The sequence below is a fragment of the Porites lutea genome, chromosome 11, assembly GCF_958299795.1.
Source record: "Porites lutea chromosome 11, jaPorLute2.1, whole genome shotgun sequence".
Taxonomy (NCBI): Eukaryota; Metazoa; Cnidaria; class Anthozoa; order Scleractinia; family Poritidae; genus Porites; species Porites lutea.
This window is the reverse complement of record NC_133211.1, coordinates 9,238,164-9,310,252: the sequence shown is the minus strand read 5'-3', so window position 1 is coordinate 9,310,252 and position 72,089 is coordinate 9,238,164. Positions and strand designations below refer to the sequence as shown.

The following is a 72,089-nucleotide window of genomic DNA, read 5'->3' as shown; positions in this document are numbered from 1 at the left end:
AGACATGCGAATGGTCGACAAAAGATTTAAAAGCTTCCCTCCGGGGAGACCCGGATGTATACCCTTTTTTGTTCCCCTTCTTGCCTCTCCTCTGGTGAGAAAGTGAGAATGGGGATTTAAAATTCCTATTGAAATAGAAACAAAATGGCCCCTTGTTTTTAAACGGAGACTTGCCCTCGCGATAGGCAACTCAAAATTAAAGTACTCACCTTAAAAAATGGGTATGCAAACACACTCTGGTCAGGACCAACTGCTAGCTGCTGTAGTACAGAAGTAGTTGGGTCATTCTACGGAAAAGAAAACAATCATACTATCGGCGATTGTTCTTTTGCTGACAGGGGATTGATGATCTGATGATCTATGCTTAGAAAAAGCTTAAATTGCTTAGAAAATGCCTAAAATGCTTAATGAAGAATTTGTTTGGGGGGCGGGGGGAGGCTGGGAGGGAAATTTAAATCGAAAAAAATATTGAAGGGTGTGTTGGAAATTCAGTTCGATTCAAATTTGAATATATTGGAAACAAACAAACAAATGAAGTCGTCCCACACATCAATATACCCCTGAGCCCGTGCGGCTAAAAGGTACGGGTAATAAATTAACTTGCAACTTGTCTTGCAACATTGCTGAAAAAAGAGTTGAATAGCGACGTTGCGCAACAAATCAGACTGTTAACAGGTTTGAACGTAGGTGGTAAAACGCGCAATATCGCTTTTTAACTCGTTTCGCAGCAATGTTGCAGAACAAGTTGCACGTTTTTCTTGCCCGTAATTTACCCAAGCTTAACTAATGGTGCATAAGGAACCACAGCGTCGCGAGTTCAACTTCTATAACTTCTAGATCTTTCCAGCGCCTGCAACCAAACGGTATTTGCTCGAATAACCGCCCACGCTCTAATAAGCACCCATCCCCAAATAGGCGCCCATCCATTAGGCCATAACATCAAACAAGCCCCGCCCCCCTCTCAAATAAGCGCCTTCCTCCTCTCCCCCCACCTTCTCAAATAGAGTGCAAATGAAAAATATTTTACGATATCTGAATCACTCGTCATGTCTGTACCCTTTTTCTAGGCATCGATAACAGGTTACCTTCCGAGACAGGTGCCTCTATCGACGTTTGACTTAAAATAAGCCACGTAACACAGCTTAACATACTAAAAAACTCTTGGCTCATTATGCAACAAAGGCGACCATAGGGAACGTAGACCTTATCATAAACTTGTGTTTACCAAAAAATCGTTACGTAGCTCTGCTAAAGAGAATACTAAACTTTGAGAAGACAAGTTTGAGATATTTTTATGATAATGGCAATTATTTAGTTTTAAGTCACAATGCAGCTAAATGTTGCGTCTATATATAAGATAAACTTACGGTAGCACCCTCTGCTGATACTGCCTCTATCCAAGCAAACATCAAGAGATAGGCTGTTGCAAGAGCAAGGAAAGTTGCTAGTTTGGACATAGTGTCTGTCCTTTCGTCTTTCTTGAACCGAAATACAGGTTCAGAAATTCAGGTGTCTTTTAAAGGATATCTCCAGTTGAACAAGAATTGGCCACCTCTGAGAAACTTAATTTTTCAACCTAAAACCAATAACTTCTTCGTTGGAGAAAAACAGGCATACTTAGCTTTATGCAAACGTGCTGAATTACCAATTTGAAAATCCAATTGCACTATAAAACAAGGAATAGTTATCCTTGATAATTTCTTGAGGTTTCGTACTTCATTTTGAATAGTAGAATTCAATCTCATAAGAGGTTTGCGATTAAGGGGAATTGAAAAGACTTTTCCCACCCTTTTAGCTAATTGGATGTAAAGCGGTGTTTGATTTAAAAGGGCTCAATGAAATTTCTCAGTTGTTATTATGGTGTCCTGTAATAGACAAATGGCGGGATACAAACATGATTTTGTTTTTAATCTGCTATCAATTAACCATTACTTTCGAAAGTAGAAAAAATATACATGTGTACAGCTTGAAACTTGTTTTTATAGCGTGTCAATTGAATAGAAGTACATGGATGAGGCCAATGTTTTCCCTGCAAAAACCAATTTGAAGAATTTTCTTAATTCCCTTCAAGAGCGATTTCAGTCGACGCAGCAGTCGAATCGTCCAGGATTATGCTGTCATTTAAGGTTTTATTTGTAAGTTGCAGTAATTCTAAGTAAAGATTATAATTCTATATGCTGCGAGTAAATATTACACCCCTCTGTATCAGACCGAAAGGAAAATATTTTTGCTTCTTTTAAACAAATGTGAAAAACTAAATGCGCTGGTTCCGTAGAGTTCAGAACAGAAAGCGACCTGGGAAGCAAAACATTAGCCAAGTAGAAACAAACTATTCGCCAGGTACCAGGAAGGTTAAATTATCACTGGGTAGACTGAATTGTACCACTGGGTAGGGTTTCACTGGGTCTGTCAAAGAAGGGTGTAATATTCTTTATTTTTTGCCCTTTTTCTTGTACGCCAAAAAAATGATTTCTTAATTTAAAGTATTTCTTTCTTTTTTTTTTAATTGCTAACATATTAGGTATTATTTTTAACAGAAACTCCTCGAATGTCTTTTAATTGCCAAATAAAGATGCTCATTCAGGGAGCTGCACTCTCTGTCTTCGAAGCATTTTAGCCAATTTTTTCTCCTCTACAAACAAGTGATTTAATAAATTTTTCAAATGAGACATCATTTCCGAGAGCAGCTGCAACAAAAAGGACCGTGTTAAAGGGACTTGTTCTTGTTTTGACCTGTTTTCCTTCTGCGCAATGGCTAAATTGCATCGTGTGTCCAAGACTTAAATTGTTACGGGCAATATCGAAGCAGTGATAATATAGTGCAATCCGAACTCTTTCAATCGTCAGCAAAAAAAATGACGCTCATTGGGAACATGCTCTTCCCATTAAATTTCATATAAAGTCTAACCTCGGAACCAGGGATAGGTGTCCGCTTAGGAGAAGCTGGAAAATCTTCGAGTTAACTGAAGTACTCTTTTACTAACTTTCAAGGGGAGTTGTAAAAGAAAGAACGTAACTACATCCTTACTTTTAAAACTGTGCTACTCTCTTGTTAGAACTCTTTTTTTTGTTCAAGAATAGAATTACAGTCAAACCCCGCATTACGGACACCTGCTCAATTACCCTGGGTACCAGAGGTTTTTTCTCCCGTGCGACGGGGAGCTTCGTTCCGTCTGCCGCAGGCCGACACATGTTCGGCCGAAGGCCGATCGAAGACACGAGCGGCGAAGCCACGGGGGTCACTTTTTAAAATTTGACCGAAACCGGAAACCGCGCCTGAAAAGCCTCTGGCACCCAGCGTACTGCTCAATAGGCCATTTACACTGTCGTTACTCGTACACAGCAATCATCGCATGCGTTTATTTGCTGGTAAAAAACTCATCAGTACCTAACCCATAAGGTGGCTGGACTGAATTTTTTAGTGGCAATAACTCCCAACCGAGTTTGAGCATTTACTACTTCTCCATTAAAAAAGATTTGAAAGAATGATCACCACAGCTGTATTAGATGAATATGAAACTGATTTGTTATGATCGGTGTTACGTTAATATTACTTTTTCCATAGCAACGTAGTGAGGTCGTTAGATAACAGCCGAACATCTCTGTTATTAGTTTTTTACAGTACTGATCTCTGAACATAAAATTTCATCCCAAAATATCTCTATAACGCTCTCACAGATTTTGCTCAAACTTGACGAGCATTGAGGCAGCTATTGGAGGAACAAGCTCCTATGAATGAAGTCATTTTCTGGCTAAAACAACTCCTTTGACAACATAGCACTGCTCATAACAAATTTTCACCTTCGTCTGATAAAGATGCGACGATCATGTTCCTAGATATTTGTATTGTTTTATTGCGACATAGTTAATGCTCAAACTTGTAGGTACATATTAGCCTGAAAAATCCAATCGAGCCACCTTAAGTACCGTTCAATGCGCATAATCGCATTAAACGACATAGTCTGAGTTTAAGAAAAAATTTATATTTTTCAGCACTACTTTATTTCTTCAAGGAGCTACATTTTTTTTGAGGCTAGGTGGCTACATTGTACCCGCATTTGATCCTCTCGGTTCGTGTACCTCTCCTTGCTATTCGGCATCATTTACCATGTAATGTCTTGCTTTTTTCTTGTACCGGTATTCCCTTTTTCCCTGAGCCATAAAATAAATACAAATAAATAAATATAAAGAAACCACCTGTGTGTAAAGAGTTAAAATGCGCGCTTTTTTCATAGTTTGCAGCCTCACCTCAGGGCAATCCAGGCATTTTCTATATATATGCAATATAAATTACCTGACTTTGGCCTGAAGAGAAACAAAACGGCCTATACATGTACGTTAGTTTTCAACAGAGATAATAGTTGAGATGTCTAAGAGAGAAATGAAGAGTCGTTACGAGAGTCGTTGCTTCATATTTTTTGTAAATTTAACTTTGTTTTTGAAGTGCTTTAGTAGGCGATTTAGTTTGGCTTACCCTGTTTATTTATTTATGACATCAGCTCGAATTTACGGTTACTGACAGAGAAATTTTGTGTCAAGAATTAAGACTGTTCATCTCTTGTCTAATAAGTACGGTTTCAATTCAATTAAGGTCCTATCTCAAATTTCCTTAAGTGAGCTCGAGGTACATAATCCTAGAAGGTATTTGTCACCCTTAATCTTGGCCCAATAATTGTTTACTTGGGTGTTGTAAGAAAGGGCTTTGGAACCTACAATAGTACAACTATAATATAGATAAGGACTCCCAAATTGAAAGTCTTTGAATAGGAGGTCCTTGTTTAGTATTCTGATTATTTTTTTTTCATATTTCTCAAAAATAGTGCTTGCTTAATTTTCTGTATTTCTTTTTTCGGTTAGTAGACATTAGTTCGTTTTGCGTTGGGTGGTGTGTTGTGTGCTCTTATACAGTTTCTCCCCATCCAATAACTTTTTCACGTTTGTATAATTTTATAGTTTTTTATGCTTGTATTGTTCATAGTTAACAAGCTCACGCTTTAATTTCGGGGGAGGTGGTGGGGGGGGGGGGGGGGGAATACAGGCAATACAATTCTCTCTTAGCAACCGAAAGTTAACTTGGGAGCTGACTGGAAGAGTTTCGGTCCATTAAAAAATATGTCATGTAATAAACCACTCTCTGGACCAACTTGCTCGGTCGTTCTTGTACCGATCCCGCTGCGTTCGGTCCTTACTGCCTCAACATCGAACCAACATTACAGTGCTCGTTTAGTGCATGAGGGGTTAATGCACCTGTACCCCTTGACAAGTGACTTGATCGGAATAAAGACTATCGAAAAAAAAAAAAATAGAAAAGCTCGCTTTTGAAGAGACTCTTCCTTCTCGCATGTACGTCCACTTTGTTCCCTTTGGGCCTCTCCCACCGTGAGAAAGCGAGAATGGGGCAAGGAATTTATTTGAAAAGGCTCGAATCGACTCAGTAAAACGATGCGAATTGTCTGCAGTCGTTAAAATTCCAACTGACATAAAAGCAACATGGCCCCTTGTTTTTATTAAAGGGAGACTTGCTCCCGCGATGGGCAATTCAAAAGTACTCACCGGAAAGAGTGTATCATATGAAAATACAGATTGAGGAGGTTTCTCTCCTATTTGTCCAGAGGCAGTCAGTTTATTCTATCGAAAAGAAAACAAAACAACCCATCAGCGGTTGTTTTTTGAGTTACAAGGGTTTGATGATCTGATTATCTATACTTAGATAAAGCCGACGCCCCTCAGGAAAGATAGTTGTTCTTTTTTAATCTATGTTCGTTCTCCCAGTTTAAAGGAGACGCTAAATAAGTCAAATCCTTGTAACAACAATGTTTCAGCAGATGTCATTTTAGATCTCACCAAGATTTCATTCGATAGAAAAATGCTTTTCTGTGGTGGTGTCCTGTTACTGTTACTCGCCATGTCAGTATCGTTACGTCTGTACCATTTTTCTGGGCCGGGATAACAGGCTTTAACATAAAATAACCACATAATACAGCTTAACAAGACTAAAACACTCTTTGTTCATTATGCAACGAAGGCGTTCAAGGGGACTAGACCTTATCGTAAAATAATGCGGTTTAAAAAAAATCGTGATATAACTCCTCTAAAAAGGACTAGATATACTTCCTGCTCACAGTTTTAGGGGTCTTTTAGTTTTACTCTTGACACACTTTTAGATCAATTGGTGATAAGTGCACAACTTCAACTCGTTGACGCCCAGGTAACACAAAGTTTTGTAAAAAACACTTGCCGTAAAGGCAAAACCACGGCAACAAATCCGTGAGGACAGCCCGGATCTTAAGTAGACCTAGATCAGTAAAATCTCAAATACCAAATGATAAATTAAGAATAAACTGCTTCTTACGGCAGGAAGAGTGAGAGAAAAAAATAAGGAAAGAAAACAAACTGACAACACACAGTTGGTCGATTAAGCTAGTAATTACTTCCACGTAAAATTCTACGGTAAAACGTACAGAGCTTTCTTCGGATGCTTCCTGTGCCCAAGCACACATATGCATCAGGAGATAGACTGTTCCAAAGGCAAACAGGCTCCCCATCTTAAACATAGCGAGTGATCCTTCGTCTTGTCAAACCAAGATACAGAAATAACCGAACGCTTCGAGTGCATGAGTATAGTCAAATAACTGGCCTCCTCTGAGAAACTTCCTCCTTTAAAATACAAAACATGATAATAACGATAATAATAATAGGTACTTTGTTGGAGGGAACTAAAGGGCAGAATCCTACAACCCTAATATGGTAAGACAAAGGGACTGCATTTATTGCTTACAAGAGTTATCCCCTCTTGTTCCTAGCTAACTTTTGTTCTATTACGCTTGAGGTGCAAGTTGCAGTTTTTAAAAAGCATATTGCGTTAAATGAAATCAAATCTAAGAAAATTAATGTTTTGTATTAGAGTAATAACGTTCAATGATTTCACAGCTGAAAAATCATAAGGCTATCGAAAGGATGTTCCAAAAAAGATACTCAGCTAGTGAAAAAAACTGAAGGATAGCAAGATTTACATAATTTTCTGATCAATCAAAATCGCTTTTAATAAGTGAAAACATATATATACTGATAGGCGCATAACTGTGCCCAAAATTGTTTTTAATCTAACAAAACAAAAGTTTTAGACCATGAATCCATTTAATGGCTCCAACTCTTGGCTTAGGGCCTTGTTCACAGGGACACCCAACGACGTTGTGTACGTGGAAAACACTTTTTAGGTTACTAGAAATGCATTCTAAGTGGCGCCTTTAAGTTTGTATCTTTTCGGTTATCTTAGAGCAACTCGAGTCTTTTCGAAACTTTAACGGAAAAGGGCTTCAGTGTTCTTTTCCCGAAAAATTTTAGATGCAATTTATGACGAAATCTATTAGGAAATTGAGTCATTTGAATTTTCAGTGGACAAAAACCTTGTACGAGAATAATTTAAAGCATATTGCATTTTTTTTTTTACATTTTTCAATGGCTCAAGATGTAATTAGTCATCGGTAATAACACCAAAGAAAATTTGTTATGGGAGTTCGAGAAAATAAATGTCAAATTTCACAAAGTGACAGCTTACACATGAAATTTTCAGAAGTTTACCTGCGTTTTCAAAATTCTTGTGAAATTTGCCTTTATTTTTCCAAGCTCCCATAAGAAATCTTTTTTGGTGTTACTACAGATAGCTAATTACAGCTATAGCCCTTGAAAAATGCAAAAAAAGGTTGCAATATTCTTTATTCTGGTACAAGGTTTTTGTCCACTGAAAATTAAAATTAATCAATTTCTTGGTAGATTCCGTCTTAAAGCTTTACGAAGGTTAGTATTTTTCTGAATACTTTCTCTTTTAAATTTTCAAATCCTAACAATTCAGGTTTCCTTTTTCTCCGAAATATAGCTTAACCTGGGGAGTGAAATGTAAAAAAATAAACTTCAGAAAATCGTACGGATTTTATTAGATAACCTTCGAAAATCGTACTTGAATGGACGATCATCCAGATATTTTGAGTCGTCCTCAAGCTATAGAAAATTCTAGGCAATTTTTGCTTCTTCGAACAGATACCGTATTTTGCAGAAAACAGTCGTTGGGTGGCCCTCTGTTCAGCAGCCCCATGTGGTTGTTACCTTAAAGTGTATAGGAAAATGATTGTAGTTTTGACAGGCTTGTTGGCTAATTATTTTACGCTGTGAGCTTGGTTTCCAATTCAAAGAGGAGGCCTGTTTTTAGTTTCCACAGAAAAGCCCCTTTAATATCCATGAGTTTTTTAATTTGCCTTCCGTAACAGCTGCCCTTGCCTTAAGAGGTCATAGATTCATAACATCACGAATATCATAGAATAACTAACGCAGGTGGTTATTAATCCATTGCCATTTATAAGTAACACCCTTCAACTGATAGTTATTGTTACTTATTTTAGGGCTGCTGATGATTTAAATGTTAAAATATTTTAGAACAGTCCAGTTGCGGTGAACTATTCGTGCAAGACCGTATCCACGAAATTTATAATAAATAGCTTGCCCGCTCTACCTCCCTCTGACTTGTCTGTTCAAAATTTGGATTACCAAAAAGCCTTCAGTGGATGAGATAACCCTGGATCGCTAACGTAATACCGAAATGTTTGCAAGCTTACACTGTCGAAACAAGAGCCGATAGTAAACATCAAAGGAACAAAAGCTGTTTACAATTCTGAATACAGTCGAACCTCCATGCGCGGCCACCTCTCACTAGCGACCACTTATCCAAAAACCCAATCTTTTTACAACCTCCTCTCGTATTAAGAGACGACCATTTTAATTAGGATGACGGTTTGTCCTTAAACTCTTCCAAGCGACCACCTGATATAATTGTCTGATCTCTGTGTTTACTGCGTGGACTTCGGCGCTACTCAGAGTTTGAAAATAACTTTTAGAAACAACAAGGATTTAATATAGTGTAACCAAGAAATTAAATAAATACAATACATTCTCCCACGAGAACATTCTTTTGATTCCCTTCAAAAGTGAATGTGTTCGGACTTCTCTAGGTAAGCGTAAGAGGCCACCTCCCATAAGCGACCACCAACTCTTCGCATTTTGGGTGGTCGCGTACGAGAGGGTCGATCGACTTTATGACATTGCCCTTTGAAATCCAACTTTTAAACACTAACAATAGTCATAGTCAGATTTAAAACAAAAGCATTGCGAGTAGAACCGGAATTCCATGTTTGTCTGCTTGTGAAAAAACAATAACTTAGTTTTGTCCCCCGCAAATAAATGATTAAACTTTCCAATTAACATTTCTCCAAGGGGACTGGCTTAACAGATTTATTTGATTAATATAGGACCTCATGTTTACCGGTTCCTCGCTCAAAGTCGTTTGAACACAAGCGCGACGAACAGACATAATGCCTTTCAAGGAGTTTTTTCTCCTTATCTGGGGAACACTTTTCTGTGCAGTGTTGCAACAAGGATCACCAGAACCTGTAAGTTTGACTTGACTATTAAACGTGTACCGATAAATTGGAGGGTTGAATGACGCATCAAAGACCGGAATCGGATACTCAGGGGGCTAATTCCCTCCCTACCTTGATTTTATAAAAGGCTTTCTGTCAGTATGGCCGAGATAATTGTGACATTGAAATCGCTCGCCAAAAAGGCAGATACTATGTTCTCAAAATTTACAATGTTCTGAAGAAGTCTAGTTTAGCGTAAATTTTACACTTTTGCCGAAATAAAAGCCAAGCATTTCATTACCTAGAAAGGCTCTTAAGAGAAGATACTAAATGATGTTTTCAGTCGTAGGTCAAAAAGCCGCTATTATTGCATCTTGGGCAATTAACATTATTATCTGTTAGCGGTGTCGCGTTAAAATCAAATACGCTTTGGTATTAAAACTTGAGTTGTTAACGAAACTATTGCAATGGCATTAAATGCTTTTTTTAAAATTTTACTTATCACACTAAATTATCTTGAACTGGTTACCTCAAGGAAATCGGCACACTAGGCTCCTATTGGCCATACGCGGGTCGCAAATTCTGGGAAAACGCTATTTTTCATACTAGTAAACTGGCGGTGATGACTGATACAACAAAAAAGAACGTAATATAAGGAGAGTTATTTCCTTATCCAAAAACTGGTAAAGTCCCTTTTGCGGAAGGAATATTCAGATCGGCTTTAAAAACATTACATGGTAACACCAACATATATTAAAATTATTTTCTTTCATTTAGGTAACCCTTCCTACAAATAATATGTTGGTATTGCCTGTTGGAGATTGTAGCGAAAAGATTTTATTGAACCATTTAAATTTCCCATTTTGAAGTCTTTTGGGAGAAAGAGTAGTGCAACTCCCATGGATGACAGGTTTCAGATATTTTTTAACCTTGTTCACTCAAAACAGCTTAAGGTGATTCCCTGGTTTTGCACTGCGCATCTCTTACTGCGCATAACAAGATGGCCTCCGTAAAAAAGAGCATGTGAAGTAACATCATTAAAATGAAGTTGACCGAAGAGAAACGCTATTGCAATTTTTGCTTGCGGTTGTTTCTTGCCGAGGTGACACTCAGTGTGGTGGGAATGTGCATAACGTAAGGAGTAAGCGTGTTGCTGAGTTCGACTTCCTCACGGAGAACCTCGATAGCGGATGTTTAATTTGTGCTTATTCACTTTGATTTTCATTAAAACGCTTTCTTTATCACATTGTGTCCTAAATGTGTTATCTCGATGTAAATTCTGTAAAAACGGATTTTTTAATACTTTCCTCCCCCTTTCGCATACATTCTATTTTGAAACTCGCCCCAGTCCTCTCTCAAAAATCAAGGAAAATGCATTTGGCACGCACTTTCTGCAGCTCTACCGCAAAAACAAGTACGGTGACCCCCATTTTTTATTTCATGATTTTAATAAGGACAGTGCTTCCTTTCGGTGAGAAAAAAATTAGCACAAATCTATGTTCAGTTTTTGGCAATTTTACTAAACTGTACGGATTGAGCTATCACGGGTCGAATAGCGCGTGTCCAATTTAATTCTACTTTGGAGCGTAAAATAAAAACAAGGGCATATAAAGGCATTTCTCTGGTACGTAAGTGGATAAACAATACATTAAAGTCAAATTCTGTGTGATACCACATGCATCATTGAAAAAATCTTTCCTTTTTGTCTAGTTTTGGGCTGCGCGCAGTTTTTGTTAAAGGGTCCAAAATAGCCATATTTGTCAGCATTGTGACGTCAAAACGAGCACGGTGACCCCCACTTTTTATTACCTTTTTATCATCTTCTTGACTTGTTACATCAGTGTACCAAGTTTCATGTACAATCTATGTTAGGTTCTTTTACTAGGGAATCACCTTAAACTGTTGGTACGATTCCCAATAAATTAATTAGGGTGGGGAACTTTCCGATTTACTTTTTGCTAAAGGCACAAACAATTCATGTAAACTGCTGAATCGTAAACTATTTCTTTTTAATACAGATAACCAGACCGGTGTTTGTGGAACCCCTAATACCACCAAGGTAATGAACACTAGCCACAATAAAGTTTGTCCTTTTAGTTAATTGCCTTCGGAATTGAAATCTCCAGACGTGAACGGGACCCATACATTGTGTTACTTCTTTTAGAAGAATTACGCTGAAGCATTGGAGCATTGAGTCCCTAGATGATGTTACCCGCATATTATCCTAAATCTAGCCTGCAGTGTAGGCGTATTACACATTTCGTACTTCGTGAAGTCACCATCCTTGATTTTAAAAGCAGAGGAAGACCGGGAAGAATTAAAAGTGTGATAAACAGGGGTCACCACAGTCAAACCAGAAACATTTGCAAAGGTTACTAAAAACGTTCTGAATAAGTTTTTGAAAACTGAAACGGGTTTTAATGTCGGCGTCATTTGCAAACAAAATTTTGCTTGGGCGACAAAACTTTAATGCAAAGAAGCTCGTTATAATAATAATAATAAAAAAACGCATTAGTTGCATTAACAAATTACTTTGCTCATCCTTGCCTGTTTGTACCCTCAATTTTTACTATAATACCGCTTAATAAAACAGAGCACGCCTTAGACGTTTGAGCCCAGCGGATAAATAAGCTGGACGTGAGGCGAAAGATGCCCCCGTATCCAGTTTCTAAATTGCGACTCTCCCACCACACCTCACGCGCCCGACCCAGAAAGCTAGCCCCTGAATTGAAGGTTAATTCAGTAAATCTTAACAGGTGAACTGTTTAAAAGTAGTTAAAAAAAATTCCTTCCGACACCTAGTTGGATTTATAACTCTCTAAATTACCCTTGAAGTTTATTTTAGTTTTTAAGTTGGAAATTTCACTATACTGCTCCTTTTGAAATAAAATGACCGTTAAGCTATAGGCTAATCAGAATTCCTCAATTTTATACCTCGAATTTTACATTCAGATTGAAATGAAATAGGCCACTTCCGAGTTCCAAAAACCATCACTTTCAAAATGACGCCAGGTGTACAACCTTTCTTGAGAAAATGAGTTTCATTTGCAGGAAAATGAAAAATCATTTCCTGTTCAAAGGTTGAGCACTTAACCTCGTTTCGATACGGAGGTCCGGGGGAACTCGGAAATGGCCTACTGATTGAAAAGATGTTCCTTTGACTTCGTGGTTGTTTATTCTTTTCTCTATAAAAGTTTTTAACTATACCGTTTTGCTATAACATACCTATGAATAAAACACGCATCATCTACACGTGATGGACTGTTCTGTAAGTACTGCTTATACGACGGCACTTGAATTGCAGTTAATTATTTCTATTTTTTGCAGGGCAAACAAATCGATGGTTCGAAAAATGCCACAGAAGGTTTGTATTATAGGGATAAATGCGCATGCATTAAATGATTCACTTGCTGCTTAACGCCCAAAACAGAAAACTCGCTCGTTTTTCACCCCTTTGATGTAAGGTTGTTTTGCAATGATTTATTTCTCCCTCTTGACACTAATTATACTATACAAGTTGTTGCTTATCAGCCGCTTTTTAACCTCAGAAGCTTTTACCTTTTTCTGATTGTGACCCCCTTATTCGCTGCATATTATTTTGACCATCGTCTAATTCTCAAACTTTCTAAAAATCCAAGGTTTTCTGGCAGACGGTGCAGTGGAAGGTCTGCAACTGAAAAGAAGCAATAGGCCACTTGCACTAAGACGTCACGTGACCAATGCTTCCTTTAAACAAGGAGTTGGAATCTTGCTGATGTCAAAAATTGACAGAGCACATAAAAATTATCTTACACCCGAAATTTGAGGGGAAACGCATTTAAGGGAGATATTTTATGGCACTTTGATTTTTCAACAAAGTAGAATCATTTGTATTGGCCGCCATGTTGGAGGGCATACTCTCGCCCTCCAACATGGCGGCCAAAACTTCTTTTTGCTTAGATCTTGTTAAACGTTTAATAGTTACGCTCAAATGTGCTGTCTCGGTGGTGCTTCCGATTGGTTGAATCAAATTTCCCACGCAGCACGACCAATCAGAAGCACTACCCAAATTTGGGTAGTGACACGTCATCAGTATGGAACTTCTGCGCTCGTTTCTCACACGGGCGAGGAAGCCAGAGGTAGCGTCGCCAAAAAGATGCCGGAAGCTTGAAAAATTAGAAATTGACAAAAAATTAAGACGGAATCCACTAGGAAATTGAGTAATTTTAATTTTCAGTGGATAAAACCTTGTACCAGAATAATTTCAATCACATTGTATTATTTTACACTTTTCGAGGGCTATAAATGCAACAAGTTATATGAAATAACTCTAAAGAAAAAGCTCTCATGGAAGCCCGAGAAAACAAACATCAAAAGCTTCAAATTTCACAAAATGAAATCTTACGCATGACGCGGTTTTTACCTGTGTTTTCTCAAATCCTGTGAAATCTGAAATTTATTTTGTCGGGTTTGTCTGTAAAATTATAGCCTCTATAAGACGAACACCCCTGTGATGCAGACGCTTGGATTTGTCCCTTTGGTGTTTGTACAAAAGATATTTGACTGTAGTCCTTTTTTTATAACATAGACCACCCGATAAGGGGACACTTTGGTCCCTTTTGGAGTCCGTTTTCTAGGCGGTTCGACTGTAAAATTCGTGTCCCTATAATACATACACCCCCGTACACTTGGCAGCGTCTCTTCTCAAAATACCGTCTTTTCTTCTCAGTTTCCAATGAACAATCTACCAGAAGCATTCCTTTAAGACCCTTGCACCCTATATGGTGCTAACCTAATTTTGTTCCATCTTCCAGATAACGGAACGAAAAGATGTCTTTTTCTCACGTCCAAAGAAGCCCTTAACATTGAAGGGTCTGATCAGGGCTCTCAGAAAATTTACCCAGAGTCGGGAAAAAATTAAACAAGCTATCTATCTTAAATTCGACCTACCTCAAAATGTATTTGAGTCACCAGTTATGAGCCAGTCAACTGCGTCACAAGCAGTAGGCCAGTTTTATGCTCCAACAACAGAAAGGCTTACAACTACGTCACCCACAGAAGGCCAACCAACTACAGGACCAAGGACCCCACCAACAGAAAATGTCCAAATTTCATCACCAACAGAAGGCTGGTCAACTATGACACCACCATATCCAAAATCCAAGCCAACACCAGTCAATCATTATGCCGGGGCGTATAATGTTCCCTTTGAATATTACAGCGGAAGAAAACGAGGAATTTTTTCTACCAAGGTACGTTAACAGAAAAAAAAAGTTGATTAAAGTATTGATTCAATAGTGCACAAACGCTCGCGGTAAATTTTTCAACAGTACGTCCTCAAGCCGGTTAAGCTAGATTTAATCCCATGACCTCTGTGACAAATGAACTAACTTCTCTCCATCTTGACAGATCAAGGAGAGAGTTAACGAACTGTAGATTGGTAACATATGACGGACGTCGATGATAACTAAAATTAGTCTGAATTAATAGCAGTAGCGAAAAGCCCCGGCTTTGAAAACCAAAACAATGGGGGATGAATCGCGTTTTTCAAGCTAAAGTTGTTTTGCTTCGATATTTTTGACCAACTAGTTGGATTTTACTAAAACAATTACAGTCGACTCCCGATAACTCGAACCTTCAAGGGAAATGGAAAAAGGTTCGAGTTATCGGGAGTTCGAAGAAAATAGCCGAGAGAAAGGTAAAAAACAGTTTTTACTGCACAGTGAACATTTTAATCACAATTAATCGTAGAAATGTCAAGTGAAAATTAAAAGATACTTTTAGATTATAAATCAGAACGTAACGTAACAAAACATAGCCTAAACAGAGCATGCGTTTTACTGTTTTGAGAAGAAAAGCTGCTTCACGTTAGCCTGTGACAATCAACATTAGCCTCCACTAGTAAACTATACTCCTACAACACGTCAATAGGAAAATCCAAAATTCAATGTTTCGGACGCCAGTAGACTTTTTTCCCGACTTTTTAAGGGATCAAAACATGGTTCGAGTTATCGAGGGTAGAATTATAAAGAAAATGACCTGAAGGAAACGAAAATTGGTTCGAGTTAGAGGGAGTTCGAGTTATCGAGAGTTCGAGTTACCGAGGGTAAAATTACAGTGAATTTATGACGGAAATCCAGGGGAAATCAATTTTGGTTCGAGTTAGCGAGGGTTCGAGTCATCGGGAGTTGACTGTATTCCTCTCGCCTCATGGCCTCTAAGTCAATAGCCATTAACTGAGAGCCCATTCGGGCTCGAGGAATAATTGTTAAATACTTGCACGGGGAGGTTGCTAAGCACGAAAGAAGCGAAGTGCGACTCTAGCTTCTTTCAATTCGTGCTTAGCAATCCTCCCAAGTGCAACTAGAACTAATTTCTGTGCGTGATTTTTTTATATACACCAAACTAACGAAAGTATGGCCGGTCTGTGCAGTCAGAGGATAATATTGGTGCTAAGTCTATAGATGCAAGGAAAACTGAGATCGTCAGAAAGGTAAGTGTGGCGCGAAATCAAGAATTTTTCTACGGTTCATGTAAGGTTGGTAAATAGTTCTTCTTGCAATATATGTAGTAAGAGCATGTTGAAGACGGCGCTCACTATTTTTATTGCGCATATTTTCTGCGCATCCCAAGAAGTCGCGGGGAAAACGCGAGAAATGCGCAACACGCGGGACTTGTTGAAATGAGGGTGGCGGAAGTTCTGGTTATTTCCTGTGGAAAAGATGCGTCGTTTTCTCAACAGATGAAGTATTAATTTCTATTAACCTTTGCCAGATCTCTCATTTAGAGTAACTCGCTCCTCGCCGCTAGGGTCGTTTCGGCAAGGGGTGAGGAGACTCGGAGAGAAGGCAGTACACTTCCAAAGGCTACAAATACAGAGTAAGAGAAACAGTTTCTTATCCACTTGTCCCTTGGACAAGCACTATCTTAAATTTGTTTGTCCAAAACCCAAGAGTTCTTTTCCAAAACAATTTGCCAGGTTCCTAAGCCAAATGGAGCTTGTGAAAACAAACAAAATGGCCGCGACATATATTTATTAACCTTATTTTGTCAAGTATGAGGTTTGCCATATTTATGACTATAAGGAAAATTTTAATTCCACTGTAATTTGAAGTCAATTTTCAACTGTTTCTGTTTTTTTTTTTCTAATTAAAAATTGAAAATGTACTTGTCCAACGGACAAGTCATGTCAAAAGGTTTTCATGTCCGAACTAAATTTCTACCCGTCCCGGACAATCGGACATAGGTTTTGGCGCACCCTGAACTATAGTGGAACGAGGTTTTTCATACATTTATATGCCAATACTGTCTCCTTATAATAAATTTTGAAAAAAAACCTTTTAAATCAGTGATTTTCACAGTCAATCGCTTCGTTTCTTATTTGTCAAACTCCCTTGGTCCTGACTTTAGTTACACGTTTTTAGTTGAACGTTTGTAAGCTTTAAACTGAAAAGATTATTTGACACTTTTCATTCAACAGAAAAATCCCAAGCCCAAGGAGCAACAAACGGTAAGAAAACCATTGTTCTTTTAAATTGTAATAATTCTACAAAAAATCTAGTTGTTCTTTTGTTCCTATAACTGAACAGCTACAAGAGTATAACAATGGCAATTTTTATGACAAAACTTTCGCACGGATTTTCAATTTATGGAAATTCTAAGGCTCAACGAATTTTAGCCGGAGACAAAATTCTTTTCCCGGTTAGGCGGGCTGAGATTTCACAGGAGTCGATCGGCTCCTGGATTTCAGCTCCGCTTCCGGACCAAATCTTCTTAGAAAAAAATTTGCATTATATCATGAATACAGTACAGCCCGGATATCCTGACCAATGGCTGAATTGTTGTCATTTACTTGGGCGTGTGCAATCAGCTGCGAGCTGCTGAGCATTAAATGTGAAATACCTTTATTGTAAATTTCCCGCAAGTTTTAAACAATTTTAAAGTTTAGACTGAAATTTGCAATGTAATAGCAAAGAAATTTCAGCCCGGAGGGCCAGACGAAACTTCACTTTGCGATGGAATTCACCATCTTGTTGGCCCCTTGAATTCAAAACAAATTGATTGTCACCAAGAGCCATAATTTGTTGTCACCCGTTGCTACTAATACACCACCCCCTTTTGATAGAAACTTACCCGAATTTTTTAGGATTTCTTTTCGCAAATGCATAAGTTGCGTCTATAACTGCGATGTCCTTCCTTGAATTTGCTTCTTTTATACCTCACTCATTCTTTAAATATTCCCTATACCCTTTTTTAGCTCTGGGACTTAGAGAAGATTCAATAAGTACCTAGTGTTAATAAGTGGAAAAAAAACTAATTTCAGTTTTCTCTGCTTAACTCGTGTCTTCATTTCTTTTGGACTGCAGAAGAATTCCCCTCACAAACCTCCCCAAATGATTGCAGGCTACAACCAAGTATTTAAGGTAAAAAGAATTATTTGCCAATGTAACCTTTATGTTGGTTTCACCCTCTCGTCCCGAGAATTTTAAAAAAGGCATGTTGACTTGTCTGGGCTTCACATGATATGCGAACATGTCAAAGGTTCGGTCAACAGGTCAGGATGAACTAATGACATGAAAAGCCCCAGAGAATTAAAGGGTAAGAAATCTCTCAAAGGATGTGGTGCGGGGGGAAAGGGTAGGGACAGTTAAGAGTTGACGTTGACGTATAAATCATTTTTAGCTACAAAAAAAGTAATTTTCAAAACATTTTGAACAAATGAACCTTGTCATTTCGTCAGTTAACTGTTTTCACTCTAAGGGTCTAAAAAAGGATTGCAGTTTTTTCTGACTAGGTATGTGAGAGGGGTATCATTTTTTCAATGGAAGGTATTAGTTTAGCGTAAAGGGATAGTATCACGAGATATGGACACACCCATTGATGTATTTTCAACAATGAAATCTTCTATTGAATTGCTCCTGTGAGAAGAACTTTGATACTAGCAGTAATCCGGTAGGATTATGTAAGGATTAAGGGGTTATAATCTCTGGATAGACTTCATTATTTCATTTTTAACTCTAGTATTAGAATCCTTTCATACAGTGGAACCTCTTTATAACGAATTCGTCGGTATAACGAACAATTTTCTTCAGCCCGGCCAAAATTACAACAAAATGCATGAAACAGAACCTCGATATAACGAACCTCGATTTAACGAAATCCTCATGATAACGAACACAATCCAGAAACGCAAACGTAAATGTACCTCGATATAACGAAATAAATGTCAGCATGTGACCGAAAGATAACTAAAGATGAATGCCAAATAGACCAACGAGAATAGAATTTATGTCAGACAGTGGTTTTAAGCAGTTTTGTTTGCCTGTTCTTGTGTTTCCAGTGCCGTAGGTATGTACAGCGCTGAACTGAGACAATAGCTTCGTATACAGGGCCGAGTTGTTCAAAGCTGGGTTAAGATAACCCAGGGTTAGTACGAGATTTGAATTCAGATTTAAAAGCTTAAAAAGCATTTCAGTTTTAATTCTTTTTGTCTACAGGTTGATGATTGGAAGCTCTAAAAATAACAGAGAAAATTAAACGAGAAAATGCTTTTGAGCACAAGAAAAAGAAAACAGGGTCAAATTTAACCCCAGGTTAAGCGCTAATCGACCTTCGATCAACTGGGCCCAGATGTTTATTGCAGAAATTGTTCAGATCCGAAAATGCTGGGCGTTGGAAATTAATCATTATCTATACCTCGACATAACGAACACTTTGCTTGTTTTGCCAAAAATTCATTATATAGAAGTTTTCGATATAACGAACAAATTTTCCCAGTCCGTTGGAAGACTTCCTTAAATCGAGGTTCCACTGTAAGAGGCTAATGTGTGAGTGTGTGTTTTTTTTAAATCATACACTTTACCTGAAGTGGGGCCGGTCTGTGCAGTCGGAGGAAGTTATGGGGGCTACGTCCGTCAGGTCAAAGAAAAAGGGTGCCAGAAAGGTAAGTTTGACGCGAGCTAGAGGAAGTAAATATTTTGAACGGTTAGTGCGAGTGAATAGACACCGTTCGGTGCAAACGTTAATAATAATTTGGCATGTTTCAATCCAGAAGAAAAAAGACAAAGCTAAGAAGCAAGGAAAGGTGAAAAATAATTATCCTTAGTTGTAAACTTTTAGGTGTACGTTTTACGCCTAACAGAATAGTGGTGTTCAGTCAATACAACTTATCTTAAGTCAGACTTACGAACTGAATTTGAAGTTCCTAGTCATAGACATTTATGGCAAATCAGCCGAGGCTAAAATTCTAGCCCAGTTAGTCATGTCCAAATCTTCTTAAAAAGTGATGCGTTTATTCATGAAGAGCATGATCAGCCCGGAGCTGATTGGTACAGGACGGCAGATGGTGGTCGACAAAAAATAAATAAATAATAGATAGGAATAAATAAATGTGTTAGATAAATAATACAGATAGATAAATAAATAGGATAAATATATATATCAGTTGTGACATTTTCGGATCCTCGGAGTGAAGACAGAGTGGGCAGACATGCGGTATTTTACAGAGTTCCCATCCCCTCATAGGCAACCACTTGACACAAACGGAGGTAAACTGGGTAATGGGACGTTGCACAACCCTGAAAGAGAAGATATAGTTTCTTATTACAACGCTCAATGTCGAGAATGTCGAAGTGTTCTCTAGTTTTACTACTCAACTCAGAGATGCTTTTAGTGGCATTTAGATGTCTCATATGTATCCTGCGTCATTGTAGCCAACCCATGCATCGCCTATACTATTGACCAAGCGGTGTCGTTTAGAGCTTCTGCGACGCGAGCTAACTGCTTCCTACTTTACCCCAAAACTTTACTCAGCTGAGTTTTCTTTGCCTTTTAATAATACGTGTCTTCCTCATCTCTTTTGGACTACAGGCCACACAAGATAACAGTCCTAGGTTGGGAGGTTACACCCATTTTTTTCAGGTAAATTATTTGCCAATGTTATATAGCCTATATGACCCATAATTGCTCTCGATGTTGCTGTGGTGGATCTTCATTGGACATTCAACAGGCGTTAAACGTCGTCCACCCCCCCCCCCCCCCCCCCAGGCCCCAGTACACGTGTCAGTTAAAGACGATTATCTATCAGCAAGACCAAAAGTAAAATCAATTTAAACTCGCAAAAAATTGGTCAAGAACATTGAGCTGATTACGATTCGATAGATAGCGGACTGCAATAAAAACTACTTGCCGCAAAAGTTTCTGGAAGGAATAACAATGAACGGTCTATGACGTCAGTGGATAAGAGTGCACTGTCATTTCATGGGTGTAGCTACCTGTACGCACGGTACGCACGTGCGTACCGGGAAAAAGTCGTGCACAAAAAAGATATAAAATAAAAAATAAATAAAAAATAAAAAGTTGATTAATTCTAAAAAGAAAAAAAATATATCTAACGACAATTATTTTACGAGCACAATTTGCCTCAATTCATTCAACTCTGGTTGTTTCTTTGAAATACATAACGGACTTTTTTTTCCTCTCCACCCAAATGTCGGGAGAAACGAAGTAATTCTTTAATGGACCGAATCTTGTATAACATGTACATCTAATGTAATGAAGGCAGGTGGTTTTACTAAAAACGTGTTCGTATTCCTAACCGTTTACGCACATCGATAAATCCTGGGAGCAACGACGAAAGCGACAGTGACGGCGACGGCAATGAGACCACCAAACGAAACGAGCCCAATAAGTAAATGAAAAACAAGAAATTTTGCAATTTTGCACGTACAGCGCGATTTTCTTTACAGCCTGTACGAACACGACGTTAAATGTCCTTTTGCGACGTTGTTTGAAGGACGTAAACACAGGGACAAGTTCAATTTTTTCTCTGAGTCCGAACCTTGGGTGCGGTCCCCAAGACCCCGTAGGAAGTTCACCTACTGTATATGCCATTTTAAGAGAGTTGAAATAAACTCTAAAAAATTTAAAAATAAAAATAAAAACACGCATTCATTTTTTGATAGCTAGAGACGTTTTCGTTGCCCTCGCCGTCGTTATTGCTAAAGCGCCCTATATTCATGAAAGTGACAGTTCCAGTTTGGTTTTACTGCAAACGGATAAGTTGGAGAAATTGTTTACACTACAAAACATTGCGAATTTACAAGGCATCGGATTCACTCCAGAAAAGTACGTAGCCTTATTGGATGATCGATGATTGATGTGCATCAGTCAATGGACCCAAACACGCGACAAAGTATTTTATAAGTTACTTATGTCATTCCAAAAGCAGAAAAAACTCTTAGGCTTACAACGTAACCAAATCTTTAATTAGGGAAGGTTGTTGTTGTTGTTTATTTTCTTTGGGGTGGGGGGGGGGGGGGGGCAAAGCGATTTGGAGAATTGTGCGTACCTCTGTAAAAATCCTGGCTACGCCGCTGCATTTACGAACCACTTGCTGGGACTCGCTGTCATTGTAAGTTGTACACATCGATACATCTCTACACCTTCTCCTGAACGATAGTATTCTACCTGCTTTTGTTTTGACTCCACGGTTCAAACCATTTACGATATTATTGTCAACATTGACATCGCTGTCATTATTGTCATCAGCATTATCATCATCGTTAAAAGTTCATATTGGAAACGATTAAGGCGTCGCAAACAATCAACCCTTCTTTTCAACCCTTTTGTTTCTTCTTCAGTGACTTGTATGAAGAACTAGCACAAGAAGGAGAAGGCGGGCAGACATTTGTTCAAATAACAAGACGAATCAATTAGAATAGTGTGAGGACCGCAAGCCTACTTGCACTGTAGACACACAAAACAACCTGCGATGTCTATTCTTTGCAGTGTAACTTTAAGTAGAAATAAAGCCATTCTTCCATTAAAACCGTGTTTTACAAAATTTTCTTTGCTCACAAAATACCATCAGGAACCTGTCTCCAAAAAACATTAAATTTTTGATAAGGACAACGTAATTTTTGAGACTTGTAACGCCGGTGCATGTATACAGTCGGTCCTATCATGATCTTACCGTAGCTTTCAAGACCCTTAGTGGTTACGGGTCGTTCAAACCTTTGTAGTCGATTTTTCTACGCGAAAAGAGTAGTTTTTAGAAAAAACGATAAGCAGCCAGATCTACACGACTGCAGTCAAAGGGGGCTTATAACCGATTGCGATTGCTGTTAAAATCACCCTTAATTTTAGCTTGAACGCTTATAACTTACGAGCCCGGCAACCCCATTTCTTTATCATCGAAGCTTTCCAGCTTGCCAAATTTAACTTTTCACAAAAATCATTTCTAAAGATCAGGTTTCGGGGTAATTTTATCATTTGATCAGTTTTTTCAGGATAAAGTATTGGTGAAAGCATGAAAAAAGAATGAAAGAATTTTTTTTGTCTTGTTTCAATGATTCTTTATTGCAGCATAAGAGATATATTTAATGTGCAAACTTCACAAACCTTCTTATATTTTCAGGAAATGATGTCTTGACATCCCAAATAAATCTTCTTTTAAGATCTGTCATTTATCTATAAAAAACCTATATAGGAGGCTGACAATTAATTTGAAAATGGTGGTAAAAATGTGTGATTGGCATTAAAGAAACCCTATTACACGTAGCTATTTGATCCCAATATAAATAATGTACGAACACTAGACAATTCCCCATTATTTTGTATTGGCGTGGTGTCTGCATTACGGAGTTAAACCTACTAAACAGGAATAGTAATATGCACCTGATTGTAATAAACTATATATTACCTTAAACAATGGAAAAGCTGAAAACGATTTCAGGACTGAACGCGGGAGAGATTCCAACATCGTTTGTTCCTTCCCCAAGCGTGTCCTTTTCATCCCACAGTTCGCGTGCACGGACGTTCAAGGCAGACTTGTCTAAGAAGAACAGAGTACTTACGGTGTGACATCAGATCTAATAGTCTATAATCCCACAAAGGCAATTCAGAAACAGCTGTTTAACATTTTCCTTGCCCTCTACTCCAAGACTAGGAAATATGTGCAACTGTGACAAATCTCCGAGTAATAGAATTCACTGAACTGTATGTATGTGTAAAATTTAGTGTTAGTTTAATACAACTTTATCTCTCTCTCTTTTTTTTTTTTTTTTTCATTTTACGCTGGAACTGTCTACTGTGGCCCTGTTCCTCTTTCATCTGACACAAGATTCGCAATTAAAAATTAAAATTTCGTTTATTTCGTAATCGTTTAAACAAATTAATCAAGAAAGCGATATATGTCTTTTCCAATAAAAGTTCTATTGATATAACAAATCCTTATGAAAGAGAAGGGAGAGATAAAAAGCTTTGATACGAATTTCTTGACAGCTTATGCCCACTTCGGGCACTGACAATCAAGATCACTGGCGTGATCAGTCAAATATTGTTTACTTTCCTTCATTCGTTTTGTATTTTGCGATGCACTTAACATGGTGAAGATAAAACCCTTTATAGCACAGAAAACTTTTCTTAATTAAACCTGGGTTCGTCAGTTTAAATTGCATTTCTTTATTTTTCTTTAGTTCGCTATGAAATACAAACATGAATGAACCGTACTTTCGTCCACACGTGAAGGCGATGTAAATGATCATCAAAAAAGCTAGAGTGTGTAAATGGTAACGGATAAATATGTCTTTTCCTTGAAGACAGCCACACAAACGGATAGGTTTGTAGGCGTTTACAATCTCTTAAAAAGTGAGACTTGTGGTGACATTTGTTAAGTATCGACCGCGTGAAAAATGTTTCAGTTTTAAAAAAAAAATACGAATGTTCAGTCTGCACATATAAGACATATAATATGAAGTGCCACGTGGAGAGCTAGTATTTACAAACCGGTTTTACAATTTTGACACTAAATGGAAACCACCTCACGGTGATCGTGATTAAGGCATGATTTCCGCCGTAATGATTGGTTACTCCAGCAGTGAAATACGGAAGTATCATCAGCAGCAAATGTTATAACAAATGCGTTCGTTCAATAAAGCATTCGGGTCGTCACGAGGCTATTGTCGATCGCTACGCTCCTTCTAGAAGAGAAAGCATGACCAATTTTCTGAGAAAACTCGTTTTTTCGTTCATTGCTTTAAGTCTTATACTGAATTTAATCCACGCGAGACACCTATTACCAAGGAGGGATATTCAACCACCAGTAGTAAATTATTTTCCAGAGACCTCTTCCTATCACAGGCCTTGGTACGGGGGACGAAGAGAAGCCGAATTACCGAAAAAGGTATTTAAAACATAATCTGCTTCAAGTTTTAAAAGGGGCGATGAGTACATTTGGCGACCCAATGGTATACATATAGGGAGTTAATATTGTTTATTGTGACACATTGGAGCAAAAAGCAGCGAAAACTCCCAAAACCAGATTAAAAAACTGCTAAATTCTATTAACAATTATTAGAGCTTTCATTATTCATTTGTCGACTTGGGCAAATATAAGTTATTCCTTGTGAAGTTGGTTGAAAAATCAACTTCAAAGATAGAAGACTTGATCTTCGCTTTGATTCATAAATCATATTTTTTTTCTAATTACCAAGTGTAAAACTGGTTAATAAATATTAACAATATTGCTTTTCTCCTGGGGTACCTTGTACATGACATTATGTTTTATTTAGACCTTTTAATTTCAACAATCACATTCGTAAGTCGAGTATGAGACAAAATAAACTACAAGCAATTATCACTGCTTGGTACGAAAGTTGTTAATTCAAAACGTATTAATTTCGATACCAAATTGTCTTTTTTGCGATATACAGACGAATAATCACAATGTTCGGTAATACTCTAGGTGACTCTAAGGGAAATATCGGATAGAAATTAATTCATTGAAATGAAATTTCAGATAACAATTTTTTTTTCTTTTTTCTTTTAGTTAAAAATATCTTTTATCTCAAAATATTTAACCTCACACAGATGAATACCGATCGGATATTTCGTTCCAATTAAAATTTGCAATCGGGGATTTTAACCGAGATCAGTAATATGACCACTTTGAACGTAACATGCCTTACTGATTTAATTAAGCTAAAGTCTTTTTATCAGAAAGATTCGCTAAATAAAATTAATTACAATAAAAGTGACCACCAAAGAAAGCACCGGTTCCGTTTCTGCACCGGCGTTACCAAGGACTAAAACCAATCTGATTGGCTATTAATTCAGGCAATCTATTAAACAGTTCGTGCTTTTTTGTTTAGAAAAAACTTTGACACTTAAAAAATCTCGCATGGAGAAAATTAAATATTTTTGTCCATTAAAACCAAACTTATGACCTTTAACCGTAATAAATAACTTTTGGGGAGACAGATCGCGTGTTCAAAACGTTTTCTCATCAATAACACACAATTATACTAATTTATTAGTACTCTTTCCGGTGCAATTAAACGTGGTGCAATGACTTAACAATGTCGTTGGGAAGGCCATGTCAGCCTCAAGCCCTTTCGACGGCGTCTTCCATTAACAGGTATTGTGCTGGTCTTGTCGGAAGAAAGGACTTTTTGTCAGTTGAATAGGGTTTACAAGAATCTTTTTGTTGATTTTCAAAGTCGACGGCGCCAATGTGACGCTACATTTTGGCGGTTTTTACTCACTGCATCTAATAGCAAAAGAATAGGCGAAACACGCTCAGCTTCTTTCTGTAAAAACGTGATCATAGCGACCCGTTTATCTTTCTAGAATTGTTCAAACGTACGGGTCACAACTCTCCTGTGTTCTGCACAAGCTTTTTCTCTTTTTTGTCCACTTTCTGGGAACGTGAAACCCGACGTCTGCGAATATCTGCTACGTTACGTTAACGTCTCCGCTTTTGACGCTAGAATAGCACCTGTGATTATTGTCAACTGTAGATGTGGTCACACCTCTGTTAATTTTATTTGTCTGAAATGTCCCTAGAGGAACAAGAATAAGGCCTACTCTTTTTCTATGGCGACAAAATATTTACCACATATCGCCCAGTTTTTTAAGAACGTCCGACAATCAGATTCAGAAATAACCGTCACTTTTGGGGACCTTTTACTGCTACTTTTAATGTTTTTTATCACTGTATTGGGAAATTTTGTAGAGAGTTCTTTTGATCCATTACAAGGTGGCTTTCAGAAGGTTTCCATTTGATAACATTAAGACACAATATTATTTTCTGTGAAAATTATTTTGTTCCATACTTATTCAGTGTCCTCCGTTGAGATATTTCCCAATTAGGTTTCAACTTTTGTGTAGATGTATTTTTGCTTCGTTTGATTGAAGTTCGACGATTTTGTTTCAAGATAATCACGAATAAGCGAGCGATAATTGTGGCTTACTTTTAGTCATTTTCTTCAGTTTTTCCATAGCATATCAGTCGTATCTTTTCCTTTGTTACACTGAATTACCTTGATTAACACAGTGAGAATGCTAGTTTTCATCTTTTTTTAGATTAATTTCATAAGTTAACTGCTTGAAATATTAAGAGTAGGTAAATCCAGTCAATAGTTATACCTATTCATGGCACCTTACTAAAATTATTTTAACACTAGGTATAAACCTATATAGACAACGAGCACAAAGTAACAATATATATTAACATCAAAAATCAGACCGGCAGTAAAATTTGGAAGTCTGAGAGCTACGCAAAATTATGTTATTATTAATTTTTTTTCAAAAGACAGTACAAACTACCGAAGCAAAAATTCTATAAATAAGGGAGAACACTCCTGGCTTACTTCCCGTGTAAACCTAAATATCCGATCATTTTCCCATTATATTTTCTGTAACTAAAATGAAATCGCTTTCACTTCCGCCTAATTTCAAAAGAAATCCACTCGGAAATTAAATACTGAGCCTACTGACAACAAAGCGACGATATACGCCGCTCTGGTAATACTGTTGAGAGCAAAGGATGTACACCTCCCGTCAGATTTTCCCAAAATTAAACTGTCAGTCCCTGAAAATTGAATTGAAATGACCGTTTCCACGTAGTTTGGTTTGTGTTATCTTTTCTGTCTTTCACATTTTTTCTCAACCAAATAAATTTGTGTGTGGGAATTACAAAATCATGCGGAAAATGTTGCATATTAAAATGAAAGTTACCTGCAGTCAGCCTAAGAACTCTGAGGGTCCTCTATAAGGCTCTTGAAACCCGTTATGTCGACCAAAATTTGTTCGCAATCCCGTGATATTCAGTTCACAGTTTTTATAGGCTAATGCCTATCCCAAACATACGCTTTCAAGGCGCCTTAGAGAGGCTCCAGATTCTCTTTTTTTTTCGGAAAGCAGTGGCAGTAGTCAGCTGATAGTTGGCAGGAGCCATGGGGGTGAGGTATTGGGGGCATGAAGCGGAACATTTGAAATAGGCACGTGACGAGGTCGATGGAAGAGCGGGAAAGGTGTGTTGACTTTACATAAACACTTATTATTATTTTTTTAAACATTTCAGAAAATGCAGTTCAATTCTTCGTTATCATTAAAACGACATTTGCGGAATCCCGCATCTAGTAAAATCAGAACAATCTGAAATAAAGAAAACCCTGAAATAATGGTTCAGTGAAAAATACTCTTCACTAGCGTTCGATGGCTAGGAAGGAAACGGATACAAACTTGATAGTTTTACGTTAACCCTCTATCTTTTTGAAAAAAAAAACGTTCATACCTTGTTTTTCCTAAAACATAATCATTTAAAGTTATTCAGTATCTTACTTTCAAAGTTTCAATTTTCACAAAATTAAAGATGAGCGAGAATATTAAAAGGTAATTTTAGCTCAGCTTTGACCAAAAAATGTGGACGTCACCATGACATAGACCCTCTGTAACAATGAAGTCATACATATTTGATATACTTAAGTGTTTTACCTTCAGGGCCGGGTTGTTCGAAGCTGGGTTAAGATAACCCAGGGTTTGTGCGAAATTTGAACTCAGATATGAGAGCTTAAAAATGCAAATTCAGTTTAACTCTCTTTGCCTACAATTTGATGACTGGATACTCTAAAAGAATAGAGAAAATTATCCGGAGAGAGTGTTTTTGATAAAAAGAAAAATAAACCCGGGTTAAAATTTAACCCTGGGTTAGTGCTAACCGGTGTTCGAACAACTGGGCACAGGTCTCTAAAATTGATTAATTCACCTAATTGATTGGATTGATTGGAATCGATTACTGTGCGAGATACCGGCCTATAAGATTACATGGAGTTCTATCCAAGCCATTGTTGTCGCTTCAATTGTCCCTCTCTGAACACAATTGGAGACGACTTAAGAGGGTAGAGACAAGCCGGATGACTTGGAACATGCAAACCAGGCTCAATCTGCGTCTGTTTGTTTGGATCATCTTCTATCCCCGATAGAAGTTTCTATATGACGCATTTGAGAGACCACTTTAGTGGGCTGTACCCTCCCCTCCTTAGATTTTTTTTTTTTTTCACGAGGGATGAAAAGAGCAGCTGTTCACAAACTATAGCTTCAAAAAAGACAAAACAATACGCAAAACACAAAGGAGAACGCTTAAACATGAAATTAAACCCCACGCTAAAACTCACCTCTTCGCCTTCATAATTAAAAGTGTCTCATAAGTATCTTTAATTTCTTCCTTGCTGTTAAAGAAATAGATCTATTCATCTCGAAAAAATTAGACACAATGACAAATCGGAAAGAAAGAATAACGACGATATCTATTCCAATAACTTTTGCATAATTCCGACTTATCTATCAGGATATTTTTAGAAGCATCCACAAATTTGTAAAACAGTTTACAAAGTTTGAGTAAAGTAATAGCCTTAAAAGGTATCGATTTTGGCGGTTATTTTTTATAACTCCGAGTCTAGGCGTATAAATGATCGACAGCTAAATCAGATTGACAAATTAGGCCGGATGTTACAAAACAGATAGATCAAAGTTATAAAGCAGTCTAAATAATGTACGAGTCTTTGTCTTAAAAAAATCGATCGAAACTAAAGACGCTGTTAATTCAGATAATCAAATTAGAAAATACCGTGAAAATGCACAGATTGCTTAAATATGTCACGATTATCGTGCTTATGTTCTTAAATCTGTTATTGGGTACACTAGCAGCAACTGGAAATATAGGAAAGATACCATTTAAAGCGTTTAAACACAAAGGACTATCTACAATGTTGCGGCACAGACCATGGTACTCAGGCAAACGAGAAAAGCCCTTTCTAAATAACGAGGTAGGTAGACAAACGATAAAAACAAGTCAGTTTAGCTGTATGGAAGTGAGACCTATTTCTTATACTTTTCTGGTGTGTGATGTGGCGGGAAAATGTTACACGGACGGGTAACTGAGCTGAACACCGTGACTTTCATGGTGGGAAATAATCAAAAGAAATAAAAGAAAAAATATCGGCGCAATTATTTAATCAAAATGTTTTTTCTAGATTCTATCTTCTAAGACATTAAATAAAATATGCTTTAGTGTAAAATCTGGGTCTAATCCACATTGAGCTTTTTTGCGAGGAAATAAGAGGTAAAAGAGGTACTCGAGAGAACAATGGAAATGGACGGCAACAGGCGATCTGATTATAAAATTAATATGATTTTTCTCAACATTTGTTAAGCAACTGGTAAATCGAGAACAAAGTCATATCTCTCACACTTTAACTCTCATAAAGAGATACTACAAAAACTAGACATAATACGAGTGGCTTGACCAGAAAAAAATTCGTTCATCGTTTTGAAACTCATTTATATCAACTCTTGGCGTGGTGTTCACCTGTTGCCAACACGTGTAGTGTTTTCAATTTTTTATGCTCTAATTAATGTAAATGTTTGTTTTGAAACGATGATAAACCGAATCAATCAATTTATTTTGCCTTGGAAAATTGGGCATTTTGGGAAATGACATATACTTTATGAATTTGCGGAGACGATTTTAAAGAATGGAAGACTTCACAAAAGGAAATAAAAATAATTTTTCCGAAAGTAAATATCAAAGAAGATATGACGCCGCGTTGTCAAATCTTAAGGGAAGACTTTCGGCTGAAGATTTGTCGGTACGAGTGTCGGCCAACTTAACGGCTAATTCGCACATGTCACATCTTATATTTTCAGTTATCAGGCAGTCCTTTTGGTCCACCGGAAAGGCCAGGTTTTTCGTCCAAATCCGGCTCGTTCGTTACGTCTATTTCAGATCGACCAGTGCACCATTTATTTGTAATATTGCCGATTTTTCTGTTTGGCAAATCCGACAAATTGAGACGTATAACTAGGGCTTTCCTACCTGAAAATTTAAAGGTAGGTGAGCAAAAACAAAGTAAATACCCTATTGAACTGTTAGTGTCTCTAAGCCAATCACAACGAGCAAGTTGTCTGTTGAACAGGCAGAGAAAACAAAGACATTGCGACGACATTAACGAAGATGCACAGATATAAACTGTGCGGGTTGACCAATGGCAGACCTGCAAACTAAGCACCGGGAGTCGCATTCAGTCCTTTCCGCGCGTTTTTTCGTTCTTATTTGATAAGCATTGTCTTTACTAAATCTGACTAAATACGCTGAACCCGACGGAATTCAAACAGAAAGGTATTGCATGAAGTTTGCTATCTTTTGGATCTCATCAACACTCCTTGATAGAGAGGTATTCGAACTCATTACAGATACAGGTAGTGCGTCCGTAATGGGAACGTTCGAAAGTAAAATCAATTTTAGCTGTTTTAGTAGGCTAAGCCACTAGTACTTTGCACAAGGTACCAACGACGCAAGCCAGCGAGGGGTTTAGAATTACCTACAGCAAGATGGGAAAGTCGTTGACTAATGACATTTTGTCTTTACAGCTTTGGAAGAGTCAAGCATTTGCAAGAGAATTTAAACAAAGAGAAAATGATGTAAAGAGTGATAGCTAACAAGACAGAACAGCGGCAGAAGGGATTGACAAGGAAGAATACCTTAAACTATAAAGAATTTCAAACATGTCTATAATTTTCTCTATGAGCAAGAAGGAGAACCTGGAAACAACAGTGCAAGTCTCATAAGAACTGAGAGATACAAACGTTGAATGTTATTTACTTTTAAAAATCTCATATAGGCTTAACATAATTGAAAATTTTATCAGTCCTTGTAAGGATTCACGGAAATATCTATGCTGCATATTAAACGATTAGTATTTGCTTATTTTTCAGCTGTTGACTGCTCTTTTGATAAGGAAATTTTTACCGCACAAGTCATTCATTTCACCGTCTTTCCTCAAATAAGCGCTTATTTAACATTCTTTTCAAAAATGGGAGGAAACAAATTGCCTAAATCGTCATGTTAAAAATTCCGTGACAAGTGAAAACTAAGGTTAAACCATAAACTGACTTGGCCCTTCCACTTAATTACATTTACAGTTAGTGTGACAACTCGTCTCCACCGCCCGACAACAACAGGACTGGTCATTCAGTTAAAGCAGGTTAACGTAGAACAAGCTCGTCTCCGATCCTCTATTGAGTAACAATGGTGGTTATGATGTTTCAAAGAATATGCGTGCGGGAAAAGAGTGAGGTTTTCTTGTGATATCTTTACTATTTTAGACTGTAAAGAAAGAAGAGCTAGGGGCGCCCTTATCGGGTTTAGGCCGGGACGATCCTTTTATTTTTCGTGTACGCATGTTCAGTAAAGCGTGCGGAAATTCGAGGGATACGAAAGTTGGAAAGTTCTGCGGTGTGGAAAAAAAAAATTAAACAAAAAATATCAACCGTCGTATTAACGATGATATTGTTTCTACGTACTATCGAAAGAGGATGATAAAGACTTTCTACCCATAAAAGCAACTGAATGCAACTTTTCAGTGGAGATACTAATAGCTCAAATAGCAGTCGATGTTGTTTAAGATGTCTTCTAAAGATTGAACTGGACATAAAAGCTACGCGAGTTCCTTTTTAGGGTTTTCAAGGAGAGCATTAGAGAAATGGTGAGACCGCAATTCCAATGCTACTGTTCACTTATATTGTAGAGCTTTCTGTGGCAAATAATATACAATAACGAATGAATCCGTTTTCTTTTTTCGCATTTTACAAACGAACACAAGAATACAACAATGCAAATTAAAGAGCAAAAAAAGGAAGACTAGAGAAGAAATGTAGAAGAAGATCCTATAGTCCCTTCTTAAGTTATGTAATTGCTCCAAGTCACTAGCTGACTTTCAAAGTTTGAACCACACTATAAACCCTGGGGTAGGGCCTACCACTTATCATTTAATTCAATAAAATTCCTTAGGTTTTAGCTTACCCACTGAAAAGAGGTGAACGACTATGGGGCGCCGTTTGTAAAAAAAATGATTTAGCTTAATTTTGTCCTTTTTTCGTTATTTATTAAATAAAGTTTTCTGATATGATATCATACGTCAATGATTTGATATAATAAATGTAAATTTCAAATCATGCGTTTATGATTTGATATAATAAATTATTATTTAAAATCATGCGTTTATGATTTGATATAATAAATTCTGATTTCAAATCATACCTTTATGATTTGTTATAATAAATTATTTTTTCAAATCATACCTTTATGATTTGATATAATGAATATTGATTTCAAATCATAAGTTTATGATTTGATATAATAAATCCTGATTTCAAATCATAAGTTTATGATTTGATATAATAAATCCTGATTTCAAATCATTCGTTTATGATTTGATATAGTAAATCCTGATTTCAAATCATAAGTTTATGATTTCATATAATAAGTTCTGATTTTAAATCATAAGTTTATGATTTGATATAATAAATCCTGATTTCAAATCATAAGTATATGATTTCATATAATAAAAATCATTATTTGATATCAGTAAAACCATGATTTAATTTAATAAGTAATAAGTAACCGCGTGACTTGGCACGTGGGTTACTAGCGCGGGAATAATCGCAAAGATGGCGACACAACCAGATCAGCTATCGAAGTCAATCACTTTTGCGGTCTCTAGAGCCGTAGAAAGGGCGGTTGACCAAGCTTTGGCATCCCTTCCGAGCCTTCCTGGCAATTCAGGTTTTGCTCCTCCTACACAAGAGGTATGTAACATTGATGTATCACTGCTAAAGCATCCCAGTCGCTGCCGGAGTGATGACCTGTGTGTCGATGTGATTAGCAAAAAAATCATTATTGATGTCTTCCAAGCGCCTCATCTATTTCTTACATGTTGCACTGCATCATTAGTTAAGGGGGTTGCATGTTAATCGGAAAGCTATAACTGTATTTACGAGGGAAAGAGGACTTTTGGACCTTTCGCTTGTCTGGCGCATTGCGTGACACATGCGGCTCATGGTTAATACCATGTCAGTTAAATTAGATGTGTTTGCTTCCTTTTTTTATGTCCTTTTGGTAGCCATACTAAAATAACATACAGTGAATGATTGTTTTTATTTCACAAAGTAAGGCGAGAAACTGATTTACCTGTCCGACTGGTGGAAAATTTACATAGTAGAAAAATTAATTGAATGAATTTGATAATTCATCTGTCATTCAGCAAGACACATCGACATACAAGTCATCGCCCCGGCAGCGACTGGGATGCTTTAGCAGTGATACATCAATGTTACATACCTCTTGTGTAGGAGGAGCAAAACCTGAATTGCCAGGAAGGCTTGGAAGGGATGCCAAAGCTTGGTCAACCGCCCTTTCTACGGCTCTAGAGACCGCAGAAGCGATTTACCTCGATAGCTGATCTGGTTGTGTCGCCATCTTTGCGATTATTCCCGCGCTAGTAACCCACGTGCCAAATCACGCGGTTACTTATTACTTATTAAATTAAATCATGGTTTTACTGATATCAAATAATGATTTTTATTATATGAAATCATATACTTATGATTTGAAATCAGGATTTATTATATCAAATCATAAACTTATGATTTAAAATCAGAACTTATTATATGAAATCATAAACTTATGATTTGAAATCAGGATTTACTATATCAAATCATAAACGAATGATTTGAAATCAGGATTTATTATATCAAATCATAAACTTATGATTTGAAATCAGGATTTATTATATCAAATCATAAACTTATGATTTGAAATCAATATTCATTATATCAAATCATAAAGGTATGATTTGAAAAAATAATTTATTATAACAAATCATAAAGGTATGATTTGAAATCAGAATTTATTATATCAAATCATAAACGCATGATTTTAAATAATAATTTATTATATCAAATCACAAACGCATGATTTGAAATCAACATTTATTATATCAAATCATTGACGTATGATATCATATCAGAAAACTTTATTTAATAAATAACGAAAAAAATGACAAAATTAAGCTAAATCATTTTTTTTACAAACGGCGCCCCATAAACGACTTGGTAAAGATTTGTTTGTGAAAGACACTTCTGTCGCAAACTCCCCCTGCTTTACAGAGCGGAAAGGAAGTTATACTTTGAGAACTATATCACCTCTCCGTTTCATAAAAAACGTCAGTAGGTTTGTAAGAAAACATTTACTGTGCCCCCAAAGTTGTAGATGTCTGGTTTTTAAATTGGCCTCTTTACATGACTTTTCTATATGTCTTCAATATGCAGATAAAATGAACACTAATATCACAAATGCAGTGAGTGTACGTCGCGGATCAGAAGAGCGAAAAAGACTGTAAATAAAGTTTTTTTTCTTAAAATTATTTAAAACCTATGTTACGTTTTTAAGATGGCCGTCTATCTTTTTGAAAATTGACCTTTTTCGTCTATCCCACTCCCTATGATAGGATACAACATAGACTTCCCAAAACGTCGGGCTCAAAATTTTTCTCGAGCGCAAAGCTTGAGCTAGAAATTTATGTTTTCGGTGGCAAAGTGAGCGAGAAACCGGGAGCTCGACTTGTTTCCCTTGTAGAAAACCGCATCAAGTGATGTCATTTTGGCGCGAGTTATTTGCGTCCAGACTGGGGCCTACTACCAGAACCGGAAACGAGAAGCGAACGATGTTGAGATAGTTTAGATACAACAATGAGGAAAGGAAGAAGTGAAGTCTGCGCGGAATCAGAAAACGTGGAAACGGAAGCGGATCGAAAGAATGGACAGCGCATGTCTAAAAAGATGTGTATGCCGGAGGTTCTTGGCACAAACTACTTCACCGAGGTATCTAAAACTGTCCTAAGGTTTTGAGAAGCCATACTTTCAGGTAGCATAACACAGAAACCTATAAAAATAACGGCCATACAAGCAATCAGTTTTCTTCAGCCGGCAACAACAATATTCATTTGATCTGTTGGTCTTTTTCCCTGACAAGCAGGAATAAAAATCCAATAGATCATTCAAGGTAAGCAAAGGGGTTTTTCTTTTTAATATGGAATATTCTTGAAATGAACCCTCACTGACTGAGCAAAATTTTCGGCGGGAAGGTTTAGAAAACCTCAGTGAATAGATGTGAGACAGCCGGCTTCAGAGAAACAGTTATATATGTAAAAGATGACGCCGGGGTTTTTGAGTCTCAAAGGCCCATATTGTGGTAATAATACCCAGAAGGCTTGCTTTTTTAACAACTGGAAAGAAAATTTTGTTTGTCGGGAATAAAGGTGTTCTGAATGGTGAGGACAAAACTGCGGGGTCTCACTCGCCCTTTTACTTCTATCAAAAGGGGCGAGATCTAGTTGCAGTTTTGCGGTTTCTTTAAGGTGGCTCGATACAGTTTTTCAGGGTCAGTACCTCCCAAGTTTGAGCATAAACTACGTCGCCATAAACAAAGTTTTGCAAAAATTGCCATCACAGTTGTATTAGATAAAGATGAAAATTTGTTATGATCAGGGTTGCAACGGCATCGGAGTTGTCATGGCAACAAAATGACGCTATTAGCTATTTTACTTGCAGCAGTATATCTCGGCACTAGGAACTGTTCTTCGAAAATCATTCACGGGAGCTTTTTCCTCCAATAGCAGCCTCGATGTTCGTGAAGTTTAAGCGAAATCTGTAAGAGCGTTATCGAGATATTTTGGGATAAAATTTTCATTGTTAGAAACACAGTAAAAAACGGACAATATTGTTGTTTGGCCGTTATCTGTAGAAAATGAGGCGCTTTCGACATGCAATTTCACCTCAAAGTAGTTTCAATCTTTTTAAAAGCGTGTTTGAAAGATCATAGGAGATAGCTCCAGCCGATTGCTAGAAAGAAGGGTTTGATTAGTATGTATCGAAGCGCTCTTGTTAGCGGTTTTGTAAACATCTTGGTCTACTTTAACAAATTAGCGAATAATTTTTAAACCGCTCGATGGATTTTTTCCAAAATTTAAGATTCTTGAGATTAACTTTCCTTTTATATGACCTTTTAGTTTCAAGATTATTGATATGTTGTAAGGCAGTGAAATAAGGGCTACAATTTGTTACTTTTTTTTATCGGAAGTTTCGTCATTACAAGTGAGAGCCTCTAATTATTCAAGGCATTGTCTCCAAGTTTCATTTTCACGTGAACAGTAGTAACTAACAATGCAGTTGAAATATGCAAAAATGTTAGCTATTGTTGTGCACGAAAATATGAAACTTGGACACAATACCCTGAATAATGAGAGGCTCACACTTGTAAACACAAAATTTCTGCCAAAATATTGGCGAATTGTAGCCCTTATTTTACTGCCTTACAATATATCAATAATCTTGAAACTAAAAGGTCATATAAAAGGAAGGTTAATCTCAAGAATCTTAATTTTTTTAAAAAATCTATCGAGCGGTTTAAAAATTATTCGCTAATTTGTTAAAGTAGACCATAATGTTCAAAAAACCGCTAACAGAGCGCCTCGATACATACTAATCAAATCCTTCTTTCTAGCAAACGGCTGAAGCTATCTCCTTGATCTTTCACACATGTTTTTAAAAAGATTGAAACTACCCTAAAGTGAAATTGCATGTCAAAAGCGCTTCGTTCTCTACAGATAACAGCCGAACACCAAGATTGTCTATTTTTTACTGTATTTCTAACCACAAACTCTTTATCCCAAAATATCTCGATAACGCTCCTACAGATTTCGCTTAAACTTCACGAACGTCGAGGCTGCTATTGGAGGAAAAAGCTCTCGCGAATGATTTTCGAAGAACAGTTCCTAGTGCCGAGATATACTGCTGCAAGTAAAATAGCTAATAGCGTCATTTCGTTGCTATGACAACTCCGATGACGTTGCAACCCTGATCATAACAAATTTCCATCTTCATCTGATACAACTGTGGTGGCAATTTTTGCAAAACTTTGTTTATGGCGACGTAGTTTATGCTCAAACTTGGGAGGTATTGGTCCTGAAAAACTGTATCGAGCCACCTTAATAATTACTTCATGCTAATCAAGCAGATCGTTTCGCGTGTTCAAAGAATGTCCACTTTGAAGGTTAAGACAAAAAGTCTGTCTGACAGCACTGGGTAAAGCTGTGAAAATAGAGTGATGTTAGCCATTGTTCGTACAGCTTTTTCAGGTCATCGCATCTTAACAAAACTTTTAAAATCAAAAGAAATGGGTATGTTCTTAATCCCACGGAATCCTTTCAGTTACTGAGTTTACGCCAAAAAGGAAGTTCAATCATTTCACTATAAGATAAACAAGTTTAACGAAGGCCGGTATCCATTAACACTGTGTTAAATGTTTACAGTATCGCTATACAAGAAAAAACAATTAAATACTGATAATATGTGAATTGAAAGAAAACGGACTATAAAAATTGCTCCTGTAAATATGCTGGGATTTTGGTGATTCTTGCGCAGAAAATCGTCGATAAATCGCATCATAAATTCGAGCAGGGTCGAAACATCGTCTTTGCAAACGGGCTTCTTATATTAGACAGAAAAGTTTCCCTAATTTTACTTTAAACTTTTAAGTTCAACTCCTGAGTTTTTCTAGTGTTTACTATAAATTAACATGACTGAATGTTAACACCAGCCGAAGTTACTGACCTTCACGTTTGCTACGAAGGGTGCAGTTGCATTTAAATTCATTTTCACTCAATTTGTTTGACCTCTAGATCTACAAATTACTAGTAAAATAATTATAGAAACATTGCGACGTCGAATGCATGATTCCTAACATTAATGTACTTCTTAAAAACTAGACGATAGAATCTGTTATTACACAGATCCTGTTTATATAAGGAACGTTTTTAAAGGTCCCTTATGTTTTAGTTAACCTTCCGAGTCTCTCGTTCGCTGTGTTGCAAATGAATGACGGGCTTTTCAGTAGTACAGGAAAAGCTTGACAATTGCGGAGTTGAATAGATGGCGAGAGGTTCCTTCTCCTTAAAAGACAGCACGAAGAAAGTTAAAAGGAATTTTTCTAAGTGAAACAGTCTTCATGACTCAAGTTTTTAGCTTATAGTTTCTCTTCAAAAATTCCTATTATGCCGGCTTAGAATTTGACGAGAAAAACAAAATAAAATATAAAATACATCTAGCAAATCAAGCTGCGATATAACGACAGGGAATGTAACAAAAACAACAAGACACAACTAAATAAACATTTCACAATGTTACCTTCGTTAAGTCTTTTAGTTTTGTGTCAGCGCCTAACTTTCAAAAAAGCATCAAACTTTCAAGTTGAATCGGTCGACATCTGCTGTTTTCAAACTTGTGTGGTGTCCATCTAACCGTTGTTGCCGCAGTAGTGAGAAGAAAAACGAAGAAAAGGTATTTCGTTATGTGGAATCAAAACTCTTTGTCATATTAATATTCCAGAGCCCAATCTTAGGGGTGGACCATTTGATTTTTGATGGGGGGGTTGTGCAAATCCCCAAAAAAATATCGAGCATATGTTTCTGGTTAAAAAAAAATTTCTTGCAGAATTCTTAAGAAAGAAAAAAAAATCGAGCAGCTTTAACCTGGGCGTGGCAAAAGATTTTGCGTGATGCGTGACGGCCCTAAAAGTAGCTGTGAGTCACATGATACAGGACTGGGCATCACATTTTTTGATGCGTGAATTAGTATTTTGCAAGCGCGACACATGATTTACCGATTAGATTTCGTATTAAAGTGAACCCTCTGATTTAGAAGGATATTATGATTCAAAGATATTCATGCATTCAGATTCCCACCCTAACAGTTGTCACGTGCAGGTATTTTTGTAACAAAATAAGATTTACTTTATAGAAAACGAAATGGGACAAACAAGAGTAAAGGCAGGCCACATTGAATTGGTGCAGGGTTCAATATATACAAAGAATGTGAAACGGATGCGCTGGATATGGGCACGAGACAAAAGACGATCAAATAGATCGAAGAGCATTTTTTCCCTCTGGGTCATTCGTGTTTTTGCAGAGTTCTATTGCTTTTGTGTTCATTGCCTGTTTTCAAGCCAAGAAAATAATAGTAAACAGTCTGTAGCACATAAATTAATTGGGCCGTGGAACTGTCCTGGTACCGGCCTTCAAAAAGGACCTTTGACAACACCTGCAGGTTATATCCCCTCCAGCTGCTTCTACGTCCACTCGAAATTCGTCTAAACTGGTAAAATCTACAGTGAGGTCCCCATTTCTTGAACCCTCCTTTTTTTTTAAACTCTAGATAACTCCAAATACTAAATGCGTAGATTGAGAAGCCAGATTACTGTGCAATTTTCCCTTCTTTGAAGTCCCTCTCTCTTGCTTTGAAAGCAAAAAACAGGATTCAAATAAGATGGAATTTCCAGCTCGCCCTTTGGACAAGTTGGAACCATTACACGCAAGTTCGAAAGCTTTTCTCAGTAGCATTACGTAATTAGAAAGAAAAAAACGTTCACTTGTTCAGTGGGCAAGTGATCTGTTGGGCAAGTACAGAGAGTGATGCATATAACATCCACTAGCCTGACAGGGAAATCAACTAGCCGCAGGTTAGTGGAGATGCATTTCTTTGTACACTGAATAAAGATGAAACTCTTTATTACTTTGAAAGAAAGATGTAACTTAAAAATGTATTGCGTGTAAAGGTGGTTTTTAATAGCCTAAAGGGTGAGTTTTGAGTGGCTGGTGATGGTCAAGTTTTTAATATTAAACTTCAAAATTTGTGTTTTAAATTTCCATTAAAAAAAATATCATGCAAGGACAGGGAGATTAAAAAAAAAATCCTGCAGGGCTGGAGCAATAAAAAAAAATATCTAGCAGTCTAAAAATCCTGCAACCCCCCCATCAAAAATCAAATGGTCTCCCCTTATAAGAAATTATCCAGTACCAAATTGATTTGACATCGCGGCAGGCGCAACAATTTCCCGCACTTTTATTTTGGCGCCTTTTTGTTTACGTTCAAAATCTACCAACGGCCCCATCGTCATGAGAAGGCCAAACAAAGTTAAATGGGAAGTATACGTTTCTTATTTTCCTTCCGAAACATGTTTCAAGGGTTTTTAAGTCACAAATTTCTTTATTAGAAATAGTTATAATAAACACGAAAAAGAACAGGTGACCAAAGCTCGTATGAACGTTGATGCCGAAGCGCGTGCCGTAATGACCCACGCCGTGGTTTTTGGCTAAAACCGTTCTGCAAACCCCAAGAAATTATGCATTTAATAGAACTGGGAAGCTTTTTTTCAGCCATTCTAACTCAAGGGAATTGGGTCTTAATAGAGTGGTATCCCAATCTAGCCTGAGATCAGGCCATCTTTTCGTTTCGCTTCAGAAATTCTAGCTCTGGCGGGAAAGGCGAAACAAAAAAGAGCCCAAGTTTAGCGCGACCACGTGAGGGAAAATGTATGGAAGCTGCTAAAATTGGGCCTGATCGCAGGATAAATCTTCCTTAAATAACCGAAATTAAAATCTCCCGTTCCTATTCCAGGTATAGTCAAACAGGATGAATGACAAGATTCATTGTTTGTTTTTTGTCCTTGTACTTCTGACTGGTATATTTTGTCCGAGCAAATGTTTTTTCCCCAGTCGAGTCGGACGTAGGAGATCCCTTCAAAAGGTTAGTAGTTACTTTCAGTTGTAAAAACATATAAGAAAAGCTGGTCTCAAGTTAGAAACAGAGAACTCAGCATGAGAAATACTGAGAACCCCCAAACGTGCGGCCAACCAAAAAATATCTCATATAAAACGCCTTAAGCCAGCAAGAGATACTCAGAAATAGCAACAAGAACAAAAATGGCAAAAAAGTACGTTTGCCACTCGGCTCTCCACTTCTAAAATTTTCCAATGTCCTCGTCACTTATAACGTAACAGTCTAATTTATGTACTGCCCTAAAACTTCTGAGAGCTTGGACTGCCTGTGGTCAGGGAGAGTATTGTGACATTGCTGGAAGATGGAGAAATGAAATATTGAGCATGTGGTGATGTGTAACATTGGGCACGGAAAAAATATAGTGAATGGTAGGGAAGAGCTACCATGAAAGGGACATAGGTAAGTAGCCCGGGGGTGAAGCATGCACAAAACTAATCGGGACGGGATATCCTCACCGCACTGAGGCAAAGTTTACAAGGAGAACGAAAGAAAAATTTTGGCCGATCAATGCAGGGAATTCAAATGCTTCTAAAATAAATGGCTTGGTTAGCTTAAGTGACTAGGGTGACTAGGGTGTCTGCCCGTTCTTCCTACAGGCTTTGCCTGCAGGGATTTCGCTCGACAATATCTCGTCCCGATGAGCTGCCCGGGTTAGTGGTAAAGGAGATTTTCGGGAGTGACAATCTCCACCTCCCTGACACCCATCTAGAATTGGATGAAAGTAGGAAAGTAGCATGGGGTGAAGCATGCACAAAACTAATCGGGACGGGATATCCTCGCCGCACTGAGGCAAAGTTTACAAGGAGAACGAAAGAAAAATTTTGGCCGATCTATGCAGGGAATTCAAATGCTTCTAAAAAAATGGCTTGGTAAGCTTAAGTGACAAGGGTGTCTGCCCGTTCTTCCTTTAGGCTTTGCCTGCAGGAATTTCGCTCGTCAATATCTCGTCCCGATGAGCTGCCCGGGTTAGTGGTAAAGGAGATTTTCGGGAGTGACAATCTCCACCTCCCTAACACCCATCTAGAATTGGACGAAAGTAGGAAAATAGCATGGGGGTGAAGCATGCACAAAACTAATCGGAACGGGATATCCTCGCCGCACTGAGGCAAAGTTTACAAGGAGAACGAAAGAAAAATTTTTGCCGATCAATGCAGGGAATTCAAATGCTTCTAAAAAAATGGCTTGGTAAGCTTAAGTGACAAGGGTGTCTGCACGTTCTTCCTTCAGGTTTCGCCTGCAAGAATTTCGCCCGACAATATCTCGTCCCGATGAGCTGCCCGGGTTAGTTGTAAAGGAGATTTTCGGGAGTGACAATCTCCACCTCCCTGACACCCATCTAAAATTGGAAGTGGACCAATTTACCTAATTATTATAGAAACTCTAATTGTATCCTAATAGTGTGGTTCATTTTCTATTGGGGATAATCTTTTTGTCAAGTTTTAAGTAAGGGCAATTGATGATCAATGTAGAAATTTCGAAATCCAGAACATAATACTTTCGCAGGACACTGATCTATTTTTCTGTATAGAACAACCAACTTTTTTTTAACATCAAAATAGATCATTATAGAAAATAGCGAAAATAGCCCCAGAATAGCAACCAATTTAGGCTGTGCCCTTCTTTAGATTCTCTTGCTTATAAATGGCGGTCTGTGCTTCGCCTGTAAGACATAATGTATGAACAGCACTACAGTGAATAGCCTTAAAACGTGATTTCATTAATAATAGGCTCCGAATTGCACTTTGGTCAATACAGAAGTCTAGAACACCCGGCAAACACGTGTGTTAGTAACTGCTTATTGAAACATGGAGCTTTGCGATAGTTAATTAAAAGAATTCTTATACTTCTTACTTGCAGCTTTGGCCCAGCAAATAAATCAACGAGAGTTTATTTGTTACAGATTCACTCCACTACATTACAAGCAAATAATGAAATGAAATAAGCTAACACTACTATAAGAAAAAAAAAAGTTGTGGAGAAGGAGACAACCAAAAGCGCCAATGCACCATACTAGGGATGCCCCCACTAATTAAAATATAACAAAAATATATACAAATAGAAATCTAAATGTTCTAGTTATCCTTAATAAAGCTTAAAACATTTCTTTTAAAAGTTGCTATACTGTTTGATTCTCTAATATGATTGGGTAAACCATTCCAGGGTTAAAGAAAAATCAAGATATATTGATAAAGAGGCAAACATTACATATTAAAATTAATAGTGATTAAGAACCGAGGACTTAAACAAAGAAAAATTAATAACCGTCTCGGTTTCCTTCATGAGCTCAGTGAACGAAAAACGATTGACTATCGTCATTGTGATCTGCAACAAGAAAGAAAGCTGGCTATGTTGTCTGTATCACCCGAATTATTCGGGAAGAAGAGCAACACATGATAACTATTTTGGTCAACGTTCCGAAGTGCAATAACAGAACCAGAAAAATCTAGCCCAGTTGTTTTGATTTGCATGACTGAAATTTCAAATTCAACTATTTTCTTGCTCAAGTGTCTTCTTCACGACGGCATTAGTTCCCATCGTCGTCACCGTCTCCTTCCTTCTATCCCCAGTTCCGCCTCCCTTTTACCCTCCTATGCAGGCCATCAACACCACTTTCGTTGTTCTTCAGCTGGTAAAATGCTGTATAAAACATGGCAATCAGATTAAGAAAAAGAGAACATACTTTAATTAGATTAGTCGTTGGAGAGAAAATTTGTCTGGTCCGGTAGGTTTAGGACCATGAATATCCGCCTAAACTCTAAAGTTGTTCCTCATGTCAACAGGTCCATATTTACGGCAGCTCCTACTGCTCGAAACAACCGCAAAAGGAAATCCAATACTCGATCTTCTCTCCAAGAAGGCCATTCTTTTCTCTGTAATGTGCTTGACATTTGAAGGTTCTAATTCGGAGAAACGCTTATGTTGCTGTAACTGCACCCATGTCTTATCTGTTTGCGACACAAACCGATCCACACATCGTTTCACTATCCATTCTTCGACATTATATCTTTGGCTTACGATTATCACTTCCATTGCTTCGTCTATATTCATGCCATCTTCGCACCAGTGGCTCAAATATTCCTCGCAGCGGGTTTTCAATCGATCAATTTGATATTCAGTGGAAAGCTTCAGAAGGAAAAGACAGTTTTCCTTTGAAATCCAGAGATCCTGATCAGGATAAATACCTTGAAGCATCTGCTCTATTTCTGTCGCATCTTTGCCCGGAAGCGGTATTTTCTGGGCAGATTTCTCTTTGAACTCTAAAGACAACATGGCCTCGAAAACTGGCGAACACAACATTAAAACGGCTCGATGAACATGAAACTCCCTTTTTGCGACTTTAAGAATCAGGTCACTTGATTTCCATGGGCGAGAAAATCTTCCATGGTCTTTACTGTGTAGTCCGCGGGACCTAGTAGCGCAAGCAGCTGAAAGATTCAGAGACATAGCTTAACTTCCGCGTAAAGACTCGTTGGAAGATGGCGACAGCGGGAATCGGAGTGTTCTGACTCGAAACCAGACTTCTCCGTAAAATTTGACGCCTTGATGGAAGTTGGTAGAGGATCCTACGAGGTTGAGCGACCTTTACGTAGGTTATCCCTTGTTGTTATTATTATTGTACTTGTTATCCCAAATCTTCCCAGTTTTAGTTAAATAAATCAACCAGAATGTAATTTAATGCAAATTTCATGACATCAATGTGAATAAATTGTTTTAAAAACTTTAGTTTCATTCTTCATTGATGGAAGTTGGTAGAGGATCCTACGAGGTTGAGCGACCTTTACGTAGGTTATCCCTTGTCGTTATTATTATTGTACTTGTTATCCCAAATCTTCCCAGTTTTAGTTAAATAAATCAACCAGAATGTAATTTAATGCAAATTTCATGACATCAATGTGAATAAATTGTTTTAAAAACTTTAGTTTCATTCCCTTTATCACAGAATTTTCGTCTAGGAAGCAGGGATAAAGGTGCCTGTGTGTTAGGGGGTTAGGGGGGGGGGGAGGGGGAGGTGGGCGGAGAAGACATTGAACAATATTGTCAATATTGTTTGGTGCATTAAAGGTATGGCACCAAGAGAGGTCTTGATGAAACCACTAACATCTTTTATTAAAATACCCCTCACACGCGAGTGTAAAGTATTAATGCCTCAAATGAGTCAATGAGTCATGAGTCCATGAGTCAATGAATCAGATCTGAAAAAATAAAAGTTTCGGTAGAAACAACAAAATTAAGCATTTCTTTTACTTATTTTGTCTACTTCCTTTATTGCTGCCTGTACAAGGCCTATTTCTGACATGAAATCTCGACCTTGGCTGTTTATTAGCAATTCGCAGGCCCTGCCGCATAGCAGCCTAAATTTTGTGAGTGCCTCGGAAGAAAGTGTTTAATTCTCTTTGAACACAACGCTTAAAGTAAATTGAGATAAACCTATTATGGAATTTCTTAGCGCTCAAAGACTCGGATCTGGGAACAGTCGTTCTTTGATATTCGGTGTGTTGATGTTTGGGCCCGGTTTGAAGTAGACAACCGGTCATGAGTGCGAAGGAAAGTTCCACTTTTATATCTGTATGTAAAGGTAAGTATTCCGGGAAGTATTTCTTTCATGCTGTGGATCGCTACCGATCATGAACACAATGAAGACGATCCAGGACACTAATCGTCCGTTCCAACAATCAATAGCAGAGTTGTTTTCAGTTGATAAACTTCCCAATGTAGTTCACCACTTTTTCCAATCAGTTTTACTTGCCTCAAAAGGTGAATGATGGTACTAGACGAGTAAAATGAATTAAAATTATTGTAATTTGCCCGAGGAGGGGTATGAAACAGCGAGTCGAACAGTTGTACACAGTCAGTGTTATTGTTGAGGTATTACTGTATACCCATTGTAATTTTAAATGGCTTTCAAGGCTCGTTAATTGATTAAAATATTTGGGCATTCATTGTTTGCATTATGTTTGTGTTTATTTACATTAGCTCGCCTGTTTAAAACTCTTGCATCAACTAATATGAACAATCTTGGGGCAGCACTTCACTTCTGGTATGGAAACTCTAGTAGTATGGATTGTCTGATGGTTGAAATGGTTCTTGAAGGGTGTCTGGGAAGGCTATTTTTTGGGGCATGCACGTAGTAGTAGCGGCAGGGCATGGAATATTGCTAACAAACAGCCCAGGTTGAGATTTCATGTCAGAAATACGCCTTGCATGTGCAGGCAGCAATGAAGCAAGTGGACAAAAACTAAGTAAAAGTAATGCTTAATTTTATTGTTTCTATATACCGAAACTTTTATTTTTTCAGATCTGACTCATTGACTCATTGACTCATGACTCATTGACTCATTTGACTCATAAAACATCCGTTCTCCTCACACGCAAACGTTTAAATTCCAATTATTGGAAAGGTTTGCATCACAAATGTTTGACAAGCACCGACTCACATGAATTTTGATCAGGACCCCACGGACCAAACGCGAAATGGTCCATAGAAGCTCATGACCAGGTGGATGGGCTTTTTAAAAGAGTTAGCCAACAGGTAGTGTGGAACGAGAAAAAAGCGGGATAAATATGGGCCACAACCATGTTTCCATAGCGTGCTGATGCGGCTCTTTCCTAACTCCTTCAATTTTCGTGCCCCTGCTATAAGGCCACTACTGGAAGATCACATCATGGGTAACTGGAGGAGTGCAGTTCTATATTATATCTCCTTTTCCTCATCATAAAGCAATCACAGTAGTTTGGAAATTCTTCTTCTTATGCAAAACTGATAGTCGAGTTTCTGTTGCTATTTAAGAGTCAACACTTTATTGTAATTAATGTCTCTTATGTTGTGAACAATCACTAATTTGTTGTTACAAGCCTTGGGTTCAGTTTATCTAAAATTGAGTGGCCTTGCCCACCGGATAAATTAGTAGATTCAAGTAATATCTGCTCTATTTCTGTTGTATCTTTTCCTTAGGGCGTGGTTTTTCCAGGTCTTTTTGAGGTAACATGCTCTCCAATAGTTATATGAAAGAAGATCATCGCAGTTATAGACGCAACTTTTGCAGTTGCGAAAAGACTGTACGGCATTCGAACCCTCGACCTCTGCGATACCTGTGCAGCGCTCTACCACTCATCATCATCCTTTCACGGGTTTATAACGAACCAATTCAACGACCTGCTCCCAGTTGGCTTGTTAGCTCAATTGGTAGAGCGCTGCACCGGTATCGCAGAGGTCAAGGGTTCGAATCCCGTACAAGCCTGGATTTTTTTTCAGGCTTTCTCTTCGCAGCCGCAAAAGTAACGTCTATAACTGCGATGGTCTTCTTTCGTATCAATAATTCTTTACCCTCATAAATGATTTTCATATATTCATAACTTCAAGCTCTCCAATACTTGCGAACAAAGGATTAAAATGGTTCAAAGGGTGTGAAATTCGCTACGTGCGACAACCAAATCACTTGATTTCCACAGGAAAGAATCTGGCTGTCATAGGCCCAGAAAGCCATGCATGATTTACACATGTCCTTCTTTCAAGATGGCAACTAAGGGATCGCTAAACCCGATGGTTTTATGTGCAAATTACATAATTTCCTCGCTAGAGAGTAGTGCACCAACATTCTGTCGGCCAGACATTTATTTCACAGTTGAGTTTTCCCTACCACCCAGAAATTTTTAATGTTCTTATAAGCGATGAGTATGAATAGTTAAAGTTTCGCACTACTACTGAGTTTAACGATATAATTAAGGTGACTCGACCCAGTTTTTTTTGGGGGGGTACCATCCTACTTTGAAGCTCTCTGGTATCCCCACCTTTTCTTTTATGGTAAGTCTAACACATAGAATGGATAACATATAGATCAATCTACAATATAACATACAATTTTTGGCGATCGGAGTAAATGTCACGTGGTTATAATGCCACGCCCCTTTGAGGTCTGAGTCGAAAATCTGCTGTTGCCGGCATTTTTTAGTGAAAATCTCTCGGCTACACATAGTGCGCATTAGTGTCTTGCGCTGAACAGAGTTTCACCAAAATCAAAATCAAAATTATGACCTAAATTTGGAAACCGCTTAATTTCTCGAATTGGGTCTTTGCGATTTTGGTGAAACTCTGTTCAGCGCAAGACAAATTATTTCGCTGCTGTCACATCGTAACTGCACGACACACACTCGCACAGAAACGAAAAAAATAACCCCCGTCTTCATAAGACCAATTTTTGCTCTTTACACAGAATTCTCATTTCGGTTTCGACGTTAAAATGATGCCTATAGAAAATATACAACAATTTAGATCAGTTTGCGCTCTCGGCTTGGAAAGTTCTTTTTGCGCACAGTTTGCATGCCGACTTACAAAGTGGCCGGACCAAGGAACCTTTGGATGGACCAGGGACCTTCAAACGCAGAGGTTATTTTCTATGATCCATGATTTTTGGCAAAGCTCAGAAGCTGTTGGCATGGTTTGTCACAAGTTAGTAAAATGTTACGTCAACTAACAAGACAAATTTCAGCTCACTACCCCTCTTCTAAGATAAGAAATACTCATTTACGTCTTTTTCGTCCGGACCAAGGACCACATACTGTGATCCCTGTACGGTGTCTTCCCAAGCCTTCTCGGTCAATGCATTTTGGTGACGAGAAACGCATCGGCTGCGCGCGATAATGAGGCCTAGGGACTATGCAAGAACCAGTCCATGTAAGTGGTCTATAGGCAGGGTCCAAAATAGGGGTCCGTGGACCCTGGGTCAAACATTTGTCCTCACCGACACAGGTACACCGCAGCGTAACAGAGACAGGGATAAGCACAAGTAACGGTGTACTGACAAAGACAGTATACGGCGTTCTGCTGTATTAAGTGCGATCACACTGGCAGGCAACCGCGTGCGATTCTGTGCGACCGGATTAACTTGCGAGCTGTTAATCAACTTATGTGGTTTTCCCTCTGGTAAAAAAAAAAACTCAGCAAAACCCCCGCGAAATTTACCAAATCTATAAAAGCCGCAAGCCTTTAGGCTTGTAAAACCACAATTCCAAAGGTTAAACTAAACAATTCCACAAAACCGCATCGAAAATAGCGGGATACCGCTTCATCCATATCATCACAAGCTCTTAGGCTCTCCTCTCCAATGAGTCATTACTAGTCCTTGGCTTCCCCTCCCAAAAAACCTTAATTACCAAAAGTTGGACGGACGCAGTGATCGTACCGATCGCTCATGGAATTGCGCCCACAATTAAATTTTTACTTCTCGTAGTTTTCTGTGCAGTGAAGGCTTTAGATCTTCTCTTTTTCTAGTAGAATTCTAGAATCGTTAATTATTCCACGCTACTTGTTTAGCACAATGTTAAGTATCTCCCTGTTGGATATCCTTAATTAATAATTTAGAATAAAAAAGAAGATCTGATTGTAAATTTTGTAAATGGAAAAGTACAACTTGTTTGCATGTTGACTGATGGGGTTTTAAAACTTGTTTTTTTTAATACATCAGTATCTGCATCGAAAAAAATGCTAGTCCTCTCTTGCTCGTATTTTTTAACGCTCCGCCGATTGAGGGAGGAAAAGCGGAAGTTTACAAGACTTATTTCACATCGTTTAACTTCAACTCTTTAGGACCGTTAGCGATGGTCTACAGCAGTAAGTAACACGATCAATTGACCCTGGCCTCAAGAAATGGAGACCAGGAGTCGATTACTGATGAAGACGTTTTACGGATTTCACCGTGAGAGACACAAGTCAAAAGTAGTCATTTTCAGGTAGGAGAAAAGCCGCATAAAAACTCCGCCGCATAATGATTAAATGACAGAGATTCGGGGTTTGGAACTTACATGAGTCATCGTGGAGTAGCTCGGACTGGCATCTGATAATGTGCATCAAATGTACTTGGCACTTTAAGTCCTCAATTTAAAACTACGAGGCGTGAACCAAATGATTTTGAATCACGAGCTGCGTGGAAATTTATTAGCTTCTCACACTATCTTGAGCAGATATGTTACAGAGTAATTCTTAAGAAAAATACCATTCAAAATTGATTTGTTGTTCTTTTTTCTTGATAGGCACGTTGTTTCGATGTCGCGTCTTCGCAGCGAACCATCAGAAATTAGAAAAGAAAATCCTCTGGCACCCGGAGTATAAAACGCAGCAATGTTCAATCAGTTTGTTAAAAGCTTTTTAGCTTAGTAATTTCGCTCGAATTTTCTATGAATTATTCAAAAAACCAGGTTAAATTGATGTAAATAGATAATATATTTGTACTTCAATTATACCGCAAGAAGCTTTGGGGAAGCTTTCTAACACAACAGAAATCGAAGTACACAACAAGATCTTTTGTAGATAATACTTAATCGCATGTGGGTTGAATAGAAAATCCTGCATTTCTGCTTGTTAGTTTCCATTGTAGTCCTCCGGCCGCTTGAAATGGGAAAATTCTTTTAAAAGTACGATTTCAAGGGCGGAGAACCAAGTGTCAATGGGGTGGGCTTTTTTCGGCTAACGATTAATTTCGTTTAGATGACATCTACAAAAATTTAATTGCTTCAGAAGTTCAAAATGAATTTCCCTTGTTGCATGAAACAGCTTTTAAGGCTTTTCCGGAGAATAGAAAAAAGGACGAAATAGGCTCCTGAGACGCAAAGAGTTTCAACATGCAAACTCGACACTCTGTAAATGACAAATTGTAGCTAAGGAATTCTTTACGGTTAAAGTTTTTTACGACTAACGATTACGTTTTCCTGCTTTAATAATAATAATAATAATAATAATAATAATAACAATAAGTGTTCGAACTGATTACAGATACAAGTCAATTTTAGCTTTTTTAGTGGGCTTTGCCACTAGAACTTTGCACAATGTATCCACGACACAAGCCAGCAGGGGGTAAAGAATTAACAATAGAGGGCAAGTCGTTGACTAATGACATTTTGTCTTTACAGCTTTGGAAGAGTCAAGCATTTGCAAGAGAATTTAAACAAAGAGAAAATGATGTAAAGAGTGATAGCTAACAAGACAGAACAGCGGCAGAAGGGATTGACAAGGAAGAATACCTTAAACTATAAAGAATTTCAAACATGTCTATAATTTTCTCTATGAGCAAGAAGGAGAACCTGGAAACAACAGTGCAAGTCTCATAAGAACTGAGAGATACAAACGTTGAATGTTATTTACTTTTAAAAATCTCATATAGGCTTAACATAATTGAAAATTTTATCAGTCCTTGTAAGGATTCACGGAAATATCTATGCTGCATATTAAACGATTAGTATTTGCTTATTTTTCAGCTGTTGACTGCTCTTTTGATAAGGAAATTTTTACCGCACAAGTCATTCATTTCACCGTCTTTCCTCAAATAAGCGCTTATTTAACATTCTTTTCAAAAATGGGAGGAAACAAATTGCCTAAATCGTCATGTTAAAAATTCTGCGACAAGTGAAAACTGAGGTTAAACCATAAACTGTCTTGCTCGTTCCACTTAATTACCACAGATTTCCAGTTAGTGTGACAACTCGTCTCCACCGCCCGACAGCAACAGGACTGGTCATTCAGTTAAAGCAGGTTAACGTAGAACAAGCTCGTCTCCGATCCTCTATTGAGTAACAATGGTGGTTATGATGTTTCAAAGAATATGCGTGCGGGAAAAGAGTGAGGTTTTCTTGTGATATCTTTACTATTTTAGACTGTAAAGAAAGAAGAGCTAGGGGCGCCCTTATCGGGTTTAGGCCGGGACGATCCTTTTATTTTTCGTGTACGCATGTTCAGTAAAGCGTGCGGAAATTCGAGGGATACGAAAGTTGGAAAGTTCTGCGGTGTGGAAAAAAAAAATTAAACAAAAAATATCAACCGTCGTATTAACGATGATATTGTTTCTACGTACTATCGAAAAAGGATGATAAAGACTTTCTACCCATAAAAGCAACTGAATGCAACTTTTCGGTGGAGATACTAATAGCTCAAATAGCAGTCGATGTTGTTTAAGATGTCTTCTAAAAATTGAACTGGACATAAAAGCTACGCGAGTTCCTTTTTAGGGTTTTCAAGGAGAGCATTAGAGAAATGGTGAGACCGCAATTCCAATGCTACTGTTCACTTATATTGTAGAGCTTTCTGTGGCAAATAATATACAATAACGAACGAATCCGTTTCCTTTTTTCGCATTTTACAAACGAACACAAGAATACAACAATGCAAATTAAAGAGCAAAAAAAGGAAGACTAGAGAAGAAATGTAGAAGAAGATCCTATAGTCTCTTCTTAAGTTATGTAATTGCTCCAAGTCACTAGCTGACTTTCAAAGTTTGAACCACACTATAAACCGCTGGGGTAGGGCCTACCACTTATCATTTAATTCAATAAAATTCCTTAGGTTTTAGCTTACCCACTGAAAAGAGGTGAACGACTTGGTAAAGTTTTGTTTGTGAAAGACACTTCTGTCGCAAACTCCCCCTGCTTTACAGAGCGGAAAGGAAGTTATACTTTTTGAACTAACGTCTTTAAGCTATATCACCTCTCTGTTTCATAAAAAAAACGTCACTGGGTTTGTAAGAAAACATTTACTGTGCCCCCAAAGTTGTAAATTTCTGGTTTTCAAATTGGCCTCTTTACATGACTTTTCTATATGTCTTCAATATGCAGATAAAATGAACACTAATATCACAAATGAGGTGAATGTACGTCGCGGATCAGAAGAGCGAATAAGACTGTAAATAAAGTTTTTTTTCTTAAAATAATTTTAAAAACCTGCGTTATGTTTTAAGATGGCCGTCTTTCTTTTTAAAAATTGACCTTTTTCGTCTATCCCACTCCCTATGGTAAGATACAGCATAGACTTCCCCAAACGTCGGGTTCAAAATTTTTCTCGAGCGCAAAGCTTGAGCTAGAAATTTATGTTTCCGGTGGCAAAGTGAGCGAGAAACCGGGAGCTCGACTTGTTTCCCTTGTAGAAAATCGCATCAAGTGATGTCATTTTGGCGCGAGTTATTTGCGTCCAGACTGGGGCCTACTACCGGAACCCACAACGAGAAGCGAACGATGTTGAGATAGTTTAGATACAACAATGAGGAAAGGAAGAAGTGAAGTCTGCGCGGAATCAGAAAACGTGGAAACGGAAGTGGATCGAAAGAATGGACAGCGCATGTCTAAAAAGATGTGTATGCCGGAGGTTCTTGGCACAAACTACTTCACAGAGCTATCTAAAACTGTCCTAAGGTTTTGAGAAGCCATACTTTCAGGTAGCATAACACATAAACCTATAAAAATAACGGCCACACAAGCAATCAGTTTTCTTCAGCCGGCAACAACAATATTCATTTGATCTGTTGGTCTTTTTCCCTGACAAGCAGGAATAAAAATCCAATAGATCATTCAGGTAAGCAAAGGGGTTTTTCTTTTTAATATGGAATATTCTTGAAATGAACCCTCACTGACTGAGCAAAATTTTCGGCGGGAAGGTTTAGAAAACCTCAGTGGATAGATGTTAGACAGCTTCAGAGAAACAGGAATATATGTAAAAGATGACGGCGGGGTTTTTGAGACACAAAGGCCCATATTGTGGCAATAATACCCAGAAGGGTTGCTTTTTTAACAACTGAAAAGAAAATTATGTTTATCGGGAATAAAGGTGTTCTGAATGGTGAGGACAAAACTGCGGGGTCTCACTCGCCCTTTTACTTCTATCAAAAGGGGCGAGATCTAGTTGCAGTTTTGCGGTTTCTTTAATAATTACTTTATGCTAATCAAGCAGATCGTTTCGCGTGTTCAAAGAATGTCCACTTTGAAGGTTAAGACAAAAAGTCTGTCTGACAGGACTGGGTAAAGCTGTGAAAATAGAGTGATGTTGGCCATTGTTCGTACAGCTTTTTCGGGTCATCGCATCTTAACAAAACTTTTAAAATCAAAAGAAATGGGTGTGTTCTTAATCCCACGGAATCCTTTCAGTTTCTGAGTTTACGCCAAAAAGGAAGTTCAATCATTTCACTATAAGAAAAACAAGTTTACCGAAGGCCGGTATCCATTAACACTGTGTTAAATGTTTACAGTATCGCTATACAGGAAAAAAACAATTAAATACTGATAATATGTGAATTGAAAGAAAACGGACTATAAAAATTGCCCCTGTAAATATGCTGGGAATTTGGTGACTCTTGTGCAGAAAATCGTCGATAAATCGCATCATAAATTCGAGCAGGCTCGAAACATCGTCTTTGCAAACGGGCTTCTTAGACAGAAAAGTTTCCCTAATTTTACTTTAAACTTTTAAGTTCAACTCCTGCGTTTTTCTAGTGTGCACTATAAATTAACGTGACTGAATGTTAACACTAGCCTAAATTACTGCCCTTTACGTTTGTTACGAAAGGTGCAGTTGCATTTAAATCCACTTTCACACATTTGTTTGACCTCTACAAATTACTAGTAAAATAACTATAAAAACATCGGAACGTCGAATGCATGATTCCTAACATTAATGTACTTCTTAAAAACTAGAAGATAGAATATTCTATTACACACATCCTGTTTATATGAAGCAAAGTTTTAAAAGGTCCTTTACGTTTATTAGTCTTCCGAGTATCTCGTTCGCCGTGTTGCAAATTAATGAAGGGCTTTTAGTACCGAAAAAGTTTGACAATTGCGGAGTTGAATAGATGCAGAGAGGTTTCTTCTCCAAACGCAGAACGAAGAAAAAACTAAGTGAAACAATCTTCATCACTCCAGTTTTAAGCTTATAGTTTCTTCTAACATTTCTATTACGTCGGCTTAGAATTTGACGAGAAAAACAAATTAAAAATATAAAATGCATCTAGCAAACCAAGCAGCGATAGAACGACAGGGTATGTAAAAAACAACAAGACACAACTGAATAAACATTTCAAAACCTTACCTTAAGTCTTTTAGCTCTGTGAAAGTGCCTAACTTTCCAAAAAACATCAAAGTTTCAAGTTCAATCGACAGCTTCTGTTTTCAAACTTGTCTGCCGGTCTCCATCTAACCGTTGCTGCCGCAGTGAGATTATTCCGTTCCAGTCGCTAAAAAAGAACAAAAGAGATCTTATTATCTGGAATCAAAACTCTGTTTCATAATTCCAGAGCCCATTTTTATAGGAAAATGCCAAAATCATGTCAAGCTGATTTAATATAAACTTTTCTCATTCATCTACACTCAGAATAAAGAGACATCGTGGAAGGCGCGAAAATTTCCCGCCTTTTATTTTCGCGCCTTGTTTCTGGTTAGGTTTTAAAGGAGCTGTGTCACGAAATTCAGCCAAATTATGTAATTACAAAATGCCCCTTAAATTAAGAGAAACGTGAAAATAACCGCTTAAAACATTACAGGAAGGTTAAAATAACACAACAGATACAACAGATGCCACGGATGGGCAAAACTGAAGAAGATGGAAACGGATTGAAATTAGAGTTTTTGAAAACTGTTCAGCCTAACAGTTTTTCAAAGTTGATCTCTGCCGTTTACAACTTCAAAAATAATGTTCAGAAGACAAATTTGTTTGTCTCGAATCTCTGCTTGTGTCATTTACAAGTAATTTCTTTTCTTACTTTAAGTTCCGTAGCGATTGAGGGCGGGTAACTGGCAAAATTAAACAAATTGAACTGGACTGCCGTGACACAGCCCCTTTAATCTACCACCGGCCCCACCTGCTCTGTTAAGGGACGGACCTTTAAAAAAGTTATGGGAGGGGGAGGGGAATTTTCGAGCCGCAGGAATTTTTTTTCGTTATCAAATTCCTTGGAGGCTTTTTTTTAGGCCATAGCATGAATATTTTTTAGGATTAATTGGTGTGCATGAATTTTTTTTCATTTAATTTTCCCTTGCGCGAGTATTTTTTTTTGTACTTCGCCCGCCACCCCCCATAAGTTTTCTAATGGTCCGTCCCTAAGGAAGATCCTACAGTAGTAACAGGAAGATCCTAAAAGGCGGGACAACTTTTCTTTGGGTTTACACGCACAAATTTCGGTCTGTGTTATTGTCCATAGCAGGAATGAATCGAACTATTTGAGATTTAGAAGATATGAGTAATCACTTTCATCATTATATAAATGTATTAAGGGAAATGGGCCCCGCTACATTTCTAATTTCTTTGCGTTCCATGTCTCACATTATAACTTAAGGGAAGGAGGTTGCAATCTTGTTCTGGTCTCCCATACCAATCTGTACTACCATAATTCTTTTTCTTATAAGGTCGCTCATCTATGGAACAAGCTACCCACATATACGTTAAACAGTCACACAACTTAAGTTCATTTCAAAAACATTTAGAGTCTATATTGATCTTCTATTAAAATTCTAGGAAATGGCTGTTTTTGTAGTTACTGTCAATCATAAAGTTTTGATTCTAGCTAGATTTCTTACAATTTTAGTATTCTCATGTATGTAAGTACTTAGTAATTCTTAATATTGTAATTATTACTGTTACTTTTTTTTTAATCTCATTTCACTTTTTAATTTTATTTTTTGTCATGCGTTTGATAACCTCAATCCCACGCAATGACTTTGAATAAATTGATTGATTTAAGTAGAGAAGGAGTAGTGAAGGACTTTTAACTGTTACCGCTAGACAAAACAAAAATGCAATTTGGGTCGTTCTACTCTCTTTACAGGCGTTAATAACCACTTTTCAGCAGAATTATCACTAGCCTGAATTTCAGACGATTACTTCGAGTCGGTTTTACTCCCTCCGTAACTGAGGCAGTAAAAACGACTCGAAGTAATCAATCGTCTAAAATTCAGGGTAAATTCTCTCAAATAATCAGCTCTCGGTAACGCCAAAGGAAATGGTCGGCCTTTATTGCCGTGACCAGCCACTGAACGACCCGCCACCATTTTTGATTGGTTACCCTAGTAAGCCCCTGGTACTAGGATCTTCCTAGTTTCCAGTTTACGTGGTGATAGGATCTTCCTAGTTCTAGGATCTTCCTATATGCCTCTCAGCTAGGAAGAAATTTTAGGAAGATTCAACCACTAGGGACAAGTACAAAATGACCCTTTGAAACAAATACAGAAAACATATGGCGCTAGGATGATCCGCCCTCTACGATCTTCCTGGAGCTAAGATCTTCCTCCCTCCATGTAAACAGCCTCAAAGTTTTCTGTAAAATGGGGAACGTACCGTAAATGATCTAGTTGACGCCCGGGGCGTGTATTTAATTTTAGGGGCCCAAGAGGGGGCATTTAATAGATAGGAGGCGTTTAAAAGAGGGAGGCGTTAAAATTCATTTTTGTAACATTCTCTAAGCGAAAATATCACTAGATTTGACACGTCTGGACCGTCTGGAGGTCCACATCGTTCTTTCAAATCTTAACTTCCTTTTCAGAATCCTCGTTAACTAGTCACAGCTGTGTTGTCATCATCAGTCCATCATTACTTTGAACTTAACTTTGGACAATACACAATACTCAAACCCTTGTTACTCAAGCAAGAAAATAAATAAATTGAATGATTTTGCCCCTTTTTGCTATTCCCTAGTATTCTAGAGTAATTCTCAAAGGGAACAACATTTTAGTATAAGACGCGTTTATTTGAGAGTGGTCGTTTATTAGATCATTTACGGTAAACGTTTCTTATCTTCCTTTCGAAACATGTTTCACAGGTTTTTAAGCCCAAAATTTCCACCGTCTTTATCAGAGTTATTTATTACCAAAACGAAAAAGAACAGGTAACCAAAGCTCGTATAAACGTTGGCGCCAAGGCGCGCGCTGTATATTAACAGGGTCTAACATTCACCTCCGGTTTTTGAACAGCTCTGAAAACCCCGAGGTGGTTTGTATTGGCAGAAGCTTTTATTCACGGGAATTTCAACATTTATTCTTATTAACGCGGTATCCAAATCTGCCTCCTCCATCTTTACACTTTTCATTCAGAAATCCTCAAATAAAAACAGAGAGTATGAAATCATACATTTTTTTCTTGGAAACTTGAAAAGTGACGATGAACCTTTAAGAAATTTCAAAAAAAAATAAATAAATAAATTGCAACAGTCTACTTATAAGCTTTAGCCATAAACATAAACCGCAAATTATAAATAGTATAGTTTTCCCTTAAATGTCGGATGACACTCTCCTTGAATCCAGTTTCTCTTCTTTTCCTTCGACACTTCAGGGGCACCCAATGGATCTGTTCCTCAAAATATCTGTTCTTCAGGCACATTTTTGCTAGCTGGGAAATGTGGAAGAAATAATAGTCCTTGGAAGGAAAGTGTTGCTGGGAAAAAGATAATTCAGGGTGTCAGAGGGGATTTGAAGTCTAGAATAGCTGCTACGGGTTACTTGTATGGGTTACTTACCACTCAAGATCTGAATTGTGCCCTATGAAACTTCCCAGTAAGTCGGGTTGGAGGTTGTAAGTTTGCTGGCTGGGAACTCTTCCATCAGTCTTGCTGGGAGTGAGGAACAGATAATTTTTTTCCAGCAATCTCCAAAAATGCTTAAAATAGTCTCAGAAAACTTTATTCACGCTTTGTTGTTGTTTTTAGGTCTTTTTCTCAAAATTTCCCGTTGGGTGCCCTCGACACTTAAGTAAGTGTCGTTCCTTAAAGTAACTGAAATCAAAATCTGTTCCTATTCCAGGTAGTCAAACATGATGAACGACAAGATTTATTGTTTGATTTTTGTCGTTGTACTTTCGACTGGTATATTTTGTCCAAGCAAATGTTTTTTTCCCAATCGAGTCGGACTTAGGAGATCCGTTCAAAAGGTTAGTAATTACTTACAGTTATAAAAACATTTAGGAAAAACTGGTCAATGAGTTGGAAAAATATAACTCAACGATAATAATTGTAGAAATTCTAATTGTATCGCAAACTTGTCGCGTTCTTTTGAGCACAATCTTTTTATCAAGTTTAGCTGTTCATTTTAAGGGAGACTGAAGATTAATGTGGGAATTTCGAAATCCAGAACTTAACGTAATAGTTCCGAGGAATACTGATCTATTTTTTTTCTGATTTTTTAACATCAAAAGAGTCATTATAAGAAATAGTGAAAATCTTATATAATATCCCCAGTCAAGAATGGCAACCAACTAAGGCTGTGCCCTTCTTTACACATTCTCTTGCTCATGAATGCAGGCAACCTTTGATCCCCCTGGAAGACCGTAAACTGATACCTTCAAAAGAACTACCGTGACTGGCTTTGAGCTTGATTTCGTTAAGAGACTCCAAACTGCACCTTGGTCAAGGTAGAAAACCAAAAACCTGGCAAACGCTTATGTTAGTAACTGCTTCCAGTATTGAAATATGGAGCTTCACGATGTTGTAATTAACAGAATTCTTTAACTTGTTACTTGCAGCTTCGGTCTTTTCAAATACGTCGAAGAGAGTTAAAGAATAATCAAGATGTAGTGATGAAGAGGCAAACATTAGACAAAATTAAAAGCGACGAAGAACAAAGGACATTAACAATGAAAAATTAAAACCCGTCTCGGGTTTCCTTCATGAACTCAGTGAACGAAAAGCGATTGACTATCGTGATTGTGATCTGCACCGAGAAAGAAGACCTGCTGTCTTTTTTGCGACACCCAGGGCGAAATTTAAAGTGGCGTGAATTAGTGGAAGAAGAGCAGCACATACTAATTATTTTTGGCCAATGTTGAGAAATACAATAAAAGAATCAGAAAAATCTATCCCAGTTGTCTTGATTTACACTCCTTTGCATACGTAAAGTACCCTAGCTCCTAAACAAAATACATCTTTGCCTTCCTCGACAGCCACCTTGAGAACAAATTCAAGTGCCGGTTGAAGGGTAGTGACTTTTGTAGAGAGGCTATTTCAAACATGAAAGAACGTACTGGTACAAAAAGTAAGGGCGGGGAGGGGGGGCGTTGTAGACGGGTGGACGTTCATAGAGGCCGGGTCCAACTGTATAGAACACAATATGAATTTTACTTAAATAAACATTCAAATCCTTACATTACAAGTCTTATTCCACAGATTATAGAACAGATTATAGAACCTAACTAGAGTTAGGTTGTTTTGTAAGGCAGAAGGGCTGACCGAAATTGAGAGAGCCTACCACATCAAAGATATATTATACCAGTTCCACAAGAACCCCCAAACAGAGCAGTTCAATTATCAAGGAAGAAGCAGGGCGAAGTTAGGAGACTCGCACGCTTACATGCCCTTCTCCTTCTTTCTCCCTACATTTTTCTTGTGTTTTCTATGCAGGCCGACTGCCAACAAGAGCAGTTACGTGCGAGATTACACCGGAAACTAAGGGTCGATTATTTAAACGAAGTCTAACTTAGACCGCGGTTTCTGAAATATTTGGACTTCGAGATCTCGTCCATTTTGGGTTATTTTAAGAGGACAAATGCTTTTCTAGTCTACTCCATATGCTTTCATAAAACTGTTCACGATAAATGGTGTTTATATAAAAGCGTTCGGAAAACTAAAAATGACTTAGAACGCGGTTTTGATAAACACTGGCTTAACTTCCGTTTAAATAACTGGACCTATTATGCACCTATCAATGTAAATCCCGTGGGGGGGGGGGGGGGAGTGCGGGCAAGGGGAGGGGATTTGATGCCTGGGACTATCCCCGCTATCGGGCTTTTGATCGTGCGAAGCGACCCCTAGCCTGCGTTGCAGCCGGCCCACGCACTCGTCTAAACCATTTGTATAGTCTATATAGAAGGTTTAGAGCGTCTGCGACGCAGGCTAAGCGACTTCGGGGTCGGGACATTTAACTTTGACCGACAGAAGCCTGGTATCAATTAAGAAGCAGTTACCAAGTCCGTCCCTCGAGGCTTCCTGAAAGTCACGCTGTTGGAGAAAGGTATGAAGTTTTCATTTGTTTTAATCGCCATAATCCGATACTTTAAACTGTCATTTAAACAGATAATGTCTATTTTGAGAAAGTTTTTATCTTCAAGTTCCCATCTGATTGTAAAACTCGATTGAAATCGAATTCCACAATGAAAGTCAGAGGATTTTTTATGGGTCACTGATCCGACCTGTTCCGACATGTTGAGCAGATGTTATAAAGCATTTTAAGTTTTATTAATATTATATAGCACGGTCAATCTTCCTGGAGTGATTTTGTTGTTCAAGATAAGAGATGCTAGTGGAGAGAGAAAATACTTAATTACAACGAGTAATTTAATGGAGCTTCCGTTAACCGTAAATAAAAGTAGTAACAACGTGTTTGAAATGTTCTTTTATTCGTTTTATATAGTATTATAGCATTGTTTGTTTAGATTTTTTCCCCTGGGGTGGGGGCTTTTTTGACACTTTTGATTGACCTTTCGTTTCCCACCCTGGGGAATTTGATCGAAAAATTTTAAAATTTGTCAAATCCCCACCCCTTGCCGGCACTCCCCCCCCCCCCCCCCATGGGGTTTACATTGATAGGTGCATTAAGTCTTACATCTTATAATTTTTTAACCTGATTCTGCTCACTACAAAGCAAATAAGATTTTGAAAACTTTCCTTGTGATGCAAAGGAGAGGAACAATTGTATTTTAACCTGCTATTTTATAAGACATTGAAGAAGTCAGTACTCTTTTCCTGTCTATCTATCGAAGTGTGCCCCAGGGCACCGTTCAAGGGACTGTACTTTTTACCATCATGGTTAATGATATGACCCACTTCCCAATGAATAAATATGTAGGTGACAATACATGTAGTACACTTGTTGGGCCTAGTGTTACTGATAACTCTGATGAGGTGGAAAATACTGAAGCCTAGGTAGAGGAGAATTTGTTGTAGCCTCTTGTGCAGATGTTCTTAGGGGACCATCACTCATTCCTGCTCTATGAACTACGTTAAGGAGGATTGTGTGACAAGTCAAAGGAACATCTATTTAGGAGGCTAAATTTGATTAAGCTTATAGTAAGACCAATTAACTTGTCATTAGAGGAAGAATAACCTTCCTCTTCCTGAACAAATTATTAACATTAACTGTGTGTTATATCCTGAGCTCCTAGGAGTGAAACTTTAGGACAGTCCTACCAAATGGGATATCCGGTTCAATGATCCGATGGAAAGAGCTCTAAATCATATGCACACCCTCAAAGTGTGTTAAGGTGGCTCGATACAGTTTTTCAGGGTCAACACCTCCCAAGTTTGAGCATTAACTACGTCGCCATAAACAAAGTTTTGGAAAAATTGACACCAAAGTTGTTTTAGATAAAGATGAAAATTTGTTATGATCATTGTTGCAATGGCATTGGAGTTGTCATAGCGACAAAAAGACGCTATTACCTATTTTACTTGCAGCAGTATATCTCCGCACTGGGAACTGTTCTTCTAAAATCATTCACGAGAGCTTCTTCCTCCAATAGCAGCCTCGATGTTTGTGAAGTTTAAGCGAAATCTGTAAGAGCGTTATCGAGATATTTTAGGATAAAGTTTTTATTGTTAGAAACACAGTAAAACACGGACAATATTGTTGTTTGGCTGTTATCTGTAGAAAATGAAGTGCTTTTGACATGCAATTTCACCTCATGGTAGTTTCAATCTTATTAAAAGCGTGTATGATAGATCATGAGATAGCTCCAGCCGATTGCTAGAAAGGTTTGATTAGTATGTATCGAAGTGCTCTTGTTAGCCATTTTGTAAACATTTTGGTCTTCTTTAACAAATTAGCGAATAATTTTTAAACCGCTTGATAGATTTTTTTAAAAATTTAATATTTTTGAGATTAACCTTCCTTTTATATAACCATTTAGTTTCAAGATTATTGATATATTGTAGGGCAAGAATGTTAAATTTTTAAAAAAATCTATCGAGCGGTTTAAAAATTATTCACTAATTGCTTAAAGTAGACCAAAATGTTCAAAAACCGCTAACAAGAGCGCTTCGATACACACTAATCAAATCCTTCTTTCTTGCAATCGGCTGGAGCTATCTCCCATGATCTATCATACACGCTTTGAAAAAGATTGAAACTACTATGAGGTGAAATTGCATGTCAAAAGCGTTTTGTTTTCTACAGATAACAGCCAAACACCAAGATTGTCCATTTTTACCGTATTTCTAACTACAAAATCTTTATCCCAAAATATCTCGATAACGCTCTTACAGATTTCGCTTAAACTTCACGAACATCAAGGCTGCTATTGGAGGGAAAAGCCCCTATGAATGATTTTCGAAGAACAGTTCCCAGTGTGGAGATATACTGCTGCAAGTAAAATAGGTAAAAGCGTCATTTCGTTGCTATGACAACTCCGATGCCGTTGCAACCCTGATCATAACAAATTTTCATCTTTATTTAATACAACTGTGGTGTCAATTTTTTCACAAAATTTGTTTTGAAGACGTAGTTTATGCTCAAACTTGGGAGGTATTGGCCCTGAAAAACTGTATCGAGCCACCTTAACTAATATAATGGAAAAAGTGTGTCTGACCTTACTGCACCCATGTTTGGGGTGTTGCTGCTTACACTAAAAACTTGACTTAAACTGACAGGCTACAGAAAAAGAGCATTTAGATTTGGACATATTCGATTAACACCGATCCAACTGGTTGTTAAAGAGAGGGATGTAGGGCTGTGAAATAGTAATATGGGCAATTCTAGTCAAAGACAGTTTTAACTCCTACTTTACTTACTGTTACCTTTCATGCTTTAACTTCTGTTTAAAACCTTCAATAAAGACTTATTATTTTTACTTGTTATATTATTACCATTATTATAATTATTATTATAAGTTGAAAGATTATAATAATTATAATGCCATAAGATTTGTCTTGTATGGTCCCCTTTAAGCTATCTCACTGAACATAGATAAAGGTAAGTACACTTCAGTCTTACTTGAGTGGCATTTCTCGCCCGGTAACACTGCGGTTCCTGTGACCAGACCTCGTGCATTGAGCAATGTTACAATACACAAGTATTTTTCTTAGAGGGATAAATTGTGTATAGCTTCTTTGTGAGGCCCCTGTGTGTGCGATTCTGTACCTTCCAGTGACATTGCAATTCTAGTAATTTAGACACTACTCAAGCCATGCATAAATTCACTGATAAAATGTCAAATGGCAACGGCTTACAAGGGCTCACTTGTTTAGCTGCCCCCGTTTTGGAACTTATTGGGTCTAAGAGCATGTTTACAATTTGGGCAATCACCTTGTAATCACAATCAAGAATGTCACGTACATCTACCTTTTGGCTAGCATGCACTGAGTTTAGACTAGTCCCTTATTCTCCCTGCCTGTGATTTAAGAACACTGGGTTTAACATACATAACGCCACAAAGTTCACTACACTCAGTACCTTTCACGTGGGCATATTAACTCTTTTCCGCGACGGAAAATAATCCAGGTAAGCCCTTCTATACTGCCCTTTTGAGATTTGCTCCAGCATACCTAAGTTACGATCGGTACGTACACAATCACATCCGTGTTCTTGCCAATGATCCTTTACTTTACAGATGCGGGTAGAATTAAACAGAGGATCCTTTGCTGTGTAAAATTTATAATCATCTTCGGTTCGTGCGGACCTGTTCATCGAAAAATTTATCTTCAGGGCATGGCAGAAATACTGCATCCTTTCCTTACTAAGCTTAGGCAGATTCTCCGAGGGAATAATGATCAATATTTCTTCCAAAAAGGATGCTTTCGTTCGAGTTTTTACTCTGACTATCCGCCATTTTGAAACTGGACTTTTTGAGAAGTCCGGGAAAATCCGGTAGTGCCAGGCCCCTGCGCGGAATAGCCTGCATGACAGGCGCTTTATGAGCCAAGCGGGGCGAACGCGATATTTCGCGCGGAGCGCGACACGAGCGCGAAGCGCGAGACGAGGGAAAGAGAAAAATTCTTTCCCTCGTCTCGCGAAATATCGCGTTCGCCCCGCTTGGCTCATAAAGCGCCTGTCATGCAGGCTAGCGGGGGAAATAAGGGACCGGTCATTATTTATCACCTGTGGGGGGGGGGGGGGTCGGAGGATTTTGGGGGAGATCACTTGATTTTTAGGAGAACAGAGGGGGGGATCAGTCGTAACTGAGAGCCCAAAAGGGGGGGATCACTGAAAATTTTGGAAGGATTCAGAGGGGGGACCACTCAAATCTGCTTGAACAATGCCAGTTTGAAAGCATACAACATAAATGTGCCCATTCTGCTGGGAGATGATAGCATTTGCAATCTCAATTCGTTCTAACACAACTTTATTCAAAAAACGGAAGTCTGTCACACTGGCGAATGTGTGCATTTCAATTTATATCGAGAAAGCTTTGTTTTAACGCTTTTATATTTTTCCTTTTATAACGTGCTCATGACTTAGCTAATATTCATCTTTAAACATGACAGGTGAATTCTAAATTGTGCACTATATAAACTTCTGATAACTGAAACATTGTAAAAAGCGTGTTTGTTTAAACATAAACCATTTATCGCCTCTCCAGGAATGGGCGTCCTGTGCCAGCTCTATACTAAATTCGATTCAACTGCTTCATCTGCCTCATCTTGAGCCTCATCATCCCATTCAACAACTTCATTTGCCTCTTGAGCCTCGTCATCCGATTCAACAGCAACATTTAGTCCCCTTTGGCAGGTTGACCCTGGACTTTGTGCCCTTAAAATGGCCGCTACTTGCTCTAGATTTTTTGCTAGGGTCGTGCTAAAAATACCCTTTTCTAGTAGCCATAGCAAAGGGTCTAGATGCAAACGCCTTGTTAGTTTCTTAGCAAAGTCAGCATTGATGCTATCTACAGGAGTAACTCTATCATTCTCTTCGATTGAACCGAAAATTTGCCCCGCGACCTCGATTGAGGTCAAGTTTCCTAAGAGATGACGTGCCCTCTGCTTGAGTCGCTTGTCCTTGGTTTTTCGGACCTTCCTCTTATTTTTCTTCTTTCTTCTTGACATTGTTGATTTTCTCGCGCACAAAGGAAACTTCTTTGACAGGTTAATATGCGCTGTTGTCAACTTGTTGGATGCGGACTGAAGTTCCTCGTGCAGTGTAGTGATTCGCCTATGTGCTTCTTCTAAATAGGCCAACTCATCGCCTGCAAATGACTTTAGAGTGTGGTCCTCTGAAAATTGTCGCTAAATATGACCTGCTGATAGGGACTTGGCGGACTGCTATTTGGCACTCTAAAAAAAGTAACTTTGCAGTTTCAAGCACTGATTGCAGTTTCAAGCACTTTACAGTTTTAAGCAAGATTGCTTGTATGTCAACTGAATTCAGATGTCTGGATCCAGACTAGAAAAAGACACGGATCAAGAGACACTTTTAAAAAAAGACTGCGCGATAACGGCTTTATTACGCTGTAAGTACATCATAGTTAGAAATACTACCTGTATATGAACGTTTAAAACACTAAATATACACGTCGAAAGGTGAATATGGGTACAAAGACACGGGGGGGGGGATCACGAAAGTTATATATGGTTATGACTTATGAGGGGGGATCACTTCAATGAAATAACATTTAAAGGGGGGATCGGCTAAATTTCATCGTGTTTAGCCCAAAATCCTCCGACCCCCCCCCCCCCCCCCCCCCCCAGGCGATAAATAATGACCGGTCCCTAATCCCAATGTGAAGTCGAAAGAAAAGCTGAGGTCCGAGAACTTCGCAGCAACACAAACAATAGGATTTGACAATGCTGAATAACATATTCAAATGATCATGATGCCGATTTTTCTGTTTGTTCCTGTTCTTATTTGTGCACTTCACTCTGGGACGATCCCTGCATTTTGGAGAAAACCAGAGAAAAAAATGAAGTGATCATAGAAAACCATAGGTTCTTCTGCTTTCATAGATCGAGAGATAAGTAGATTGATAAAACCTCCTCTTTATATGTACAGTGACGATACTCCAATGACAAAGGCTTCGCAGGCAAACGTTTAGTTGTCTCCCAAGAAGGCCGTTGTTCTAGTACTTAACAAACTTAACAACTTTTTTTGAGACACTGTTTATTTGAACCCTTTTTAGACCGGGTATTTTCAATTATTAGAGTTCTTAAAAGGAGATGGGTTACGGCTTTCGCTGTAATCAACCATTCAGGCCTAACAGACAAACTTGCAAGGTAACAACGAATCAAAAAGATGTCTAAGATAAAACTTTACACGTCAGGACAACTTTATACGCATGCCTAAACCATTTAGGCATGCGTATAAAGTTGAGTACGTGGTCATCTTGGACCCGTCATTCTAGGATCGGTCTTCCCGGGTTTTCCTCACTGAGACAACGGCCTGAATTCGGAAAAGTAAATTTACAAAAGACGCTAAAGTGATCTGAATTTGTGAGAAAAGTATAGATTCTTTAGGTTTAACATTACTTTTAAGAAATTTGATCATGATTTGCAATTGCCATATGGAAACATCTCATCTAAAACAACAATCGTTTAGACAAAAAATTTGGCGCGACAAATTTCATGGAGAGTTTAAGGGGAATTGAGCCATAGGAACATAACTGTTCAAAGTAAAGATTAGTCCAATACTCGTTTAAACCACCCGCGAGTTTTTATGTTTAACATTAGCCATAATGGCTCATGTAGTCTTCTTGTGTTTAACCACGCAAAGCTGATAATGATTTTGCTGTATATTCTGATCACAAACTAATTCCTTTTTTAGGTTCAATTTCCAACATCAGTGCCATATATTGAAGGATATATAATTCGTTACTAATTTTGACTGAGTCTATTTTACACTATTAAATTCACTCTAAGAATATTGCTTTTTCTTTTCCTTTTTCTTAGGCGCGTAAATTGAAACTCTAAAACGGAAGATAAACAATTTAAGCAGGTGTTTTAAAGCCAATAAAGAAACCGGTTAACCAGAGCGAATTTTTTTCGTATTACTTAAAGGACGGTAAAGAAAATCTAATCTTAAATTCGAATTTCTATTGAGTCAGACTAAAAACTAGGCGGAAAACAACAGTCTTCAGCATGGAAGATAGCCTAGATCTGTTCCTTTCTTACTTTCCCATTTTATTTTTTGCCACTGGTTTTATAGGAAATGTATTGGTTATCCGAATCGTTCACAAGACACGACAGATGCATACGCCAACGAATTACCTTTTAGCTAACATGGCCGTTAGCGATGTCATTACCATTCTGTTGTTTTTATGTAAAAATTTTACTGACGATCAACTTGGACGTGTGAGTCATAAATTCGCTACATTCGCTTGCAAGGCATTTAACATCGTTGGCATTTGTATTATGGTTTCTTTTATTACACTCACAGTTCTCGCTTTAGAAAGATATCACGCCTTGCTAAAACCCTTCAGAACCGAACTGCGGTTAAGCGAGGATAACGTCAAGAAGGCCATCGTTTTCATTTGGACTACGAGTGTCGTAATTTGCTTTCCACAGTTCTTCTTTGCAGAATGGAGCGAGGAACGCACTTCATGTGTTGGCCCATTCGATATAATGACTGAAGGAAGCAAAATTTATACACTTTTGTATGTTTCAATTTTCATCCTGCAATCGACAATCATGTTTTTCTGCTATGGATCATTGATAAGGGGATTTTACTTTACTGCTACAATTTGCTCAGAAAATGATGAAGAAGGAAACTCGGAGAAAAAGAAACTGGTTTTGACATTTCTCCTAGCGAGTTTAGCGTTATTGATCGGTTATGGGCCTGCTATAGTTCTCCACATTCTTGTTGCATCGGGAGATAATGAACAAAATTATGACTCAGAACTATACTCTGTTCCTGACGACGTATCAATGTTTCTGTTTGAGTTAACTTTATGTCTTAACCCAATTTTGTACGCTTTTCGTAGTTCAAGCTACCAGCAAGAGTTTAAACGCCTACTGATATGCAAGAAACCGACACCGAACATTGATATTGAGATGCGGTAAGAGAGAAGAACACCTTTAAACTATTCAGTCTTTGTGTTGTTCATATCTTTGTGATTTTATTCTAAATAGCGGTTGTTAAAATAATTTTTTCACTGCAATAATCTGTAATAAATTTTGCTCATAATAAAATACTATATATCACTAGTATTATATAACATTATATAGTAAATCGACTGCATATCCCATCATCTTCATTGTCATCGTTGGTGTTATTTATTTACAGAATATGAAAGTATTAGAGAAGCAAAAACGAAAAACTTACAATGAGATTATTTACCTTCCACTGACTTTTTTTGTCCTACTCTCAATATGGTAAAGGTACAAGTAAGCCAGTTCATGCATTTTTAACATTCTCTGTGTTAGGGAGGAATAAATTCCAGTTTGGGCTTTGTTTTTCGGATTGACCATTGTTACCCGTCAAAGCCGTAACAACAAGAAAGACACTTTAATTTTGTACTGGTCGACAGTAAGATAGCAAACGGGAGTTCAATAACAATGATAATTCAATGAAAAAGAGGAAGTAACAGTATGCTTTTAGGTAGAAATAGTGCAGGTACGATTGTGGACACTCCTTTGTAAAGGCGTAGGAACATCTTTCCTTCAATGTCACAATTTTGTGCGATTGTAAGGCCCTAAGAAATTGGTAGAATGGTTGCAGCAACTCGGGGATCATTGGCGACTTTTTTATTCAAGGCATGGATGTGAACAGCCACTTTTTCTGTTACAGACATGCGATGACCGTATTTATACGAGGAGTCATAATAGTAGTTGTGGTATGGTCAAGTGGTCCTACTTCCCACGCCCGGCCGTCTCTGTTTATCTTCGGGTCACAAACCAAGCCTTCCCACAATGTCTGTGGATCAAACAAGAAGTGTCATTTCCCAAACTATGATTTCGTCTTTCGAGATTGATTTCCCCCAAAACACCCCACGTGACCCTCACTGAAGGATAATACACTGTCCGCTTAACAAGTATCCACATGCAAATTTTTCGGACTGATCTCCATACATTTCCTGGAAAAATAAGTTGAGAAAACTTTTTTTAAAACGATCAAAGCAGGACTGTGGGTTGGGTTACATGCATGGTTAATTAGTTGAAAAGCTTAGGGAAGAAACGACCTGACCGAAAACAGTCCGGTGTATAATTATAGACACATTATTCATAAAGCGATCTTTATTCATGAGTTAATAATAACTAAGCGTCTATTAGTATTAAAAGAATGACACTGGTAACTGGGCAGGAAGATAATATTTGCAGCATGGAGAAAATTATTTGTTAGTATGCAGAAAAGCTGTTATGCCGAAAAAAGGGAAGGGAATTAAAATACCGTAAAATTCGGAAAATAAGCCCCGGGCTTATATTTTCCCGGCAAAGGCCCTTTTTTAGGGGCTTATTTTTGGAGGGGCTTATCTACGGAGGGAAATTTGCGTTTAAAAATCGATTAGGCTAACTTTTACTTTGTATTTGAGGACACTGTTTTCAAGTACAAGTCCCCGGGGGCTTATATTCGGAAGGGTCATTTGACGAAACGTTTTTTGCGTTACGTTTTTGAGGGGCTTATATTTGGAGGGGCTTATACATGGAGGGACTTATTTTCGGAATTTTACGGTATGGAGAGGACCAAAGACAGGTGTATGGCTATTTATAACTGACTTCATAACGCGCTTTTAATTACAAAATTGTAGTCTTTTTATTATTTGAGACGTCCATGCAATTGCATGGTGGCCAATTATGTAACAGCGTGGTCCAATGGTATTAATGGGTCTATTTCACATTATCTTAGTGATAATGTAAACTACCTCAATTTGTCGCCTGTCTACCAAATCATATGCGTGTAATGAGTATTATAACTAACTAGACCGATAACTCTTGTGAACAATTTCTTTGAACAAATTTCGAAACTCTATTTAAAAAAAAGAACAGCAAAACCTGAGGCATTAATCATGGTCGAAACCGAAAGCGTAAGTTTTATCTTGTCTTGCTGTTCCATACCATTTTATATCATTGGACTCATCGGAAATGTGTTGTTCATTCGAATCGTACAAAAAACAAGGGAGATGCACACCCCTACAAATTATCTTTTAGCTAGCATGGCCGTTAGTGATGTCTTCACCATAATGACGATTGCAGCTCACAGGTTTGCCTTCAGTCAATATGTAAATGATGAAAATTTCGGGCACTTGGTTTGCAAGGCATCGGCCGACATTACAACCTTCGCAATAGTTCTTTCCATTACTCTAACTGTGCTAGCCGTAGAAAGATACAACGCTTTGCTCAAGCCTTTAAGAACGGGATTGCGCTTAAGTGAAGACAATATTAAAAAGGCCATCGCTCTGATTTGGGTGAAGCTACTTCCCATACATTCTCTTAAATGAATCTCACAACTTGCAAAGCGGTCAGCAAAGGTCCTGCCAGCGGATTTGTGTACTGATCATGCGCATTACGTGAAAATCCATAGATTAACGGTCTTAAAAAGAAACAAAAACATGGCGGTCGAAGGCGAGACACTAGCAGCTAAATACAGGAATTGCACCGACCTGTGATTGGAAGATAAAAATAGTATGTCAGTGGCGATGACGTGACAATTCGTTACGTTAGCCGTTTCAAGAGGTAACGGTTTTTACACGAAAAAGACAGTCCACAGGAAAATACAATATAATATTAAATATTTCTCAAAGACAAACAGTGCAGTATTCTTTTGAAGTCGGCTGACTCGCTAAGAGTCAATGTCTTATCGAAGTGGTGTTGTATAGGGGTATATAGGGGTATATGGTGATGTATAGGTGGTGTATGGTTATGTAAGGGGGTGTATGGTGTTGTATGGGGGTATATGGTGTTGTATGGGGGTATATGGTGTTGTATGGGGGTATATGGTGTTGCATAGGGGTATATAGGGGTATATGGTGTTGCATAGGGGTATATAGGGGTATATGGTGTTGTATATAATAATACTATATAATAAGATATAATGAGTATATTACGGTACATAATAATAATCATATATGAAGTACCCACCAAAGTACTGAAATTATCCGCTGACCACCACGCGGGGTGACCGCTTTGCAAGTTGTGAGAACATCGCCTCTTGGTCCCAGACCTCGTCTCTTCCCGCCACACCGTCTGTCTTTTCCTTCAGATTAAGAGAGCAATCAAGCGCGCGGGAGCGGCGAAGCCGCGAGACGCGCGAAACGAGGGC

At 38.0% G+C, this 72,089-nt stretch overlaps 3 protein-coding genes and 2 long non-coding RNA genes across 5 annotated transcripts; 3 read left to right on the top strand and 2 right to left on the bottom strand.

Annotated features, from left to right (window-relative positions):
• Positions 1 to 3,863: 3,863 nt before the first annotated feature.
• Positions 3,864 to 6,621, bottom strand: LOC140951399 (uncharacterized). Its single transcript, XR_012167282.1, has 3 exons — positions 6,462 to 6,621; positions 5,554 to 5,628; positions 3,864 to 4,152 (listed from the first exon to the last, which is right to left on the bottom strand). It is a non-coding gene; the product is annotated as an uncharacterized lncRNA (long non-coding RNA).
• Positions 6,622 to 9,352: 2,731 nt separating this feature from the next.
• Positions 9,353 to 19,668, top strand: LOC140953165 (uncharacterized). Its single transcript, XM_073402665.1, has 8 exons — positions 9,353 to 9,440; positions 11,429 to 11,469; positions 12,738 to 12,774; positions 14,204 to 14,641; positions 15,823 to 15,882; positions 16,870 to 16,899; positions 19,258 to 19,332; positions 19,531 to 19,668. Exons 1-8 carry the CDS (start codon positions 9,363 to 9,365, stop codon positions 19,666 to 19,668), a joined length of 897 nt encoding a protein of 298 aa, XP_073258766.1. The 5' UTR covers positions 9,353 to 9,362.
• A 4,613-nt stretch (positions 19,669 to 24,281) lies between these two features.
• LOC140952515 (uncharacterized) lies at positions 24,282 to 31,437 on the top strand. The gene is made up of 2 exons (XR_012167361.1): positions 24,282 to 24,573; positions 31,101 to 31,437. It is a non-coding gene; the product is annotated as an uncharacterized lncRNA (long non-coding RNA).
• Positions 31,438 to 43,931: 12,494 nt separating this feature from the next.
• LOC140953164 (speckle-type POZ protein-like) lies at positions 43,932 to 44,627 on the bottom strand. Its single transcript, XM_073402663.1, has one exon. The coding sequence runs from the start codon at positions 44,625 to 44,627 to the stop codon at positions 43,932 to 43,934; it is 696 nt and encodes a 231-aa protein (XP_073258764.1).
• Positions 44,628 to 68,113: 23,486 nt separating this feature from the next.
• On the top strand, positions 68,114 to 68,893 carry LOC140953163 (rhodopsin, GQ-coupled-like). Its single transcript, XM_073402662.1, has one exon. The coding sequence runs from the start codon at positions 68,114 to 68,116 to the stop codon at positions 68,891 to 68,893; it is 780 nt and encodes a 259-aa protein (XP_073258763.1).
• The last annotated feature ends 3,196 nt before the right edge of the window (positions 68,894 to 72,089 follow it).

Coding starts and splice junctions, on each gene's coding strand:
- LOC140953165 (XM_073402665.1), top strand. CDS start 9,363: ATGCCTTTCAAGGAGTTTTTTCTCCTTATCTGGGGAACACTTTTCTGT. Junction 15,883..16,869: donor AAACTGAGATCGTCAGAAAG/GTAAGTGTGGCG, acceptor TTCATTCAACAG/AAAAATCCCAAGCCCAAGGA. Junction 16,900..19,257: donor AGCCCAAGGAGCAACAAACG/GTAAGAAAACCA, acceptor CTTTACCTGAAG/TGGGGCCGGTCTGTGCAGTC.
- LOC140953164 (XM_073402663.1), bottom strand. CDS start 44,627: ATGTCTCTGAATCTTTCAGCTGCTTGCGCTACTAGGTCCCGCGGACTA.
- LOC140953163 (XM_073402662.1), top strand. CDS start 68,114: ATGGCCGTTAGCGATGTCATTACCATTCTGTTGTTTTTATGTAAAAAT.